A 64,922-nucleotide genomic window follows, 5' to 3' on the forward strand; every position below is an offset into this window, starting at 1 on the left:
AATCCATTATTATTATTATTATTATTACTTTTGCCTTTGTTTGTTTTATATGACCCCCCCTTGTTTTCAGTGTTTATTTTATCTTTAACATTCCACAAATGTCCATTTTTAATGATGTGTTTATTTTACCTAAAAACTTTTTTTTTTTTATTCCCACTTATCATTTCAGGTTTTAATCCTTATAATATTCCAGAGACTAACAATTTTTAATGTTTAAAACATCCCCAAAATTCATATATTTGATATTTTGTTTATTTTAGCTGAAAACATTTTAAAATTACTTTTTAATGCTGTGTTTTAACTCAAAAACATAATATATCTTGTTTTATCTGAAACCATTCTGACAATTCTCATTTTACAATTGTGTTTTTTTGTTTGTTTGTTTGTTTGTTTTTGTTTTTTTTTTTACCTGAAAACGCTTTTAAAAATTCCCATTTCTAATCTAGTTTGTTTTACCTTATAGTTTTTTTTTAATCTTCCATTGCAATGTTATGTTTAACCTGAAAACATCCCCAAATGTCCTATTTAAAGTTTTGTTTTACCTAAAAACAACAAAAAAAAAAAAAAACCACGCCCCGTTTTCCAGGCCCCGCCCCCATTATAATAATTTCCGGTTCCGGGATCTTTTTGTTCCACCGAACTCACGGAGCAGAGGGAGGAAAGATGGCGGCGGCCCAGACCGATAGAGATCCACCGTCCGCTCTATGTTCTGAATTCCTGAATTTCTCCGCCAAAGACACCGCGTCGGTAAGCGGCTCTTCGACTCCTGACTTCCTCTGCATCTGGTGTATGGATCCCTGCCTCTGCTGAGTGCAGTTTTCTGGGGCTAATGCTCTGCTTGACTTGTTTTTTTCTTTTTAAGCTAATAGTAAAGCCCAGCTAGCTGCTGCTGTTGGGCAGGTCTGAAACATCTGGACGTTAGAAACCACTGCTGTCAGTTTGTCAGCGGCAGGCTTTCACAAACGCATGATCTGCAGCTTTAATTGAACACCTTCTGCCGTTTGAAACGGGTCCCGGATGGTTATTTATCGGTTTCTGGGTCAGGAACGTCTTAGTGGGATGGCAGGGAATTCTGTGTAAGGAGGTTCTCCCACTGATGCCAGGTTAGGTGTCACACGTAAAGTATGACTAACGATGTAATATATATTCATATATGAAACCTAACCCAGGTGAGCTGATACCTGACCTTAACAGGCGATCGTTACCATGACAACATGGAGTTAAACAGGTCAGGATGTGTTAGAACAACCGTAAGGTTCATTCAGATGACAGCGGGTGAGAACATGGTGAGGAGTTTGTTGTTTCTCAGGTAAACTGATATGTGTTTTGTTTTTCAAATTAAGTAAAAACTGGATCATTTTGAGTTGGTGATTGATGTTAATGTGTTGACCAGAGGTTCGGGGCAGTACTTACAATCGTACAATAAAATCACAATTCATACTGCAGAAACGAGACATAAGAATAATTCATAATTATAAATTAAAGAGATAACTCAAAATTACTATTCTTAAAATCAAATACATTAAAATTCGCTGACCTGGTTCGTTTTCAAACAGCACAAATCATGTACAAAGCAACACACAAGCTACTTCCTGGAAATATTCAAATATATATACATATATATATATATATATATATATATATATATATATTTTACAGAGAGGGAGATTATAATCTGAGGAGAAGTTCAAGTTAAAACGTCAGCGGGCACGTACAACATTAAAAAGATTTAGTGTTTCTGTTTGTGGAGTGAGGTTGTGGAACAGTTTGGCTGTGGAGCTCAAGCAATGTCCAAGCATGACCCAGTTTAAAGAGCAGTACAAACACATGGTTTTCAGCAGGTACAGGGAGGAAGAAGGGCTTTAATAATCTGGTGTACTGATGTATGTATTTGTCATGACAGCTGCAGGATGTGGAGGTTTCAGATATTAGGTGTCAGGGCTGAACTTGCCTCTCACCTGTGATGGTCAGCAAGGAGCTGGTAACTGGAAATAATCTCTGTGACTGGACCATTGCTGGTGACAGGAAGCTGTGATGTAATAAGTCAGCCAGAGACCAGGTCAAAGACCAGAACTGTCCCTGATTATGTGGACCTGGATGATGTAACGTGTGCTGCTAGTAACCTGGGGTGTACTATGTTGGGGCAAAGTCAGTCAGCGGTATCCAGGTCAGTGTGTCACTGTGTGAGCAGGTTATGGTGACGGTCTGAGCTGATTGTTGACGACCTGCTGCACTCTCACACACACTGCTCCCCTCTCAGGTCTCCACACTAACTTTCTGCCTTGGTTCACATAAATACCTAATTTGGGTACACTAGCAAAAACTGAGTTGCACCCACATTTTCTCAGCACCAGATTTTAATACATTTTAAGGATTTTCTTTTGAGCATTACCCATATACATTAATGGTATTTAAATTATTATTTAAACCCAGAAACACATCTAGCTAGCTTTGACTTCCAGCTGCCGTTTTGCAGAGTAGCTGCTGTTGCTGCAGAAATAATACTGGAACAGTGGAAATAAAGAAACAAGACCTTTTTATATAGGAGCCAGCTGGGTTTCTGTGACCGTTTAGTTCGGTTTGTTTGTATAGGGGGCACTGCATTGTCACCTGGGGTAAAGTATTAAGTGGAAGATGTCAAGGGCAAATTTTTTTTTCCATCGCTCTGGAGCCAGGATGATGTATAGGCTGCAGTTTTGTTTCTTGTGCAACAGTGAACATATATCTGCATGCCAACCTACACTTGGGCCAAACTTTCTAAGTAGCTGAAGTAATAGACTTAAGCTGGACTTATATCCGCGCGGCGGACGGTAGGGTCGGCGCAGCCGAAGGCGGTGAAATGTGCTGTCACACTCAGGTTTATGGTTACTGCGTTGCGTTGCTGTTTCTCTTTCACAGTAACTGCACAAATTCAGCAGGACGCTCCAGAAATCTGGAAGCATGTAATCACAAACCGACCAATCACAAGGGAGTACGTCCATGTAAACGCGCTGCAAGCAGGGGTGCACGTTGGGTCTGGAAGAGGAGCATGTGGGGCATACGGCAGTGATGTGGTAACCGACCATATATGTATAAATCCAGCTTTAGCTCCTTCAGCATCATATCTGAAATTAAATATGGTTTCTTCTAGGGATGCACTCATACCACATTTTGATACAAGGACTTTTTTTTGAGGACTTGCCAGTACAGAGCACTGACATAAGTACTAATAAATCCCAATATTGTTAACTTGTAAGGAGTGTGGGCCAGACCGTCAGATGGGACATCTGAGTGATAAGTGAATTGTGTGATATATAAAATGGGCGGCCATCCTCTATGTAGGCTTGAAAACTGTCAGACTCTTCAAAAACAAGGAGGATAAAGTGGCTTTTGGTGGATTTTGTTCACCACTGTGACAAGACACTTGCATGCCTAAAATCAGCTGCTCTCACCGAGATGGTACCAAATTAAGATTTTTAATGAACGCAGTAATTCCACAGATTAATAATTTGTATTAACGTGTTTATTTGACAGTCCTAGTTTTTTCACATAGTTATCGGGTTCTGAGGTACTGGTACACTTACATAAATACCAAGTACAGACACATACTATCGGGCCGATACCTGTACTGGTATCTGTATTGGTTTTCCTGATGTGGTATTCCTCCTTGACTTTCTAAAGCTTGATGATTATTAATATATATATTTTCTTTTTTTTGTTTTTTAAAACTTTATTTACACATGAGTAATAGCATCATCTGACATTTTAGTTGTCTTTTTATAATATGTATACTGTATATTAGTGCTGGGCAACGATTAAAATCTTTAATCGTATGAAGTGCTGCGACTAATCGCATTGTTAAAGGCAAAGGCAAATTTATTTGTACAGCACATTTCATGTACAAGACAATTCAAAGTGCTTTACATAAATCATTACAGCAGGGGGCAGACAAGTGCATTAAAAAAATAAAAAGAAATAAAGATTAAAAGAAATGCAATTAATGAAATAAAAGCAGAAGGAAGATGCTAAAATAAAATAGATATAATGCAAGAAATAAAGTTAAAAACAATATTAAAACATGATTGCAGCTTAAAAGAACCAGATGTAGATTTTGACTGCAGGTGTCTGACTGATGTTTTAGGTAGAACCTGTAAAAACACTGTTACAATAATCAAGCCGACTAAAGATGGAAGCTGGACTAGTTTTTCCAGGTCCTGCTGAGACATCAGATCTTTTACTCTTGATATGTTCTTAAGGTGATAGTAGGCTGATTTTGTAATTCCCTTAATGTGTTTCTTAAAGTTAAGGTCTGAGTCCATCAGTACACCCAGATTTCTGGCCTGGTTGGTGGTTTTTAGGTGTATAGACTGAAGCTCTGTGGTGACCTTTATTGTTACGCACACAATGTCCTTTTCCTACATATAGCAGAAGGCCTACTGCTATATGAAGAAAATGATGCAATAAATCCTGTTTTACAAACACTATATCAACACTAAAACACACTAAAAGCAACATTTTATACACTGCTAAAACAATAAAGGGAACACTACAATAACACATCCTAGATCTGAATGAATGAAATCTTCTTATTACTTTGTTCTTTACTGAATGTACTGACAACAAAATCACACAAAAATGATCAGTGGAAATCAAATGTATTAACCCATGGAGGTCGGGACTTGGAGTCACACTCCAAATGAAAGTGGAAAAACACACTACAGGCTGATCCAACTTTGATCTAATGTCCTTCAAAATGAGGCTCAGTAGTGTGTGTGGCCTCCACGTGCCTGTAGGACCTCCCTACAATGCCTGGACATGCTCCTGATGAGGTGGCGGGTGGTCTCCTGAGGGATCTCCTCTCAGACCTGGACTAAAGGATCCACCAACTCCTGGTCAGTCTATGGTACAACGTGGCGTTGGTGGAAGGAGACATGATGTCCCAGATGTTCTCAGCTGGATTCAGGTCTGGGGAACGGGCGGCCAGTCCATAGCATCAATGCTTCGTCTGGCAGGAACTGCTGACCCACTCCCGCCACATGAGGTCTAGCATGGTCTTGGATTAGGAGGAACCCAGGACCAACCACACCAGCATGTGGTTCTTCAAGGGGTCTGAGGATCTCATCTCGGTACCTAATGGCAGTCAGGCTACCTCTGGCGAGCACATGGAGGGCTGTGCGGCCCCCCAAAGAAGTGCCCCCCCACACCATTACTGACCCACTGCCAAACCGGTCATGCTGGAGGAGGCTGCAGGCAGCAGAACGTTCTCCGTTTTTTCTTTTTTTATTTAACATGAGTAATCTGGCAGTCGTCCGTGGAGTGAATCCAGCTTCTGCCCACTGATGACATCGTAGTTGGTGAAGAAGAGCCACTACTTCCTGGTGCCTGTTGAGAATCGTCTGCTCTTTTCTTTGGTCTAACGTGCAGACCGGTTAGAACCAGGTTCCGGACTGTGGTGGTTTTGTTTTACAGTTGATCAATCATATGAGGTGGAATGATTTGCATTAATCCACTAAATGTGATCATGTGACCACACAGTTTGATTTGATCTGTCTCTATATCACTTGTCAATCAAAGTAATGTGATCTTCCTCCTCCCTCCTCTTCCTCAGCGGTGGCTGGCGGCAGCCGACCTCCAGCAGGAGGTCTACCATCACCTCTCTGTGTACGTACCCAGAATCTTCTGCCTCGGGCCGCGTATGGGGGGCAGCAGCAGGGAGGAGCAGAGGGAGGAGCTGGCCACTCAGCTGCTCCTCCTCGCCCCTCTGGAGTGGCTCCTGCTGGGGGAGGAGCCAGCAGCCGGCCTGGCCCTCCTGCAGGAGAAAAACCAGCCATCTCCGCTGTGTGGCCACGTGTTCAAGGTGGGAGAGCCCACCTACTCCTGCAGGTAACTTGAGCCACACCTGTACAGGTAACACACACACACACACACCTACTGGGGATGTTACGATCTTAGATTTTTTGTTACGGTTACTGTCAGAGAAATTATCACAGTTAATCTGCATTAATTAATTTCAGAATGTGTAAAATCACCTCATAGGTAAGGCAAGGCAATGATCCTCGGTTTAATTTATTTTTATATTTTAAATTCAAGTAAAAATTTCAGACCTGCTTAGTAAAAATTAAATAAATCCTACATATTAACTTTCTCAGAGAAAACAGATGAAAAGGCTGAAGGACCTCTGTCTGGACTTGGGAGGAAACTACGTCATAAAAATGCTTCTGAAGACTGAGTAGAGAATTTAGAGACTGGAAAAACATCTAGCTAGCTTTGACTTCCTTCAGCAGAGCTGCTGTTTGACACGTAAATATCAGTGAAAATAAACACGTCCAAACATCTGAAAGGAAAACGGTTTCTTCTACAGAACATTGCACACTGATGACAAACATCGACCTCAAGCTGAGAAAATTCTGTAAAAAAAAAAAACTCTCCGTCAAAGTTTGAGTTTTCAGTCTTTCTCATCCAAATAGTGATGTCATAACAACGAGAATGAATAAAAATACATAATATAATAATAATATAAGTAAATTCTGCTTAATTTGTTACGTCAGCAAGAGTCGAAGACATACGTTAATTTATTTGTAAATATGTCACATTAGGTAAATAATAACTCACCTACTGCACATTTACCTTTGTCTTGCTAAGCTGGTGGTGAAACATCTTGGATGTGTTTCTTCTTTTCACTGCTCGGTTTCAGGTCCGGCTTTACCGGCTGGTGGGCCGGCCTCCAAAACGACATCAAAACGTCTTTTTTTCTATAACCAAAAACATCTGACAAGGACGACTTACTCTGTTTGTTTGGAGGGAATGATTCTTCCTCCTCCGTACTTTCCCACCATAAAACGCCTCTTCTGCTACTCGTATGGAAAGAAAATGTTTCACTTTGTTTTCGTTCCGTGCTGATCTGCCCATTAATCCTGCTGTTTAATACTGCAATTAATTGTTAAATTGAGTAACCGTGACAGCCTGAAACACACACCTGTACATGCACCACCTCTACACACACCTGTGCAGGTAGCAGGCTTCTCTGATGGATAATCTGGATCTGTGTGTGTGTTCAGGGAATGTGCAGCTGATGCCACCTGTGTTCTGTGCATGCAGTGTTTCCTGGGAAGTGTTCACAAAGATCATCGATACAGAGTGAGTGCACGCACGCACGCACACACACACACACACACACACACACACACACACACAGTTAAATGACTCTGTACAGAACATTTAATCAACAGCAGAAACTGACAGGAATGGGACCAAAATTCCTGCTGTTCGGTCTGTCGGCTCCGTATTTATATTTCAGGAAATGGAAATAAAACCTACAAAATGCAAGACGTTCATTTTAAGCAGTAATTTGCCTCAAAAATGACGTCAATGACGAGGAGGTTGCTTGTTCAGCTGTATGCGTTTCCCAATCGAAATTAAGTTCTTAGTAAACCAGAGCAGGAAACTCCTCCGGTTGTTCTTATTATTCAATAAATTATTATTATTAAATATTTCTGTCTGTTTTCCGGGTGGTTGATGCGACATGAGACGTGATTTTAACTCGAATGTGATTTCAACCCAAACGTGATTTCTTTTTTTTTTTTTTTTTTTTTTTTTTTTTTTTTTTTTTTTTTAACTTGTCTTGTCCAGCATCGTTGCAAACAGAATGATTGTCTGGCTGCCGTCTGATGCTGGGCAATTTTACTCTATCAAGCAGGGATTTATACTACATGTATAAAGTCCCTCTTGATGACATGAAAAACTTTATTAAATCAGACTCTTAATGCTGGACTCGACCGGAGGGGACAGAGAGAGAGAGAGAGACAAGAAAGTAGAGAGAAGAGGGAGGGGAGAGAGAGGGACAGAAAGGGTGTGGGGAGTGCGTTTTTTCAACCCGAACGTGATTTCAACCCGAACGTGATTTCAACCCGAACGTGATTTCAACCCGAACGTGATTTCAACCCGAACGTGATTTCAACCCGAACGTGATTTTCAACCTGACGTTTTTCTGCCGTTTGCAGAGTCGGTTTGTCTTTGTTATCCTGGCCTTGGTTTGTGTGAGCGTGAACATGTGTGTGCTTGTGTTTAAGCAAGCATTTGTTTTTAACATGTAAAGCACTCTGTGATGCATCCTCCGTTCACTGTGTATGTTTGCCTGCAGATGACCACGTCAGGAGGTGGAGGTTTCTGTGACTGTGGAGATGCTGAAGCCTGGAAGGAAGGTCCGTACTGTGAGAAACACACTCCTGCAGATGGCAGCAGAGACTTAGAAGAGGTGAGAGTACGTCCATCACTGGACGGTTTGTGGGTTCGGAAATGTGGCCTGGATCTGAGGTTTCATCAGATCCGGTCCTGGAGGTGTCGCCGTGTGTCAGGGTGTGTGTTGGGAATGATGGATCAAAGTGAAATGGTCATTTCCAGATGTGTGTGATGTTTGTGGTTGCAGAATAAGACACGAAGCATTCTGTCATAAATACGTCCAGATGCCGCTACAGAGGTTTTGGTGTCGGATTATTTTCTTTTACTAAAGTAGAAACGTGATTTTCTCAGCAGTCAGTCAGGTGTTCGTCAGGTAAACCTGAGGCGCCCTCTGCTGGTTGATGATGAGAAATTCTTCAGACTGCAGATAAAAAACTGTTGACTCGTCAAATTCTGCTGCTGTGGTGTTAAACTCTGGGTTGGTGCTCCAGGTGTCGCCTCACCTGTGTGAAAACTGTTTGTTTTCCAGGATCCTGTAGCTCAGCTGTCATCTGACATGGTTGCCAGGGGTTACAGCATCTTCTCCATCATCCTGAAGTACGCCGTAGACATGCTGACCTGGGAACAGGAAGACCAGCTGCCTGCAGGACTGGAGCCCCAGTATGAACACACACACACACACACACACATAGAGGACAGAAAAAGTTCAACTGAAAATATGAAGTGAATAAAAGTTTTATTTGTACAGACTTAATCGATTCAAGTCAATTCATTGTGATCCAGTTAAAATAAAATAAACAGTCCAGAACCAACAGATTTCTTTTACATCGGATGAAATCTTCTCTTTGATTTCTCCATCCTGGACTTGCACAAAGCTGTGGGCGATAGTTAATTTCTATTTAATTCATTCAATCCACATCAGTCCTAGTCATACACATCAAATATTAATATGTTTTTAACATTTTTAACACTTGTGATTTTTTTCACAATACGACAGCATTTCATGTTATAAAATATACAATAAATGATGCATTTGCCACATAGTTCAAGCAGACTGGATTGTTTTTGCTTTGATTATTGCAGCCTGGTGTTTGTGAGCGATGAGCAACAACGCTGCACCTGCGAGTTGATCTGATTCAGTCCCAAATATTTTCTTTAAAGTTTCTGAAAGAAGCTAAAACTGATGTCTGATCGACTGTGAAATGGTTTGTGTTCACTGACTGAGTCCAGTGATTCCTTTGCTCTGTGTGTTCAGGGGAAAAGGAGACACGTACTACTGCATGCTGTTCAATGATGAAGTCCACACGTATGAGCAGGTGATCTACACGCTGCAGAAAGCTGTGAACTGCAGCCAGAAGGAAGCCGTCAGCTTCGCCACCACAGTCGACAGAGATGTCAGTACCCGATCAGAACCCGATCAGAACTCACTCAGTAGAGCACAGAGTTCATGTTACCAGCTGCTGTGTGTGTGTGTGTGTGTGTGTGTGTGTGTGTGGTCCTGCAGGGCAGGAAATCGGTCCGATACGGAGACTTTCAGTTCTGCGAACAGGCCAAGTCTGTCATCGTGGTGAGTTGGTCCTCCTGATCAGACCGGGTCCTGGATTCATTCATTGATGGGTTCGTATGTATAAGCTCTGATCCCCCCTCGATATGCCCCCCCCCCCCCCCCCCCCCCCCCCCCCCAGCGGAACACCAGCCGCCAGTCAAAGCCTCTCCGGGTCCAGGTGATGCACTCATCAGTTGTGGCTCATCAGTGTTTCGCTCTGAAGGTTCTGAGCTGGTTGGGACAGATCATTCAATACTCTGGTACGTTTGGACTTCATTACCCACAATCCTTTCTGTCTGTGTGTGTATATGTGTGTGTGTTCCTGCTGTAGTGACTGTTTGACTGTTTCAGATGGCCTGAGGAGAATCCTGTGCCAGGTGGGCCTGCAGAAAGATCCAGAAGGAGAGAACTCCTCGTTTGTGGACCGCCTGATGCTCAACGACTCCAAGATGTGGAAAGGTGAGCGCCCAGACCATCTGAGCCGTAGATCTGGACTGTGCTCAGGTACCATCACCTGTCTGTGTCTGCAGGAGCGAGGAACATCTACCACCAGCTGCTCATGAACAGCCTACTCATGGACCTCAAGTACAAGAAGATCTTTGCCATCCAGTTCGCCAAGGTAACTCACCTGTTACATGTCAATCAATGCACCTGATTAGTGATCAAATCAGATCCCTACATATGTCTCTGTCCGGACCCTTTCCATGTGAAAAACAGCAACAGTAAAAAATTAAGAGTCACGTGCTGGGGGGTCTAACCTGGAAGTAAAAAAAAAAAAGTAGTAGTATGCATGACTCCAGTGTAGTCATGTATCCTGTTACCATGGTAACCCATGCAGGTCAGCTGGTCTGCTTGATTTTTTTCAGATTTGTCTGCAGTCTGAGCAAAGCTTCAGGATGTGTTCGTATCAGATTGTTTGAACAGTGCTGTCATCCAGAACCTCAGGTCGGGTTGAGACTCTCTGGCCAGGTCACAGCAAACCCAGACCAAACACCAAAAAACATCTCGACATACACAGATTACTGAGCTACCCATTTAGAATTCGTCCAAATGCACTGGAACCAACAGTCAGCCAACACGTGCGGTTTGTCTGGAAGTCTGTAAGACCAATCCCAAAATCAAAGTAGGAAAACCCGATCAGTGACCCTGCGTAGACAAACTGTAGCTTCTGTCTATGGGGCAGTCGCTCTCCCAGGTGAGCTTAACGCAGCTCTGACACGAGTGTTTAGTCACAGCAGAACCAGCCATTTTTCAGCGTATTTCTGTCTGGTCTTTCACCTCCTGAAGCGCAACATTTTTACAATAGTTCAAGAAGTGAGTCCTCAGCAAACTGGTGGCGGTAAGCTAGCTTCATTCAGCATGATGTGACTTTGTTGTCCAGTTGAGTGAAATATGAAATGCCAACATCTGCTCCAGCCTTTCGGGTGCAGCTCTGTGTTAGTTCAATGCCTCCGCGTAGAGAAGCATAACTCTGCTCCTGCCCCAAACAAAGACCACAGTGTGTACGTTTCAGACTAGTCCATAAGTCATGCACATCACTAGTCTGTGGCTGAACTCCACCAGCTGGTTTGACTCTGAACTGTTACGTTAAATTACACTAAACTTCAGCTTCTTGCTCAAAGGCATCTCAGTACTGAACCAGCAACCTTCCAGGTAATGTCTGACCTCTTATGTTGATGTCGTGTTTGATGACGTTATTGGTCCGTAGGTTTGATTCTGAAGACTCCGTGTTAGTTCATTTAGTTTGTGTCAGGTGATACCTGGTTCTACATCGGCAGAGTTCTGACCCGCAGCCATGACAGCAGCAGGTGAAGTCTTCTTCCTGGTTTTGTTTTCAGGTGTGAGCAGACAAATGCAGTCAACAGGTGTGCACCTGTTGACTGCAGAACATGAGATGGGCTGGGTGGGGGGGTGGGGTTCAGGTTGACTGTCTATATATGGGTGGGTGGCGGGTTTGGGGTCGGGTGTCAGCCGGGCAGCAGTGACCTCTGACCCAGAGGTGAAATGTCATCCCTCCTTTAGAACTACAGACGCCTCCAGACAGATTTTATGGAGGACAACCACGAGCGAGTGGTGTCAGTGACCTCACTGTCTGTCCAGCTCTTCACCGTCCCCACCATGGTGAGTACTCCTCCTCCTCTCTGCACCTCTACACACCTCTGTCTTTCTGTCTCTCCCTGCTGGTAGAACTATGAACGCTTGCAGAGCGACTACGTGAAAGACGACCACGACCGTGAGTTCTCCATCACTGACCTGTCAGTGCAAATGTTCACCGTCCCGTCACTGGTGAGTTCCTGCTGGACGAGATGATGCAGCAGAGACACAAACATGATGACATCATACCTGACATTATACCCGACATCATCAGTACGACATTGTAACTGGGATCATCAGTACAATATCATACTGGTCATGACCACTGGCATCATCTTTATGACATCATGCATTATATCATTATGGCATCTTACCTGCCATCATTATATTATTGGTATGACATCATTATATCTTTCCTGACGTAATAGGTATGACATCAGTATGACATCATACATTACATAAGCGGTATGACAATCAATATGACATCATTATAAAATCATTGGTGTAACATAATACATCAGGAAATATGACATAACAAAATTGCATCCTCATGACATCATAGCTGACATAATATTACATAATTATGAGATTATTTTGACATTATGCATTACATCATCAGCATGACATCATAAGTGACATCTTTAGTAGGACATTTTACATGACATCATTATGACACAGACATTATGATGCTACTGACCATCAGTATTTCACATATGACATAATCAAAAGGCCTCATACGTGACATCAGCCTGACATCACAGCTGACATAATCTCTAATAAAAGCATGACATCATGCATTACATCATCAGTACAACATCTTACTTGACATCATTATTGTGACACCATAGCTGACATTAGTTTGACATCATGCATATATAATCAGCATGACATCATCAGCATGATGTCATGACCGACCAAATGGCCCAGTTCAACTTGTTTTCTCTAAACTGAGATTTAATTATACACTTTTTCAGAATATATATTTTTTTCATCATCTTTGATCCCAGTTCTAATCAGTAAGGCACCAGTAAAGATGACAGTTGGTGTCCAGTTTTTAAAGTAAACAAACACACACAGCTGAGCCCAGCAGATCTGCAGTGTGGAAATGTTCACTGTGAACCAGAACCAGTCCAAACCTCGGTCTAGAGCAGGGGTGCCCAAGTTCGGTCCTCGAGATCTACCATCCTGCAACTTTTAGATGCAACCCTTCTCCAACACACTTCAATCAGATGTCATCTGCATGTCATTCAGCTCTGCAGAATCCTGGTAACGAGCCAGTCATTTGATTCAGGTGTGTTGGAGAAGGGTTGCATCTAAAAGTTGCAGGATGGTAGATCTCGAGGACCGAACTTGGGCACCCCTGGTCTAGAGCATGGCCTCTGTGATGAAGCCAACCGTCTGCTGTTCTAACACTAATCCTCAGCACGCAGCAGAACCTGGTTCTGTTTGAGCTGTGAGCCACACACACATCCTGCTGAAAGCTGGTTTGTTCTGTAACCGATTGGGCCCACGGCGCCGGTTTTTTACTTGTCTGATTTAACTGTATTTATGAGGATGTTTCCGTCTTCCTCTGAGATCATACTGGAAGTGAGTCACAAAAACCCAACTGTGTGTGTGTGTGTGTGTGTGTGTGTGTGTGTGCTGCAGGGCCGGATGCTTATGGTGGAGGAGAATCTGATGACCACCATCGTCAGGACCTTTGTGGATCACCTGCGTCACAGAGACCTTCAGGGACGCTTCCAGTTTGACCGCTACACAGCACAACAGGCCTTCAAGTTCGGACGGGTCCAGAGTCTCATCGGAGACCTCAAGTACGGACTAGATTGACATCTTGTACAGTTCGGACCAGTACACGAGTTCTCCCAGTGTAACCAGTTGTTCTATGTGCAGGTACATCCTCATCAGCCCTCCTTCTGACTGGACCCATCAGCTCAGAACCAAATTTCTGGAAGGTTTTGATGCTTTTTTGGAACTGCTCAAGTGTATGCAGGTAACTTTGAGGCCAACAAGAAGTCCACCTGCTCAGGTGAGCCAGTCTCTGTCTCAACCTACCTGTCTGTCTGTCTCAGGGAATGGACCCCGTGGTGAGACAGGTGGGTCAGCACATTGAGATGGAGCCGGAGTGGGAGGCAGCATTCACCCTGCAGATGAAGCTGACACACATCATCTCCATGATCCAAGAGTGGTGCTCCACCGACGTAAGCCGACACCGTACACCACAAAACTCCCTGTCACTCCCTGTCACTTCCAGAACTCCCTGTCTCGTCCCAGAACTGGTTTCCTGCTGGTCACTGATTCTTCCTCCGTGTGTGTTTTAGGAGCAGGTGCTGATTGAAGCTTATAAAATGTGTCTGAGCGCGCTCAGTCACTGTCACAGTGGTCTCCCTGACGGTGAGCAGCCAATCAGCCTGAGTCTGGCAGGTCACTGTGTGGACACATTTAGGTACCAGGTATCTCAAGACAAAGTGTCCATCCATCTGCCGGTCTGTCGCCTCCTAGCAGGTAAACACACACCTGCTGCATGAGCACCAATGAGTCTGCAGGACTCCTCATCATGCAATCTTTGTTTTCTCCTCTTTCCCAGGCCTCCATGTTCTCCTCAGCAGGACGGAGGTGGCGTCTCATTTCCCTGAGCAGCTTCCACTGGTGAGTAACATGACATACTCCTCAGAATTCAGGTTACTGATCATTGGAGACTTTTCATTGACCTGAAAATATTGATCAGAGAACACACGAGGGTTTCAAACCAGCTCATTAAGTCTTTACTCCTGTGAATATTTAACCTGCGGAGATCGACCACTCTGATTCACTGGTCAGACATCAGGTTCACCTGATTCGGTCAGCCACAGCAATTGATCATTGTGTCCTCGTCTTTGTCCTCGTCATGTGTCCCCATGGTGTGTCCTCATCGTGTGTCCTTATTGTATGTCCTCGTCGTGTGTCCTCATTGTTTGTCCGCAGGGGGAACTCAGTCCCCACCTTTTGATTGAGCTGCCCCTCCGTTGCCTGGTGCTCTGTGCCCAGGTGCATGCTGGGATGTGGAGGAGGAACGGATTCTCTCTGATCAACCAGGTGAGTCTGTACCTGCTGATCAATACTTTGGATTTAGCTGGGAGTAAACACATGTTGTTGTTGTTTACTGTTTGTTTCCTGTTTCAGATCTATTATTACCACAACGTCAAGTGCAGAGTGGAGATGTTCGACAAAGACATCATCATGCTGCAGGTACAGCAGGACTCTACTGATATCTACTGACCTCTACTGGTCTCTACTGGGTTTTACAGATTTACTGATCTTTGGTGACCTCTTCTGGACTCCATTAAATTTTACGGGACACTGCTTGTTTCCACTTTTTCTACTGGACTTTACTGTCTTTACAGACCTGTACAGGTTATATTCATTCTCCTGACCTCTACCAGTTTCTATTGATTCTACTAGACTATATATGTCTCTGCTGGACCTACTTGACTATACACATCTACTGGTTCCACCGGACTCTACGTGTCTCTACTGGTTCCACCGGACTCTGTGTCTCTACTGGTTCCACCGGACTCTATGTTTTTCTACTGGTTCCACCGGACTCTGCGTGTCTCTACTGGTTCCACCGGACTCTACGTTTTTCTACTGGTTCCACCGGACTCTATGTGTCTCTACTGGTTCCACCGGACTCTATGTGTCTCTACTGGTTCCACCGGACTCTATGTTTTTCTACTGGTTCCACCGGACTCTATGTTTTTCTACTGGTTCCACCGGACTCTGCGTGTCTCTACTGGTTCCACCGGACTCTACGTGTCTCTACTGGTTCCACCGGACTCTGCGTGTCTCTACTGGTTCCACCGGACTCTACGTGTCTCTACTGGTTCCACCGGACTCTACGTGTCTACTGGTTCCACCGGACTCTACGTGTCTCTACTGGTTCCACCGGACTCTACGTGTCTCTACTGGTTCCATTGGACTCTACGTGTCTCTACTGGTTCCACTGGACTCTACGCGTCTACTGGTTCCTCTGAACTATATGTGTCTACTGGTTCCACTGGACTCTACGTGTCTACTGGTTCCTCTGAACTATATGTGTCTCTGCTGGTTCTACTGGACTCTACTGATGGTTGTCTGTGTTTACGCTGTGATGCAGGCCGGGGCGTCCATGATGGATCCGAACCACTTCCTGATGATCGTTCTGAGTCGGTTTGAACTGTTTCACGTTTTCAGCTCTTCAGACATCAGGAAGAGATACAGGGAGGCCAACAAGGTCAGTACTGGTTCTGCTGGAACGCTTAACAGTTCTATAAAGGTTCTAATGAATAAATGAATGAACTTTACTGTCATTGCAGCAGGTACAACAAAATTTTTTTCCAGTACAAACCCGTCCAAGAGTAGACAACAACATATAAACATGAACAGGATCAGGCAGACTGAGGCAGCAGCCGCCAAGCAGCGCAATATTTTCACAGATGGAAAAGATAACATGAGGGAGAGTGATGGGTGAGGGGAAAAAAAGAGGCATCGCCCTTCAGGCGCAGGGTAGAGATACAAAAAAAAGAACACCTCGGTATGCAAACGCACACATTCAGACAGGCACAACATAAAAACACGCGGTGGGGGGAGTAGGGACTCCTATCGCTGCCAGGTGTGGAAGCAGCTGCTGGGAGCACATCTAACCCGCCGCCTGGGAGTCGGGGGAGGGGAGGAACGGTCTAACGAAGGCGGTGAATCATGAGGAGGGTGTGTCTGTAATTGTGTGTGTGAATGTATGCGTAAGTAAGTGTAAGTAAGCCTGTGAACTCTCTCCCAGTTCATTACTCCAGTCTCTAGTCTCTACCGCCAGAAGAAATGAGGTGGTCTTGGTAGCTGATCCAGGCAGGGTCCACAGCCTGAGAAGATGGGAGGGGGAGGTGGGGTGGGGGCTCTTGGTGACTCTTTTCATCCTGATGAGTCTTTATTTACCATAATATTGTTTTAGTGAGTGTCTACTGAGTGCTACTGATGGGCACTCTTCCAGCTCTCTGTTGGTTAAACTGATGTCAGGAAGAGATGATGAGGCCATGAAGCTAAACCTCTGATGTTGTGTTTCACAGGACCTGGTTCAGCAGAACACTCTGATTGAGGAGATGCTTCACCTCATCATCATGATCGTCGGTGAGTTCGTCTTTGTTGCTACACCTTTTATTAAAAACAAAAGGTCGGGTGTAGGTTGCGCAGATGAAACGGGTTGAAGAATCTAACAGGTGTGTACGTGCGCGTGTGTTACAGGCGAGCGGTATGTGGCTGGAGTCGGTCAGGTGGAGCCGTTTGATGAGGTCAGAAGAGAAATCATCCATCAGCTGTCAATCAGACCGATGGCTCACAGTGAGCTGGTGAAGGCTCTGCCTGAGAATGTAAGAGGGCTACCTGCCTGTCTACCTGTTTACCTGTCTGTCTACCTGTTTACCTGTCTGTCTGTCTACCTGTTTACCTGTCTGTCTGTCTACCTTTTTACCTGTCTGTCTGTTTACCTGCCTGTCTACCTGTTTACCTGTCTGTCTACCTGTTTACCTGCTTGTCTGTCTACCTGTTTACCTGTATGTCTGTCTGTTTACCTGTCTGTCTGTTTACCTGTCTGTCTGTCTACCTGTTTACCTGTCTGTCTACCTGTTTACCTGTCTGTCTGTCTGTTTACCTGTCTGTCTGTCTACCTGTTTACCTGTCTTTCTATCTGTTTACCTGTCTGTCTACCTGTTTACCTGTCTGTCTGTCTACCTGTTTACCTGTCTTTCTATCTGTTTACCTGTCTGTCTACCTGTTTACCTGTCTGTCTACCTGTTTACTTATCAACTTTTCTCTTTACCTGTCTTCCTGTTTACTTGGTCACTTACTTGTTTACCTGTCTGATAATTTGTCTTCACTTCACTTCACTTGTCTGTGAACCTGTTGACTTGTCTGTGAACCTGTTGACTTGTCTGTGAACCTGTTGACTTGTCTGTGAACCTGTTGACTTGTCTGTGAACCTGTTGACTTGTCTGTGAACCTGTTGACTTGTCTGTGAACCTGTTGACTTGTCTGTGAACCTGTTGACTTGTCTGTGAACCTGTCTCTAGGGTGGGAATCTTGGGGACATGATCAGATTGTGATTCATGTGTCTTAGATGTGGTTATAAAACGATCATTGATTATTTTTCCCTGTGTGACTACCACTAATTTCTGAGTGCAGCGTGGTTTCCCATATTTGTTGTGACCAACAACAAAGAAGAAAAGTGGCTCATCTGTTGGTTAATGCAGGACAGCTTCTGTTTCCATCAGGGTAAAACATGGAGCTGCATCAGATCCGTGGTCTTTAGTTCATCTTATTTCTATTAGAAGTTTTACTGCGAGACATTTCTCTCAGCCAGAGTTGCCTATTTTCCTTCACGTGTCGATTTTTTGGTTATGTTTGCATTGAAGTCCGCTGCCTGTATTTGGTTCAGTCGGAGCGGGCTGAGACCTACGTTTAGAAGCCATGTATAGAACTCAAAGTCCTTCTACTCGCTATTTAATGTATTTAATGCAGAGTGTGCCGGTCGGATTTCACGCTTAGCCATTGTGTCTGTGCACTACACTTTTGTAATTTCCAGTTCTGCCTTTAGCGTTCCTCAACATTGTGTTATTAACAGTTAAAAATAATGCTACACCTGTCTTACATCCTCTTCCTCCACCTGTCTCACTGTACCCCTTTCACGCCTCACTTCCATGGGGGCAGAGCATTAAAACTTAGGATTTTCAAACTCTGCTACTCTCTGATCCTTCCACGTCTCGTGTGTCCTGTTTTTAATTTTAATATTTTCTTTACTTTTAACTTATTGTATTTTACTGTATTTTACTTAGTTTTATTTACATTTTACTGTAAGGTTACCTTGAGTGTCATGAAAGGTGCCCAGAAATAAATTGTATTGCTACTCTCCTCACCCCCCTCCACCCCTACCTGACTGTTTCCTGTGTGTCGCTCCGGTGTAGCCAGATGGGTCAGACTGTGTTTTTGTCTCTGTTCAGGGGAATAAGGAGACGGGTCTGGAGAGAGTCATCGACAGCGTTGCATCATTCAAGTCAGTTTGTTTCCTCAAACTCTTAATCTAAAAATACTTAAATCATCTGTCCTCACCTCTGTGTGTGTTTTCTGATATATAATGACCTCACGATGCAGAGGTTAGACGGTTCTTTAACTGGTTAATCACCTGACTGGAGTTCTGCACGATTCCTGATATTCCAGGTGTACCTGGAAGAAATGATGCTGACTTGAGGTTAAATGGTTGTCACATCAGATGTTGATTTCATCTTATATTTTTCTTCCATTAGCTGTCCTTATGTTTTATGAATTGATTAAAATAAATAGAATTTGATATTTGTGAAAGTGTTATTGCTTGCCAACGTTTTCTGGTACCGGTTCTGTGTTGCCAGGAAACCGGGTGTGACGGGTCGAGGTCTGTACGAGCTGCGTCCCGAGTGGAACAAACACTTCAACCTGTACTTCCATCACTACAGCCGAGCAGATCAGTCCAAGGTGCAGCAACCCGTTAATCAGATGTTGTGTGTTTTCATGGTAACAGTGTTTGTTGTCATGGTAACGGTGTGTGTGTGTGTTCAGGCAGAGGAGGCTCAGAGGAAGTTGAGGAGGCAGAACGGGGAGGACACAGGTAAAGGCACCTGTCTTTATCATGGACAGCGTTGGTGTCTAAACAATGACTTGTAACCATGGTAACCTGGATGTGTTTGTGTTGCAGCCCTGCCTCCCCCCGTGCCCCCCCAGCTCTGTCCCCTGTTCGGCAGCCTGGTGAACCTGCTGCAGTGTGACGTCCTGCTGGCCGTAGAGGGCGCCGTGCTGCAGTGGGCCGTGGAGCCCGGCGGAGGGGGCTGGACCGAGTCCATGCTGCAGAGGGTGAGGCTCCAGAACCACTCTGGTGGACCAGGTTCAGGTCTGATGCTAGAGACTGCTCTGAGAAGTGGTTTGTTTTTTCCACTGAACCTCTACAGAAGATGGTGTCACTACAAACATGGAGGTTTGATCCTGTGTTTTGAAGCTCTGCTGATGTTGTCAGTTCACTTTTTAAACAACAGAGCTCAGAGTCCGACCCGTAAATAAACATCAGAACATCATCAGTCAAGCTTATATGCTCCGTTTTTAAGCCACACTACTGAACTTTTGGCAGATTTTCTCAGTGAGGCGTCCCCTAACGACGACCAAGTCAGCATCCATCTTCATCCTTTCTCTTCTCTGAGACCTCTCCATCCAGTAACAGCCAGCCAGATGGTGACTCTTATCTCTTGCTCTGTTCCTTCTCTCTTTCTTTTCCTCTCTTCCTCTGATAATGTTCTCTTGGTGAGTCAGTCATGGTGCGCATCCAAAACGGACAGTGTGTTGATCTCCAGTTGCTAGCGTGTGATAGCGGTGCTGTAAAGCTAAATTCAGCTGTAACGTGATACTCTGAGCTGGACGAAAAAGTTGCGAAGTGGTTTCTCAGCCTCAGAAGGCTACAGGGCAACAAAGACTCCAGAAATGTACATAATGAATGTTGGTGGGGCATCAAGATGAGTCAGAAACAGATTTAAAGAAAGTTATGTTGTGCTACTTTAAACAACATTTTAATTTAATCACACCAAACCGTCCTGTCCCGGAATCCTGGAAGGAACAACTTGATCAGTGGGAAAATAATCCTGCTGGTTTCCACCAGTCACACCTCAATGAGCCGTCAGTCTCAGGAAGAGCTCTCTGGTTCTGTAGTCGAACAGGAGTCACGTCAGTCTGAACATTTTAACTCAAACCTCCTCTTTGGAGATTTGGAGATGAGGTTTGGTTGACTGTAAGTTAAAGTTAAAAATAATACATTTTATTTGTGATGCACTTTACATTGCATAGCTATCTCCAAGTGCTACACAATAGAAAAAAGAACAATTAAATAGCACTAGAAATGGGATAAATAAGAGCAATATACTTAAAGTATAAGTTTTAAAGCTCTGCAGTCGGTGGAGCCCTCTAGTTGTCAGGAGGGGCATTGGCATGAATGCAGTGAAAGAAGGACAACCTTGTATTCAATGTGAGCTGAAACGACGAAAGAAGAATCAGTGTTATGTGTGCTGTTCGCCTGCAGGTTCTCCACCTGGTGGGCATGGCTCTGCTGGAGGAGCAGCAGCAGCTGGAGAGCAGCAGCAGAGATGATGATATCACCTTCAACTACACCTGCAAGATCACACGTCAGTACACCTGCATGCACATACTGCATGTAGTAAACACACCATCTGTGAAGGAGAAGTTTGTTCTCGTTGACTTTCATCATTACACTGTTTGTTCAGGTCCAGGTGAAGCTCCCAGTACTTCAGGAAGTGTCCTGGCTTTGTTGGAGAGTCTGCAGAACGCTCCTCACCTGGAAGTTCATAAAGATATGATTACATGGATCCTCAAGGTAAATTTAGATGTCACAGTGATGTCACAGTGGCATCAGCGCAGGTGACTGATCAGGTAAGGGCTCATTTTGGGCTCGACACACGGGAGGTGACGACGCTTCTTCTCCATCTTTTTCTATGGAACCTGCGTATTGAGGCCAAGCGACCGACGACATTCATGCATGTGAAATGTTGCGCTCGTTCATGTAGACGTCCACACGGGGCTTCTGACGCGACACAAGAAAATAGAAAAATGTTCAATTTTTGTTGCTGGCGCTACAGCCAACCAGCGAGGGGCTTCATGGACTGACCAATGAGAGCTGGCTAGACGGTGCCGTCGCGTAGCGGCAGAGTGAATTAGTCCAAACGTAGGTTCTGGATTTATCTCGATCATCCTTGAGGTCCATCAAATGATTATATTCACGATGCTGTTTCCTATGTTGTAAACTCTGAGGAACCCAGGGTTGTTTTATACAGCAAACAGCAAGATTTCTGATTTTCTGTGCAAAATCTTCTGACTCTCCATCTGTCATACTTTCTCACTTCAGGGACTAGTTTGAAAATGTCAAAATCCCCACCAATATCATAACCAATCAAATTTCTTGGAGAAAAGCTATCTTAGAGTGTGATGCACGGCACTGCTGCCGTCGCTGCCGTGTGTCGAGCTCATTACACACACCAAAGATCAGAGTCCACAAAGCTTTGTCTAAATTTACATTTTTACTGAATTATTTAAGGAAAAAAAAGGAAAAAAAGATATTTATTGTGATGTTTGGTTTCACGAAACATTTCTGTCACAGTGGAGTCAAACTTCATGCTTTCATGCTGCTGGGTGGAATTTAGGATTTTATCTGTTGGTGTGCAGATGGTGGGAAACATCAAAACCATAAGAGAACGAACGTCTTTGACCTCCACCGTCACCATCAACCAGGGACAAGGACCAGAGGAGGTGAGACGTGGTTCTGGTTCCTGCAGCTGAAAAACACTGAGTGGAGGTTTGATTGACGGTCGGGTGGTGTTGTCTTCTGCAGACGGTGAGAGACAAAGACAAGGCGGAGAGGAAGAGGAAGGCGGAGATGGCTCGGCTCCGCAGGGAGAAGATCATGGCTCAGATGTCCGAGATGCAGAAACATTTCATCAACGAGAACAAAGAGCTGTTCCAGCAAAGTATGGAGGAGCTGGAGGCCTCGACGTCTGCTGCCGAGCACAGGTACACCTCTACACACCTCTACACACCTGTATACACCTCTACACACCTGTATACACCTCTACACACCTGTATACAACTCTACACACCTGTATACAACTCTACACACCTGTATACACCTCTACACACCTGTATACAACTCTACACACCTGTATACACCTCTACACACCTCTACACACCTGTATACACCTCTACACACCTGTATACACCTCTACACACCTGTATACACCTCTACACACCTCTACACACCTGTATACACCTCTACACACCTGTATACACCTCTACACACCTGTATACACCTCTACACACCTCTACACACCTCTACACACCTGTATACACCTCTACACACCTGTATACACCTCTACACACCTCTACACACCTGTATACACCTCTACACACCTGTATACACCTCTACACACCTCTACACACCTGTATACACCTCTACACACCTGTATACACCTCTACACACCTCTACACACCTCTACACACCTGTATACACCTCTACACACCTGTATACACCTCTACACACCTCTACACACCTGTATACACCTCTACACACCTGTATACAACTCTACACACCTGTATACACCGCTACACACCTCTACACACCTGTATACACCTCTACACACCTGTATACACCTCTACACACCTGTATACAACTCTACACACCTGTATATACCTCTACATGTATACACCTCTACACACCTGTATACACCGCTACACACCTGTATACAACTCTAAACACCTGTATACACCACTACACACCTGTATACAACTCTACACACCTGTATACACCGCTACACACCTGTATACACCTCTACACACCTCTACAGACCTGTACACCTCTACACGCCTCTACAGACCTGTATACACCTCTACACACCTGTATTCACCTCTACACACCTCTACAGACCTGTATACACCTCTACACACCTGTATACACCTCTACACACCTGTATACAATTCTACACACCTGTATACACCGCTACACACCTGTATACAACTCTACACACCTGTATACACTGCTACACACCTCTACACACGTACACACCTGTATACACCGCTACACGCCTGTATACAACTCTACACACCTGTATACAACTCTACACACCTGTATACAACTCTACACACCTGTATACAACTCTACACACCTGTATACACCTCTACACACCTGTATACAACTCTACACACCTGTATACACTGCTACACATCTCTACACACGTACACACCTGTATACACCGCTACACACCTGTATACAACTCTACACACCTGTATACACTGCTACACACCTCTACACACGTACACACCTGTATACAACTCTACACACCTGTATACACCGCTACACACCTGTATACAACTCTACACACCTGTATACACTGCTACACACCTCTACACACCTGTATACACCTCTACACACCTGTATACACCGCTACACACCTGTATACACCTCTACACACCTGTATACACCGCTACACACCTGTACACACCTGTATACACCTCTACACACCTGTATACACCGCTACACACCTGTACACACCTCTACACACCTGTATACACCTCTACACACCTGTATACACCGTTACACACCTGTATACAACTCTACACACCTGTATACACCGCTACACACCTGTATACAACTCTACACACCTGTATACACCTCTACACACCTGTATACAACTCTACACACATGTACACATCTCTACACACCTGTACGTGATGTTTGTCCACCAATAAGACATTCCCAAAAATTACCAACAAGTTTCTCCTCTTCCTTCCTAGTCCTTCTAGTTCTGAGCTCACCTGTACCTCTCAGGTGTGTGTTGGTCCCAGGAGGGTGGGTGGAGCTGAGCGCCGTCAGCTGGTGACCTGCATCCTGTGTCAGGAGGAACAGGAGGTCAGATGTCAAGGCAGAGCCATGGTGTTGGCTGCGTTTGTCCAGAGGTCCACTGTTTTGTCCAAAAATCGCCACCGCAGCCTACCTGCCCCAGGTGGGTGGAGCCACTCTCCTAACTGATCAGGACAACCACCCGAGTTATTAGAAAAAAACTTTATTAAGTTGTAATAATTAAGGGGAGATGCAGATGACAAAAACCTGTTTTTTCATCATCATTTTATTTTTTTCTTTTCTTCAACGTGTTTTCTTTGAGTCTGGTGGAAGAAGTTAGGTGTTTATTTCACGAAACTGTTACACAAATCTCTTAAAAATTCACCTAAAGTTTGTCTTTTTACACAAAGCGGCACCCCGTCACGTTTGGCGTCATTTCAAAGCTTCGTCCGAACTTGACTTAACGTGACAGTAAAAGGGAGGGTTTTCTATTAAGCACACACTCTCATTGGTTGCTCTCAATTTCAGACAATGTCATTGGTTCATACTGGCCACGTGACACGCTCCGTCAAATTTCTGTTTGACTTTTCATGGGACTTACGAAGTCAAAGTGCTGAAAGACGGGTGTCTAAAATGTTCTCAGAAGACGACAGGACCCCACAAACACTGAGATCAGCTGAGGAAATACCCACGAGGGCATCGACACTCAAGCTGTCAATCAAAATGAGAGTGGTGACAGCCAATCAGTGAGAGCTGAGCAGGGGTGGGAGATCAGTGTAACTACACGTCTGTCATCACTGTGTTTGGGTTCTCTTGATCCATGAATTAGATCGGGGAACGCAGCCCATAAAAAAGTTTAGGGAATCCCTGAATTTCACCTACAACCCGCCAGAAACACAACAGGACCGTATGAGGACATAAATCCCTCCATTTTGGTAGCTTTGACATGTTCTAGATGTTCTGCATCGTTTCTATGAATCTGATTGGATCTGATATCTGTAGACAATGTTTTATAGGAAATATGTGTTGAAATTTACAGTAAAATGTGGTTTTCCTCATTCTCTGGGCCTAAAATCTCCACTTCAGCAGCTCTTCCAGACACCAAACTTCCCAGTTGCACTTCTGACTGTTTTTAAGTTTTTACAGAAGGATTTTTTTTTCGTTTGTTTCTCATTCAAAACCTGATTTTAATACTCTGAACAGTATTTATCTGAACACCTTTTTTATGAGTGTCTTAAAATCCTCGGGTCTTTAGGTCAGAGTTTGTTTTTTCTTCTTTCTTTTCCTAAAAAGTTAGAAGTAAAATCCATGAGAAAACTTACTCTTCCTGTGGTCCACGTTTGAGGGACAACCTTCATGAAGACCTGAGGACACCAGTTTCCCTGCTCACCTGTTGAGTCACTATAAACTTGTTAATGTGTGTTTCAGAACGTCATGACCCTCTGTTCATGCACCCTGACCTCTCCCTGGGGATCCACACAGCCAGCTGTGGACACATCATGCACGCCACCTGCTGGCAGAGGTGAGTCGCTGCTGCTGCGCTGGCCAATCAGCAGCCAGAACAGGTCACACCTGACCACCCGGCGTCTGTGTGTCCAGGTACTTTGAAGCCGTCCAGCTGAAAGAGCAGAGACGTCAGCAGCGCCTGAGAGGACACACCAGCTATGACGTAGAGAACGGGGAGTTCCTCTGTCCTCTGTGCGAGTGTCTGAGCAACACCGTGATTCCTCTGCTGCCACACACACACACCCCTGACCACAGGTACTCACACACCTGACTTCAGGTGTGCTCCCAGCTGGTCGGGTGATGTTTTACCTCACAGGTTCTCTGTTTTCTCAGTGCTGACCATCCCAGTCTGGAAGCATGGCTAAAGACGACCAGACAGCAGATAGAAGCAGTGAACTCCGCCCACAGGAAGCCGTCTGAGGGTCAGTTACCTGTCAGAAGGCAGAGTTACACCTGTATGTGTGTGTGGTCATGTAGTAAAGTCTGCTTTTTGTATATCAAAGGTGCATCAGAGGGGGCGGAGCCTGAAGGGTTCAGAGCCACTTTATCTCCACAGTGAGTTATTTGTTGGAGTTGATCCTGAACCCAAAACCTGCCTCAAATATTAGTGCAGGTGTTGGATGATGTGTCGATGATGTCAGCTGTGATGTCACTGTGTCCACAGGATGCTGTTCTCAAGCAGTGTCAGTGAGATGGTCACCACCTTCAGCATGTCCGCCTACAAGGTGGGGCTGAAAGTGAACCCCAACGAGCAGGACCAGAGGGTCCCGGTGCTGAGCTGGTCCACCTGCGCCTACACCATCCAGAGTATAGGTACACACACCTGACAGGTGGACACACCTTTCAGGACCGGTACACACTGACAGATCTGCTACTCTTACTGTCTTTTTGATCTTGCAGAGCGCCTCCTGATGGACGAGGGGAAGCCGTTGTTTGGAAGTTTACCTTGCAGACAGGTACGTTTTATTTACAAATACAAGCAATTTGATCAGAAAAGACTGAAGCTTCTAAGATGTCCCATCAATCACATGTATCACGCCCACATGGTGCAGGTATTGATCTGCTGACATCTTAATGAATCATTTACTGCCTCTAGTGGTCATCGGTGGTATCACACATGTTTTCAGGTTCATTTTCTGATTCATGAAGGATTTTTCTGTTACAGGATGACTGTCTGAGCTCTCTGACCAGGTTCAGTTCGGCTTGTTGGACTTCAGCTCCACTGAAAACTGTTCACACTCACTTCATCAGACTGTTCTCAGGTAGAGCTAACCTCGCACACAGCCAGGGAAGTCATGACTACACATTTTCTTGTCAGAAACAATGATTATACGATAATGAAGATTATCAGGAGTGGTGTGGCATTAATTTCACACCGCTATAAATGTGTAAAACCACATGAACACACTTTAGAGATCTTTAAGTTTTATTTCAATCTTTTGATGCAAACGTAACAAAATAATGTAGAAACAAAGTACGAAAAAAGTTCCCTCAGAAGTCTGTGAACAATAAATAAATCCTACGTGTCTCTTAAGAGAGAAGAGATGGAACAGACTACAGGACCTCTGCCTGGACTTGGCAGGTTTCTTTCTGGAAACTACATTTTAACAATCATTTTCATCATAAGTGGAGAAAAAATGTTGCTAGCTTTTAACTTCCAGCTGGTTTTTATCAGATTAACATCTGTTTGAGACAAATAAAACTGGAACAGTGGAAATAAAGAAATTAAAAACATTAACAACAAAACATCAACGCCACATCCAGTTGGTCATATTCAAATAATCCTAAAAGTTTCCTTGAATAAAACCTTTTTCTTATCTGTATATCGTAAGTTAAGTGAATGACGTTTAACTCGTCACTGCAAGTCCAGCCCGAGTCGTACACAATTACAAAAACACAAACGACACAATAACCTTTCAGTTAGATTAATTACGCATCAAAATCATTTAACCTTTAAGTTAGCGGACAAAGCTATAGGGGGTGAAGCCTATCCCAGCAGCTGCCAGGTGAGAAGGGAACACCTGGACGGGTCGCCAGGCCATCGTAGAGCTTTCTCCTTTCACTGCAGCTTTGTCATGTTTCACAGGCTAGCGAGTCGTCCTCCATGTGCTGCAATTTTTTTTATTACCATAAAAATGGAGTTAATCTGTTTGGAGGGAATGACTCTTTCCACTCTAACACGGGAAACGAAGCGACACCAGCGGGGACGCGTGGATGTAACTTCCATACGCTGACCTGTCGATGTGGTTCGGACACAATCCTTCATGGAAAGATATTAAGGAATCTTTAAGATTAATTAATCATTAGGTTTAATACAGTGATTAATTGTAAAATCAAGTAATCGTGACATCCCCACACACCTCACACTCATGAGTGTCAGTTGATCTTAGTGGTGTATGATTTCATGACCTGGTGTGTTGTGTGCTGCAGCTTTGCTTCCAGACTCTCAGGTAGAAGACACTCCGTGCATCCTTGACATCGACATGTTTCACCTGCTGGTGAGTTTCAGCACTTCGTATCCAGTTTAGATCCAGTTAAACCAGTTTAGGTCTGGTAACTTACCTGGCGTGTCTGCAGGTGTACAGCGTGTTGTCCTACAGTGCACTTCACAGTCCGGACCAATCAGGACACAGCTTTGTGGATTCAGGCCATCTCCACCTTCTTCACCTGATCACTGTGGCTCACCTGGTTCAGATCCTGCTCACCTCCATTACAGAGGAAGTATGTATGGATCAGGACAGTGGTGGGTCAGAGGAGGAGGAGCTTACCTGTCAGCTTTACAGTACTCTGAGGAAACACCTGGGCAGGTGAGTTTACCTGTTAGACAGGTGTTGGTGTGAGATGTGGTGGGAATGAGATGATCAGCCTCCTGACACCAACAGGAAATGCTGATTAGAGAATAAACAACGAAGTATTCAATTCATGTTGGTTGATCAGAACAAAATCAGGATGAACTGACTGATTACTCATTCTTCACTGATCAGTAATCGTTTCCGCTACTTGATTTTTCTTCTTTGTGTGTGATCAGTGTGCTACCTGAGGTGTCCTCTGGGTGGCAGCTCTGGAGCTGCGTTAAACTTGGTATCCTGCCGTTTCTTCGGGCTGCTGCTCTCTTCTTCCACTACCTGAACTCTTCAGTGCCCCCTGCTGACCTGATGGGTAACAACACACCAACAACAAACTCATAAACACCTCCACACCTGAACATTTCAACACCCAAACACGAAAATGTCTGAAGACCCAAACATTTCAACCTTCAAACGTCTTAACCTTTGAACGCCAAAACGTTCAAACACCCGAACGTCTGAACATTGAACGTTGGAGACGTGTGAACGTTGGAGACGTGTGAACGTTTGAAAGTTGGAGACGTTTGAACGTTGGAGAGGTGTGAATGTTCGAGACGTGTGAACGTTTGAACGTTGGAGACGTGTGAACGTTGGAGACGTGTGAACGTTATGACGTTGAAGACGTTTGAATGTTGGAGACGTGTGAACGTGTGAACGTTTGAACGTTAGACGTGTGAACGTTAGAGACGTGTGAACGTTGGAGACGTGTGAACGTTAGGACATTGAAGACGTTTGAATGTTGGAGACGTGTGAACGTGTGAACGTGTGAACGTTTGAACGTTAGACGTGTGAACGTTAGAGACGTGTGAACGTTAGAGACGTGTGAACGTTAGAGACGTGTGAACGTTGGAGACGTGTGAACGTTAGGACGTTGAAGACGTTTGAATGTTGGAGATGTGTGAACGTTTGAAAGTTGGAGACGTTTGAACGATGGAGACTTGTCAACAATGGAGACGTGTGAACGTTTGAACGTTGGAGAGGTGTGAACGTTGGAGACGTGTGAACGCTTGAAAGTTGGAGACGTTTGAACGTTGGAGACGTGTGAACGTTGAAGACGTGTGAACGTTATGACGTTGAAGACGTTTGAATGTTGGAGACGTGTGAACGTTTGAACGTTAGAGACGTGTGAACGTTAGAGACGTGTGAACGTTGGAGACGTGTGAACGTTAGGACGTTGAAGACGTTTGAATGTTGGAGACGTGTGAACGTGTGAACGTTTGAACGTTAGACGTGTGAACGTTAGAGACGTGTGAACGTTGGAGACGTGTGAACGTTAGGACGTTGAAGACGTTTGAATGTTGGAGATGTGTGAACGTGTGAACGTTGGAGACGTGTGAACGTTTGAAATTTGGAGACGTGTGAACGTTTGAAAGTTGGAGACGTGTGAACGTGTGAACGTTGGAGACGTGTGAACGTTGAAGACGTGTGAACGTTTGAAAGTTGGAGACGTGTGAACGTTAGAGACGTGTGAACGTTGGAGACGTGTGAACATTTGAAAGCTGGAGACGTGTGAACTATAGAACGTTGGAGACGTGTGAACGTTTGAATGTTGGAGACGTGTGAACGTTAGAGACGTGTGAACGTTGAAGACGTGTGAACGTTTGAAAGTTGGAGACGTGTGAACGTTGGAGACGTGTGAACGTTAGAGACGTGTGAACGTTGAAGACGTGTGAACGTTTGAAAGTTGGAGACGTGTGAACGTTAGAGACGTGTGAACGTTGGAGACGTGTGAACATTTGAAAGCTGGAGACGTGTGAACTATAGAACGTTGGAGACGTGTGAACGTTTGAATGTTGGAGACGTGTGAACGTTAGAGACGTGTGAACGTTGAAGACGTGTGAACGTTTGAAAGTTGGAGACGTGTGAACGTGTGAACGTTGGAGACATGTGAACGTTGAAGACGTGTGAACGTTTGAAAGTTGGAGACGTGTGAACGTTAGAGACGTGTGAACGTTGGAGACGTGTGAACATTTGAAAGCTGGAGACGTGTGAACTATAGAACGTTGGAGACGTGTGAACGTTTGAATGTTGGAGACGTGTGAACGTTAGAGACGTGTGAACGTTGAAGACGTGTGAACGTTTGAAAGTTGGAGACGTGTGAACGTTGGAGACGTGTGAATGTTGGAGACGTGTGAACGTTAGAGACGTGTGAACGTTGAAGACGTGTGAACGTTTGAAAGTTGGAGACGTGTGAACGTTAGAGACGTGTGAACGTTGGAGACGTGTGAACGTTTGAAAGTTGGAGACGTGTGAACTATAGAACGTTGGAGACGTGTGAACATTTGAATGTTGGAGACGTGTGAACGTTGGAGACGTGTGAACGTTGGAGACGTGTGAACGTTTGAATGTTGGAGGCGTGTGAACGTTAGAGACGTGTGAACGTTTGAATGTTGGAGACGTGTGAACGTGTGAACGTTGAAGACGTGTGAACGTTTGAAAGTTGGAGACGTGTGAACGTTAGAGACGTGTGAACGTTGGAGACGTGTGAACGTTTGAAAGTTGGAGACGTGTGAACTATAGAACGTTGGAGACGTGTGAACGTTTGAATGTTGGAGACGTGTGAACGTTGGAGACGTGTGAACGTTTGAATGTTGGAGGCGTGTGAACGTTGAAGACGTGTGAACGTTTGAATGTTGGAGACGTGTGAACGTTTGAACGTTGGAGACGGGTGAACGTTTGAATGTTGGAGACGTGTGAACGTGTGAACGTTGAAGACGTGTGAACGTTTGAAAGTTGGAGACGTGTGAACGTTGAAGACGTTTGAATGTTGGAGATGTGTGAACGTTTGAAAGTTGGAGACGTTTGAACGATGGAGACTTGTCAACAATGGAGACGTGTGAACGTTTGAACGTTGGAGAGGTGTGAACGTTGGAGACGTGTGAACGCTTGAAAGTTGGAGACGTTTGAACGTTGGAGACGTGTGAACGTTGAAGACGTGTGAACGTTATGACGTTGAAGACGTTTGAATGTTGGAGACGTGTGAACGTTTGAACGTTAGAGACGTGTGAACGTTAGAGACGTGTGAACGTTGGAGACGTGTGAACGTTTGAATGTTGGAGACGTGTGAACGTTGAAGACGTGTGAACGGTTGAATGTTGGAGACGTGTGAACGTTTGAACGTTGGAGACGTGTGAACGTTGAAGACGTGTGAACGTTTGAAAGTTGGAGACGTGTGAACGTTAGAGACGTGTGAACGTTGGAGACGTGTGAACGTTTGAAAGTTGGAGACGTGTGAACTATAGAACGTTGGAGACGTGTGAACGTTTGAATGTTGGAGACGTGTGAACGTTGGAGACGTGTGAACGTTTGAATGTTGGAGGCGTGTGAACGTGTGAACGTTAGAGACGTGTGAACGTTTGAATGTTGGAGACGTGTGAACGTTGAAGACGTGTGAACGGTTGAATGTTGGAGACGTGTGAACGTTTGAACGTTGGAGACGTGTGAACGTTTGAATGTTGGAGACGTGTGAACGTTAGAGGCGTGTGAACGTTGGAGACGTGTGAACGTTGGAGAAGTGTGAACGTTTGAAAGTTGGAGACGTGTGAACGTTAGAGACGTGTGAACGTTGAAGACGTGTGAACGTGTGAACGTTAGAGACGTGTGAACGTTGAAGACGTGTGAACGTTTGAACGTTAGAGACGTGTGAACGTTTGAATGTTGGAGACGTGTGAACGTTGGAGACGTGTGAACGTTTGAATGTTGGAGACGTGTGAACGTTGGAGACATGTGAACGTTTGAAAGTTGGAGACGTGTGAACTATGAAACGTTGGAGACGTGTGAACGTTAGAGACGTGTGAACGTTTGAATGTTGGAGACGTGTGAACGTTAGAGACGTGTGAACGTTGAAGACGTGTGAACGTTTGAAAGTTGGAGACGTGTGAACGTTAGAGACGTGTGAACGTTGGAGACGTGTGAACGTTTGAAAGTTGGAGACGTGTGAACTATAGAACGTTGGAGACGTGTGAACATTTGAATGTTGGAGACGTGTGAACGTTGGAGACGTGTGAACGTTTGAATGTTGGAGGCGTGTGAACGTTGGAGACGTGTGAACGTTTGAATGTTGGAGGCGTGTGAACGTTAGAGACGTGTGAACGTTTGAATGTTGGAGACGTGTGAACGTGTGAACGTTGAAGACGTGTGAACGTTGAAGACGTGTGAACGTTTGAATGTTGGAGACGTGTGAACGTTGGAGACGTGTGAACGTTTGAAAGTTGGAGACGTGTGAACTATAGAACGTTGGAGACGTGTGAACGTTGGAGACGTGTGAACGTTTGAATGTTGGAGACGTGTGAACGTGTGAACGTTAGAGACGTGTGAACGTTGAAGACGTGTGAACGTTTGAAAGTTGGAGACGTGTGAACATTAGAGACATGTGAACGTTGGAGACGTGTGAACATTAGAACGTTGGAGACGTGTGAACGTATGAACGTTGGAGACGTGTGAACGTTTGAAAGTTGGAGACGTGTGAACGTTAGAGACATGTGAACGTTGGAGACGTGTGAACATTAGAACGTTGGAGACGTGTGAACGTTTGAACATTGGAGACGTGTGAACATTAGAACGTTGGAGACGTGTGAACGTTTGAACGTTGGAGACGTGTGAACATTAGAACGTTGGAGACGTGTGAACATTAACGTTGGAGACGTGTGAACGTTTGAACGTTGGAGACGTGTGAACATTAGAACGTTGGAGACGTGTAAACGTGTGAACTTTTGAACGTTGGAGACGTGTGAACGTGTGAACGTTGGAGACGTGTAAACGTTTGAACTAAAAAGATCTAAAAATTTGATCTTTTAAATCTTTGATGTTGTATTAGACATTCAAACGACCAAACAAATGAACGTTCGAACACTAAACTTCTTAACCTTCGGACCCTCAAACGCTTGAACCTCGAAAACTTGTTTTTGAAACCAAAAATTTTAATCTCCTAATAGCTGAACATTCAAATGGCCAATGATATATAAACGTTCGAACCCCAAACATCTGAAGAGCTGTTTTCACTGTGGTTGTAGTTGCAGGTCCTGGTCAGTGGGAGGCGCTGTGCAGCTACCTCAGTCTGCCCTCCAACCTACTGCTGCTTCACCAGAGCCAACACACACTGCTGGAGCCACTCATACACAGGTGACACACACACACACACCTGCACAGGTGATAGAATGACTCAGATTTACCTGCTTTAGTGAACATGTTTTACCTGAGGTGTAAAGGTGGTAGAACTTTGTAGTTGACACCACTCTGTGTGTGTGTGTGTGTGGTTGGGGGGGGGGGGGTGTTCAGGTGGTGCTGTCATCCAGGTGTGAGACGGACTTTGCAGGGGGGCGGAGTCTTGGTCAGATTCCCCAGAGAGTCCAACAGACTGATTGATCTGCCAGAAGATTACAGCATCCTGATCAATCAGGCATCCAGCTTTACGTCAGTACACACACACACATTGTGTACATTCTGTTGTTTACCTGCTGTAAGCAGGTCAGTAACACTTTAATCACGTTCAACATGTGCTGAAGCCAAAACACCGGAGCGTGTTGGTTAACGTGAGCAGCAGGATGGTCACATGACCCGACTGTGTTACCTGTGCAGGTGTCCGCGTTCAGGCGGGGATAAGTCTCGCGCTCCAACGCTCTGCCTGGTCTGCGGCTCCATGCTGTGCTCTCAGAGCTACTGCTGTCAGACGGACGTGGACGGAGAGGACGTCGGGGCCTGCACCGCCCACACCTTCACCTGCGGAGCAGGTGTCGGCCTCTTCCTCAGGTAACTCAGCACCTCTTCATCACAGAGCCCCCTCCACAGGCGGCAGCATGAGCTACGTGGAGAACAGAAGATGAAGAACTCATGTCTTACTGTTGCTGTTTGTGGTGGAAAGTTTGATTCCAGCTGTAAAAACTCTGCTATGTGTCTCCTCTGACTGCCTTCGTTTGAAATGAACATGAAGGTCCTGCTGGTTTCCATGGAGATGGAGGTTTTATAGTGAAGCGTTCACTCTTCCTATCATAGATTATCTTGGGTTTCACGTCTTTCTGGATCCTTATGGTGTTTCTAAGGTGAATGTGGGGGCTATCCCTGGATCCTCCTCAAATTTTATCTATATCTTTTCATTCATAAAGTGCTTTACATAATAAAAACCAAAAACAGTGTTTGCAAGTAGAAATAAAATAAAACGGCAATTAAAAAGCCACACTTATATTTTTCACAAGCACACGCACTCATACCCAAAGCAACCCCCCACCGTCCCATGGAGGGTCTCCATGAGGAATACACGAGTTAAACGTAGTAAATTAAATCAATCTAAAAACGATAAAAACAAAAAATGACAAGTATGAAAATTTAAGAGTTCATGGAAACAATGAAAAACACAAAGTCATAAAACCAGAACTGAGAAAATTACAGAAACCTCCATCCATCATCTGTACCACTTCGTCCGTTCAGGGTGGCGGGGAAGCTGGAGTCATTTAGCAGGTGAGAGGCGGGTACACCTGGACAGGTAGCCAGTCCATCACAGGGCCACACCGAGAGACAAACAACCACTCACACTCACTCCTAGGGAGAATTTAGAGCGACCAGTTAACCCAACATGCACATCTTTGGACGGTGGGAGGAAGCCTGAGAACCCACGCGTGCATGGGGAGAACATGCAAGCTCCGTTCCATCCTCCCCCAGTTCAAACCTCCCCCCACCAAGGCTCGAACCTTCTTCCTTTGAGGCCACGGAGCTAACCACCACACCACCGTGCAGCCCTACAAAAACAGGCATGAATAAGTCATCTAAAATAAAAACAATAAAAGGACGTAGCCTAAAGACGGTAAAATAATTCAGTTAAAAGTCTTGAGACTTTTTTTTTTAAAAATGCATCAACGGTGCAGCCTGAGGTTCCCTGCAGGCCATAGACGAGGCCCGTAGTGGTGGAACGAGGCCTCGCTGTAGGTTTTAGTCCTGACTTTAGGAACAACCAAAAGGCCGGTACCAGAGGACCTTAGGGTCCCCCGAGGGCTCATAATTTAAAAGTAGGTCAGATAAATAAGGGCCCCAAGCCCTCTACGACCGTTATAAACAACTAAAAGCACCTTAAAAGATTCTCAGGATTCTCCTGGCTCTGACCATTGATAGAGGTGTCCATCATCAACATCGGTTGATGCCTTCCTGAGATATTTACCCCAGTAACACCTGTATGAAAACAGCTGGAAACCTGCTCAGGTTCACCTTCTACTGTAGCGCGGTTCCTCATCAGACTTTACTCGTTCCTGGGCTGCTGCTTTTTAAAATGATGTTGATGGCTGATTAAGTTGTTCATGTCTCTAAACTGGAGCAGTGGTGCAGAGCTAGCCTGCTAATTAATGCTGGTAAAAGCAAAGAGCCCCTCCCATCACTGACGCTGTGTGACCAGACTCCAGTGGTTTACATATCTGGGTAGCTGATGAGCTGAGCTTCACTAACGACACAGATGAAATATGTAAGAAAGCCAGAGACTGTTCCTACTGAGGCTAAAAGAATTTGAGGTCACTACTGATGTTTTACAAAAGGAGTATGTGAGTCTTATTCAGAGCATCCTCGTTTTAACATCTCTGTGTGTTTTGGACGTCTGACTCTAATAAACAGGAGCGAACTGAACAGGGTGGTGAAAACAGCGTAAACATCGCTGTCAACAAAAGACCTTAGATGAACTTTGCAGCTCTGCCATCCAAAGGAGAGTTACTGCCCTCAGGCTGTAGAAAAGAAAAAGGTTTTTATTCCAGTGTGCTACGGTAGTTAATACATTAGAGTGCAGGCTGCATGTAGAGGCCTGATTGTGTTTCTGTGTCTGTGTTTGCACCATGATTCACCTTTCTATGGTCGTGTGTGTGTGTGTGTGTGTGTGTGTGTGTGTGAGACCACAGACAACGTTCCTGCCTTGGTGGGACAATAAAGTACTTACATTTTATTGACCATGATCAAATCAAATCTAACTTTATTTGTTTATTACATTTATTTATTACATCATCACACCCACACTGCACACACCTGTCTGCAGGTAACTCCCACCGTTTCAGACTGCTGGATGAGTCTTTTCAGGTACTGCAGATGTTTGGATCCACCAAACTTCACGTTTTCATCCAGATGAAGACAGGCTTGTCTGTTTTGACCAACTGACATCATCATAGCTGGCTCTTAACTGTGTTACTGACGGGGTGTGTGTGTGTGTGTGTGTGTGTGTGCGCGCGCGCAGGGTCAGAGAGAGTCAGGTGTTGTTTGTTGCAGGTAAAACAAAGGGCTGCTTCTATCCTCCACCCTACCTGGATGACTATGGAGAGACCGACCAAGGCCTCAAGTAAGTATGTTTGTTGTTCAGGCATTGCTGTCGTCATGGTTACACAGTCAGTGACTGATAACTGTAAACACCTAAATTTAATATGGCTTGACATGAACCAGTTTGGACTGTGACGCTACCTTTTACTTGTTCAGACCCCCACCCCCCGGCTTTGCCTCCATGTTTGATAACCTGTTGTTTGTCTGTAGGCGGGGCAATCCCCTCCACCTGTGCACGGAGCGTTATGAGAAGATCGAGCGTCTGTGGCGACAGCACGGCATCGCCGAGGTCATTGGTCACGCTCAGGAGGCCAATCAGACGCTGGTCGCCATAGACTGGCAGCACCTCTGATGGACCCGTCGTAGATGCCCAAAGAGGTTGCTGCTGATTGGCTCTCTGATCACACTTCATTCATCCCGCCCCCGTTTTCTTTTGTTTTTTTTTAACCCTTCACTGAACCGATCAGCTTTCAGGGATTATTATTTTCTAACCGTATTTGGATTCTGACCTTTGACCCCTGACCCTCAGCATGTCTTAGTCCACCAATCAGAGGCAACATCAATGACGTCATCAGTTTACGAACAGGAAGCTGAAGCTTTTGAACTGAACGGCTCTGAGTGATGCCCCGCCCACCCAGCGGAATCCTCCTTTCTGATTGGCTGAGAGATGCAGATATATCAGTTACTGCAGTTGTTCTCAGGTGAATCCTTCACCAAAAAACAGCCAATGACAGGGCTTCGTTTTGCAGCTAGGTAACAGTCCAACAGGCTGGGTTCCCATGGCAACAGATGTGTTTGATGATGCGATTACTTTGCAGGATTACCAGTTCCAACATGATGCCACTTCATTTGGAAAATAATTGGAAATATGTCTCATTTAAGCTGAAACAGCTCTTAGATCAATACATTTTTACAGTCAGCTGATTAATCAATTTGATTGATGGGGCAAATGTTTACTAATTCCTGTGTCTCCATGGCAACAGTGAAATGCAAAGGACTGGATTAGATCTTACTGATCAGTAAAAGAACTGACTGATTTAAGAGGTGGAGCTTTAGCAGAGTACTGGTCATTACAACATATCTGAGCTGCTTATCGATTAGAAACAGCTGATGAGTTTTACTTTAGTTTTTTAGTGTTTCATTTAAAGAGGTCATTGGTGGCGTGCTGTGTGATGTCACATCCTGTTTGAGTGTTTTGAGTTTGAAACAAACGACAGATCTTTGAACGAGTGACAATGTGATCCATGGTTTTCAGTCCACTTTCATTTGTATTAACGAGGGTCAGCGGATCGTCCGGACAGCGACGCCTCATCATCACGTCGTTCATCACATGACTGTTAATATGTGAATTCTTGTAAAAATGGCTAAATGTACAATATTGTATAAGAACAACCAATAAAAATGGACTTTAAAGACTTTTGTTTGCCTGTCAATTTGTCTTCTTGAGATCATTTTAAATTTAATCTTAGTAGATTTTAAAGAAACTTCACACTTCAATAGTTTTTTTTAAATAATCATTTATGCCACATAAAAATAAATCTGGAAAAGAATAAGAAATGAGAAAACAAAAAAACTACTGTAAATTAATACTTAAATGAGGAATATTTATATGTGTGTGTGTGTGTGTGTGTGTAGCTCGGTCGGCTGCAGACAGAAAGACGTGTCAACCTGGCATGTCCATGGTGGCGTTTGGAGACGGTGTGGACCGCTGCTGGTTGGGACGTTACGGGACAAAAAATATGTTGCTCCATTCTCGTCTTTCCTGGGCGGAATACAAAAATGAGTATAAGGACATCTTGAAACAAAATTTTTATTTATATTTCTCTATTCTTACTTCACCTTCTCTGAGGGCCAAGCTGTCAATCATCTTCGTGGGGTTTCTTGTCGTTGCTCATGCGCCATTTAAACTACATCAATCTTCATTTCAACTGTAGACCAATGGTCTAAATGTAAATGTGACTGTGTCCCAGTTCAGTGTCTGAAGCCGCTTTTTGTTTATGTAATGAAACAGCCTACCTAGCCGACGAGAATTTCCCATAATGCTCCAGTCCCCTGTTGCTTGGCAACTGCAGATGTCTAATTATACCATATTATTATTAATGTTATATTAATTTACTTTTAAATTAATCTTGTTAGATACATTAACACGATTAATTATTGCTAAATAATCTTTTTGCATATCATGGGAAGCTACTGAACGTTAACACAGACTGAGCTGTAGCTCATTCGCTGCCATCTTTGTGCAAAATAAAGAAAATGGGCCACGAAGGATCCACCAGCAGCAGCCTTCGTTACAGGCCAAACAAAGAGCGGGTCTGTGGATGGGTTCAGATGTGCCTTCCAAACAGGACAGTGCTTGCCGCGCCACAAACCTGCACTTCAAAGTGCGTAGACCCTGATTTGGGACACAGCTTATGTCTACGTGAGAATTTTTTTTTTTTTTTTTTTTAATTTTTATTGAAGTATTGAAGCATATAAATGTGTACAAGGAACACTGTAGTAACGACAGCCGCCAGGGGGTTACATACATTCAGAGGCTGTAATTTAGAGTCACACAGTTACAGAAATACATTAAACAGAGCACATATGTTAAGGGTCTTAATGGCTTTCATATTTGTTGAATTTTTAATAGTTATAATATATTGCTTGGCTTCATTATTAAACACGGGAAATAATGGTTTCTGATTAGTGTAACGACATTTATGGATATGCCATTTGGCTAAATAGATAATAAGATTAATGATATAGAAGTGTTGACTTTTTTCGGCTGGAAAGTCAGTGAAGCCAAACAATATATGCTCAAAACGTGAAAAGAGAGGCTCGATATGAGTAGATATAAAGGTACAGACATCTTCCCAGAATTTAGTAGATAAGGGGCATGACCAAAACAAATGAAATACATCCTCAGGGTAAATTTCACAGAGTGAACACATAACATCAATGTCTTTTTTGAATCGTTGTAAATAAACTTTTGAGGGGTAAAACCTGTGAATTATTTTGTAAGATACTTCCTTAGTTTTATTGTTGATTAAGTATTTGGCAGGTAGGTTCCAGATTTTTTCCCAATCAAGGTTGTCAACAAAGGAGTTCCAATAAGCTACCACATATGGAACTGATACAACATCTCTCTGAAACAATGAGCGTATACGGCGATTGCTGTCACGAGTAGAAGAAAAACATATTGGTCCAATTTCAAGTCTGTTCAGATCAATCGGTAACAAGGTTTGACTTTGACCCGCTATAGAATTAAATAGCATGATTACTCCATTGGGGATTGCATTTCTGATAATATTAAACTCTTTAATAGGAAGTAAGATGCTATATTTTTGGGTGAATTCTTCATAAGTCATTAAAGATCCATCAGAGTTAAACAATTGATGGACTAAGAGAATGTTGTGGGAAAACCAGGAAGGATAGAATAAACATTTGTTTCTGAATAAGATGTCTTTGTTGTTCCATATGTAGTATCTATGTGGGGAAAAATTATGTTTGTAAATCATTGACCATGAAAGAAGCATCTGTTTGTGAAAGTAGGAAAGTTTCGCAGGTAATTTTTCAGCTTTGTAATTACAGAAAAGAAGAAAATCTAAACCACCTAATTTAGAGAAAATAAAATTTGGTATAAAGTTCCAAATTGAGGATGGTCTCTTAAAGAATTGTCTGAGCCAGTTTATTTTAAATGTATAGTTTAAAGTGTAAAAGTCTAAGAAGTTAAGGCCACCTTTATCATATGGATTCATTATCACTGATTTTTTTATGTAATGGTTTTATTCCTCCATACAAAGTTAAACAGCATCTTATCAATCTTTTTTAAGACCTTTTGATTCACATGAAGAGATAGAGCAGCGTATGTAAGACGAGAAATGCCCTCAGCTTTGGTTAGTAAAGTTCTTCCTCTCAACGACAAATCTCTCTGCAGCCACTGATTAAGCTTCTTTCGGGTTTTGTCAATAATAGGATCAAAATTTAGATTGCATCTGGCTTCTCTATCTTTAGTTATGACAATTCCTAAATAGGTAATGGTTTCTTTCACTGGTATATTACAGATAGACGGTGAGACACAAAGTTTTAGAGCAAGCAGTTCACATTTCTTAATGTTCAGACAGAGACCAGAAGCAGCAGAGAAAGTTTTTATGAGATCAATAGATAGCGGTATCTGAGAGGAATCTTTTAAAAATAAAGTTGTATCATCAGCCAGCTGGCTGATGATAATTTCCTTGTCTGCAATTGAGATACCCTTTAATGGACTAAGTTTTATAGAATCGGTAAGAAGCTGAGAGCAAAGTAAAAAGAGATAGGGTGAGATGGGGCATCCCTGTCTTATACCACGCTTAAGGGAGAAGCGAGGAGACGTTCCAGCTTGTAGTCTAATTGAACAATTTCCGTCTGTATACATTGTTTTAATAGCCCTTCTGAAGTATGAGCCATAACCAAACTTCTCTAAGGCACTAAAAATGAAGTTATGTTCGAGCGTGTCAAACGCTTTGTAAAAATCTAGGAAAAGGATGAAGCTTTCATCATAGCAGAAATCTGAATAGTCTATTAGGTCTAACACTAGTCTAATGTTGTTGGAGATGTGTCTGTTTCTCATGAAGCCGGATTGAGTCTCATCAATTACATGATCTAGAACAGATTTTATTCTTTTCGCAAATATCGTTGCAAATATCTTGTAGTCATTATTTAGCAAACAAATAGGGAGCCAATTATCAATAAGTAATAAGTTCTTATTTGGTTTTGGTATTAAAGTTATGAGGCCTTGAGTTAAGGTAGGAGGAAGAGATTCATTACCAATACATTCTATGAAAAGATGGAGGAGAAAGGGTGCTAGCTGTTTAGAAGATGCTTTGTAGAATTCTGAGGTTATACCATCCGTGCCTGGAGACTTGTTGGGTTTGAGCTGATCAATAGCAGATATAATTTCCTGTAGCATCAAAGGTTTGTCACAAGATTCTTTCAAATCAATATCAATTGGTTTAGTTTTTGTGAGTGACCTAAGAAACTGATAAGCAGATTTTTCATTATATTTGGATTCATATAATTTTGTGTAAAATTCAGAGCAATATTTAGCAACTTTCTTTGGATCGTCAGTGATACCTCCATCAATGTTTAGTTTTTGTATTGTGTTGTTTTTAGCATGAGATTTTTCAAGACGAAAAAAATAGGCTGTATTCTGTTCTCCTTCCTCCAGCCATCTTCTTCTACTTCTAATAAATGCACCTTTGGCCTTTGACCTATAAATGTCATCTAATTTGTTTTGTAAACTGGTTAAGTGTTGGCGTTCGTTTTCAGTTAAATTTTCAGGTATATTCTGAGTTAACGATGTAATTTCAGAAATTAAAGTTTCTTCTTCAGATTTTTTAGCCTTAGCAATAGAGCTTCCATATGTTCTTAAGAATTTTGATAATTCAAATTTTAAGAGTTCCCAATTATTACAGAATGAGTTTTCTATTAGGGCTTTTTGCCAGAAGCGATTAATTAATGAGAGGACCATTACAGACACAGCTTCATGTTTTAAAATAGAGCTGTTCAATTTCCAATATGAGCTTCGGAGGCGAACATTAGGAATTAGGTAGATTACAATTGAGATTGCTTTGTGATCTGTTAATGGGGTAGCGAGAATATTAACATTTATATTATTACTATCAAGACAACTGGAAATAAGCCAAAAATCTATGCGTGATAATCTAGTCCCTGCTTTATTACTCCAAGTATATGCGTTCAAATGAGGATTTTTTTCTCTCCATATGTCAGTTAAACTGAATCTATGCATAAGTTGAATCAAATTAGTAGACCCAGAAGAGTTGGCATGTGGAGGCCACCGGTCTTTACAACCATCCAGAGCAACATTTAGATCCCCTCCCAACACAATTATGGCGTTTGGATATTTAGATAGCCAAAATAAAAAACGAGATTCCAAAAAATCAAGCAAATCATTATTCTCACATTTAGAGTTGTACCCATACACATTAACAAGCAAAATAAAAGTGTTGTTAATATTGATAACCAAGATAAGAAAATGGCCTTTGGGGTCGCATTCAGAGTGTAGAGCGACTCCATTAAAGGAATTCTTTAATATAGCAGCACCTGCTGCTCTCTCTGAGCCATGCGATAACCAAAAATCATTGCCCCATTGAGCTTTCCATAGCTGTATGTCATTCTTAACAGAGTGTGTTTCCTGGAAAAAGGTAAAGTCTGTTTTTTGTTGCTTTACAAACAAAAATAAGGCTTTTCGTTTAATATTCTGTCTCAACCCCCTGGCGTTAAGATAAAGAACAGAAAGTGACAAAGTAACTAAGAAAACTTAAAGCAAGTGCTGTGAAAAGTAAAGAGCTTTGTTGCTAAATTACAGAGGACAGACTCCATCCCTTATAGTTAAGATCTTCTTTTTTTTTTTTTTTTTTTTTTTTTTTATAATTTCAAACAAATAAACAATCTCCTCCTGAGGTAGGAATTAATAAAGATAACTAGTCGCCCTAAATCGAAGAAGTATGGAGAGGCAAGCATAGATGAGTGCTAAAGTAAACATTTCTCATTATTTGTAGAATTCAACTCCCATAACAGTATTGATAAGGCATAGTGGGATCACCTGGAACTTAGGGATGGGTCTTCAGGAGATGAGCATAAGGAATAAAGTCAGCATTTACCATTATTTATACATTTTAACTCCTAACACTGTATTGGTAAGGCACAGTGGTATCACCTGGAACTTAGGAATTGTTCATCAAAAAATAAGTATAAAGAATAAGGTTAACATTTACCGTTATTTATACATTTTGACTCCTAACACAGTATTGGTAAGGCACAGTGGTATCACATCACCTGGAACTTAAGGAAGGGTCTTTAAGAGCCATCAGATGACCTTCAGCAAAGTAGTTGCTTCTTTTAAGGAGTACAGCAAGGTGTGAGGAGTTCGCACGTAGAGAACTGAGGACTTGAGGGCAAAAAGAAGAAGATGCCGTCCAGACAGAGGTCGCAGGAAGATCAAGTGTGGGAAGCTGCATCAGGTGATGTGTCCATTTGGAATCGGTCAAGCTGTTCTGGACGTACCTCTCTTCCATCAATGATGACGCGGGTGCCGGCAAAGTGAGCCTTTTTTCCCTCTTTTCTCGCAGCTTCAATCAAAGGCCACAGTTTGTTACGTATTGCTTTGTCGTCAGTAGTTAAATCTTCAGAGAACCTCAGCTTGTTGTTCTTGAGGTATTCACTTTTCTTTGCTGTTCTCCATAGTAGATCTCTTGTAGATCTATTTGCAAAGCGGATAATGGTTGTCCTGGGCCGGTTTGTTGCCCCTTGGCTTCTTCCAAGGCGATGGACAACGTCAATACCATCCATAATTTTCTGCTGAGAGTCAGGTATCATGGTACAGCAGATGTTGGGAACTTTGGTCTTGATATCTTCTGGGTTCCCTTCAGGTACACCATGGAGTCTGAGGTTCCACCTCCGTCCGTATCTTTCAGCTTCATTAAGTTTAAGTTGCAAATCGGATATTTGCTGGTCAAATCTTTTACCGGCACTTTGGACCTCCTTCATGTCAGTCTTCAGTGAATCTACTTCAGCAAAGACAAAGTCAAAGGATTTCTTCAGGGCTTCGATGCTTACGGTGTTTCTGGCTATCAGGCTCTCCAGGTTATCCGCCCGCACATTAATCGCCGCCACAATGTTGCTCTGTAAATCTGTTAAAGAGATATCAGCTTTTTGTTTTTTTTCCCTTGGCTTGAGCGGAGTGTCAGGAGCGGACTCTGGCAGAGGAATCAGGTCGGCATCTTGACCAAGAGCATAGGTTTCATAGGCTGCATAATCGTGCTCGGTACCAGCTACGACAGCAGCGGCAGAGGCACCAGCAGCCGACGAGCCCGTCGGCATCTTGTTGGTATTTAAAGGTATTCCAAATATCATACCTTCTTTATGGACAGGCTGTGTTTTCTCTTTACGTTTGGTACCTTGTTCGTTTTGCTTCATGATGACGAAGATTGATGTTTTATATGCTGTCGCACGCTGGTGTAGCTAACAATAGCCTAGCTCGATCTGTGCGTCCTGGGCAGAGGGCGGTTAATTACGTATAAGAATAAAAGTCCGTGTTTAAAAGGCTCGGAGACTGTTCATGGCCTTTTCATAACCACTTGGTGCAATAGAGTAGGTAACATCAATCCGGTTAAGGGATAGAGTACAAAAACCGTGTTCAGCAACAGAAACTCACGTCTGACTCGGCCGCCATCTTGCGCCGCCTCCGTCTACGTGAGAAAGCATTTCACAACTTTTACATCCGGGACGCTGCGTGACGTTGCAGCCAAGTTTAGCTTTATGCACCACATCAAATGCTAGCAAGCGGATATAAAAATGCTTGATGCATTGAATGTACACCATGGCTGATTCAGCAAAGAAACACAAGAGGACATTACTGGAGGAAAAGAAAGCAAGAGATAAGATTGTTTTTACTGACTGGAGAGAGCTCAGAGAACAGGTAGGACACAAAATGGATGCCAAGATAGAAAATCTGCAAAAGTTCCATAATGCAACTTTAAACTTTGACATTGATTCACTTTTATTTGGTCCAGAAGGCCTGAATGAAGACACAACCACCGTTAGTACTGCTCTCTGGAATGAGCAAAGACGGCCAATAACAGAGCAAGACCAGAGCCAATCAGGACAGCCTAAATTGTTTACAAGGCGGGACTTAAAGCAGCATGGATCTCTGATGGGCTGGACACACGGAGGCAGCGGTGCTCCTTCGCCATCATTTCCTGTGGAACTTACACGATGAGGCAAAAATCGCTGCCCTCCTCCAGCCAAGCGACAGGCGACATTCGTGCATGTGAAATGTTGCGCTCATTCACGTAGACGTGCACACGGGTGCTAGCGACGTGACACAAGTAAATAGAAAAAGATTTAATTATTGTCGCTGTCACATGGCACAACAACCAACCAGCGAGGGGCTTCATTGACTGACCAATGAGCTGAGAGCAGGCTGGACAGCCGTCTGCAAACACTTCCAACATGGAGGAACAGAGTCGGACTTTCCCAGACTTTACCATACTTCACACAAAGATTTTAGAGATGTAAATAAAAGGCAGCCGTGTGGTGCCAGGGTGAATTTAAACGTAGGCCCTATCAGATCAAAATCTTCTGACTCTTCATCCTTCATGTCTTGTCTGTCACGGACTGCTTTTAAAACATCAAAATTTCCTTCAGTATCACAACCAATCAAATTTCTTGTTGAAAAGCGAGCGTGAAAATGCCGCCATCGCTGCAGTTTCTCGCATCCCGTGTGTTCGGTTTCACCTGAGTAGCGATGAGTTTCGCTTGTCGCTGTCGTTGGTCGCCTCCCGCCTGTCGAGCCCATTGGCCGTTCTGTACGATAGAAAAAGGCATTACCATGAGATAACCAGGGTTATTCATCTGAAATAACAGTGACAGTGAGAAAGTTTAAAGTGAAAATTAAATTTGGTTGACATAGCGGGAACAATGATACTTCTGGACATCTTAAAACATCTGAGAAAATCATTTCAGAATAATCTGAAATCATTATTTGATTAAAATAAATGTACAATATTTGATGAAACAAAAAAACTGAGGAAAATCTGAAGAATCGTTGAGCATCTGAGACAAAAACATCATGTAGGCTCAAGCTGAGTGATTGGGGGGTCTGTTGGTGGGGGACACCTGTGTGACAGAAGTTTACCTTGACTTTTGTCTGCTGATTGGACAGTTGAGAGCATCACCTGTGCACAGGTGACCATACAATGAACTGTGTGACAGAGAAGAGATAGAAGCTGCTGATTAACCTCAAACCAATTATCAGTAAGCAGGGGGATTAGAGGCAGCAGATCATCTGCTGTTAATGGGATCAGAGGCGCTGCAGGGTTTAGGTTGGCGTGTCACAGCTCGCTCACATTCACACCTTAATGCTTCCAGCAGGAAGGTCTTGTAGCGGCTGATAGGTACCGGTCCACCGGGTCTATGGACCACCCTGGCCTCCAGCTCCACATCATGGCTCTGACCCCTGGAGTTTTGTCTGAGTTGCGTTTAGCTGCACCTTTCTGGATCGGGTCAGAACTCTGAACCTCTTGGGTTCTCAAGCTGTTCACACAGAAAGGACCTTCTTATCAATACGTAACGTTTAATGACTGTTGGTTTCTGTGAAAGTTTTCTAAGACGTCAAAATGCCGTTCATGCTGGTGAAATTCAACCTGCAGAAGCGGGTGAAGCTGGCTCAGGGTCTGTGGATGCTTTACTGGGTCTCGGTCATCGCGGGCATCATCATCTTCAGCCTCGGCATCTTCTTCAAGATTGAGCTGCGTAAGCGGAGTGAGATCATGGACAACAGCGAGAGCCATTTAGTGCCCAACCTGCTGATCCTGGTGGGCATGGTGGCCTGTGGGGCCAACGCTTTCGGAGGAAAGATGTGTCACGACTCTCTGGACCCAATCAAGTTCTCCAAGTTGAAGCCGATGCTAAAGCCGTACATGCTTTTCTGCTGCGGCTTCAACGTGGTGCTGGTGGTGGTTGTGCTCCTATGCTTCCTCATGCAGTTCTCCGTGTACCTGACGCTGGCTGAGGGCCTGAAGAACGCCATCAGGTTCTACAAGGACACGGACACGCCGGGACGCTGCTTCATGAAGAGGACACTGGACATGACCCAGATCGAGTTCCGCTGCTGCGGCAACAACAACTTCAGGGACTGGTTCGAGGTCCAGTGGATCAGCAACCGCTACCTGGACATGAGCAATGACATGGTCAAAGAGTGAGTACCTGAACGCTGCTGTTAGAGAGCTATGATCAATCATTAATCAGTTATTATTGATTGATAAACCCAACATCTCATCAGAAATTAAGAAACTTCAGTTCTGATCATGACTGAGTTTTATAGTTAACTGAAAGTCTTCATTAGACCCAAAAATCTGACTTCCGAGAGTCTCTTCCTTCATTGATTTTAGTTTCTGGTTGTTGATGTGATTTTACTCTGGTTCTGTGGCTTGTTAAAGGTCCAGAGCTCAGAGCGAGTTCTCCCAGAGGCTCAGCACAGGATTAATTAGGAATTAGAGAGGTAAAAGTTGCCGTGCAGGAGCTCCATGTCCCAGATTCTACTCTCTAAGAGGATCTGATGTAATTTCCAGCTTTCCCATCCACCGACACGACGAGATTTAAATCTGAGCAGAACCAGATGAAACCCAGTTCTTCAGGACAGGTGATGTCTAATATGATCAACAGACTGATGGTAGAAATGGACCCAACAGAACTTTTCCAGTTCGGTTTCCAGTTAATCATCTCAGAGCTTATCATCTCATTAACTCATTATCCCCCAAGATCCATGGGCCACACTCGCCCACTGGTTGATCAAAAAGGCCCCACCCCCAATTCATAGGACACTGCTGACGTCACAAAAAAAAAAAACATCAAATTTAATCACTTTTATATCTAACAGTTTATGTCCCAAAACACAGTTGGAGTTGCGATTAAAAAAACCACACTGAACGTTTCATACACATTTACAGATTACAGTGTAAAAGATTTTAAAAAGGCATTATAAATATATTAAACCCCGACCTGAACCTAGTTTCATCCACGAAGAACTAAAGGACCAGGTTCCTCATTTGCATAAAAAAAACAAAAAACAAAAAACAACACAAAAAAAACTGTCACGTTTATGTCTATAAAATCAGATCAATTTGTGATGAGAAAATAAGAAGCAGTAAAAAACAATTAGTTTTCTTACAATTGGAAAAAAATAATAATAACAATAATTAAAAAAAAAAAAAAACACAACTAGCGATACACTCACAGCTTATACATTACGTTCAACAAGGAAAACCCGACAAACTAGACGTAAATACACAGATCATAAACCACTGTTCATGATAAATGATCAACAGTAAGTAGTAGGATGCAGTTTTTTACAGATTCCAGTCCTTCAGAGTAGCAAACTGGGATGAAGAACAACAAAGAAGCTTAACTCTTTTAATTCCAGTGAACATCCATCTGTGATGTTTCCAGGCCTCAGAATCTGATAACGGAGGCTCCATTATCAGATTCTGACTCTAAAATGATGTAAAATAAATGTATCAATAGATATAGCAGCATATAGGCCAACCAAGAGAATATATTTCTAACAGTACTTTGTAGAGATAACACATCTCATCTCCACATCATTCTCTCATATCTTGGCTTACAGGAGAAAAAATATTGGCGTTGAAACAAACACACAACAGTAACCATCCATCCATTCATTTTCTTGGCTCTCATCTGGGGTTGCGATGCGGGGGCAGCTGCTTAGAAGCAAAAGAGCCCAGATTTCCCTGGTTACATTTTCAAGCTCTTCTGGGGGGGATCCAGAGGCGTTCCCAGACCAGTCGAGAGATGTAGTCCCTCCAGCCTATCTTGGGTCTTACCCGGGGTCTCCTACCCAAGGCACGTGCCCAGAACATCTCACCAGTGAGGCGTCCAGGAGGCATCCTAACCAGATGCTCGAGCCACTTTATGTGATTTTTCTTAAGGAGCAGTGGTTCTACTCTGAGCCCCTCTTGGATGGCCAAGCTTCTCACCCTACGTCTAAGGGAGAGCCCGGCCACCCTATGGAGGAAACTAATTTCGGCCCCTTGTTTTTGCAATCTTGTTCTTTCGGACACTACCCACAGTCTGTGACCAAATCGAGAGCTTAGCCTTTTAGCTAAGCTCCTCCACTTGTTTCATCTCACTCAATCACCTGAACAGACTGATGCAGAGTCCGCACCACTGCAGACGCTGCACCGATCAGCCTGTCAATCTTGTGCTCCATCCTTACCAGACTCCTGAACAAAACCCCGGGATACTTGAGCTACTCCACTTGGGGCACAACTTCATTCCCAACCCAGACAGGACACTCCACCTTTTTCTGGCTAAGGACCATGGATTTGGAGGTGCTGATACTCATTCGTACCACTTCATACTCGCTGCAAATTGCTCCACCGAGAGCTGGAGAACCACAGAACCACATAATCTGTAAAAAGCAGAGACTCAATCCTGAGGCCACCAGACCGGATCCCCTCAGCACCTTGACTGCGTCTAGGAAGTCTGTATATAAAAATTATGAACAGAATTGGTGACAAAGGGCAGCCTTGGCTAAGTCCAACCCAAAGTTGAAATGAAATTGATTTACTGCCGGCAATGTGGCCCAAGCTATGGTACTGGTCGTACAGAGACCGGACAGCTTGTGCAACTCGTACAAGGGATCTGGTATGCCATACTCCCAGAGCACCCCCCAACAGGATTCTCTGGGGGACACTGTCGGATGCCTTCTCCAAGTCCATAAATCGCATCTAGATTGGTTAGGGGAACTCCCATGCCCCCTCCAAGACCCTGAAGAGGGTGTAGAGCTGGTCCACTGTTCCACCACCGAGACAAAAACCACACTTCTCGTCCTCAGTCCGAGGTTGATGGACCCTTCTCTCTGGGCGGATCTCTTCTACCCTCAGGGCCCTGCCAAGGAGGAGCTTTTTAATAACCTCAGCTATCTCAGCCCTGGAGATCGGAGAACCCACCCCCAGGTCCCCAGATTCTGTTTCCTCATCTGAAGACATGTTGGTGGAATTGAGGTCTTCAAAATATTCCTTCCATCAACCCACAATGTCTCGAGTTGAGGTCAGCAGCCCCTCATCCCCACTGTACACAATGTTGATGAAGCACTGCTTCATCAACAGAATCTCCTCAAAACCGTCCAGAAGTCTCCATGGCCTCTCCAAACTCCTCCCATGCCTATGTTTTTGCCTTAGCGACTGTCGAAGCCACATTCTGTTTAGTCTGACGATAACACTCAGCTGCTCCCTGAGTCCCACAGGGCAAAAAGGCCCAATGGGACTCCTTCAGTTGATGGCACTCTGCACTGCTGGTGTCCACCTATGAGTCTGGGGATTACTGCTGCAACAGGCATGACAACTTTATGGCCATAGCTCCTGTTGGCTGCCTTGACAATAGAAGCGCATAACATAGTCTGTCTCCTGCCTCACTCGGGACATAGTCAAAGATCTGTTGGAAATGGCAGTTGAAGCTCTTTCTGATGGGGCACTCCGCCAGGTGTTCACAGCAGACTCTCAGAACATGTTTGGGTCTGCCAGGCCTGATCGGCATCCTCCCCCACCATCTGAGCCAACCCACCACCAGGTGGTGATCAGTTGTCAGCTCCGCCACTCTCTTCGCTCGAGTGTCCAAAACATGCGGCTGCAAGTCCAACAATATGACTGCAAAGTCGATCATCAAACTGCATCCTAGAGTGTCCTGGTGCCAAGTGCACTTGTGGACACTCTTGTGCTTTAATATGATGTCCTTTATGAACAATCCATGTCGGAGGGAAATTATGTAGGAGTATGCCCACACCTGTTCGGCACCTCTCACAGGGAGCAACTCCAGAATGGAAGAAGGTCCAGTCTTCTCTGGGACATTATTTTTGTTCTTTTAAGATATAGAACTTTATAATCACTTGTTGATCTTTGGCTGCTCTTGATTGGACATTACAGTCAATTTAAGCTACATGATTGTTGAAAATCTTAGAGGTATGGAAAAGTTGCTGAATTTGTGGAGTATAAACTAAATGATTTACAAGATGAGAATAGAGGAGGTTAGTGTTTGGTTGATTTTGAGGATTACATAGAAAAACCAGTGAAGCTGTTTCAAAGACGGCCCGTAAGGCTCCTGAGCCAAACATGCTATGTCTCGTCTAGACCCTCTGACCTTACATCCGGTCAGTCTGGTCTCTACACTCCCCCTACTGGTTAAAGTGGATTTATACTCGTGCGGCATCTGCATCACTGCCATAGGCGTGGCGTAGCTCGGCGTACCTCTTCCAGACCTGACGTGCACCCCTGCTTCGCAGACGGTTATGCGGAGGTACTCCCTTGTGATTGGTCAGTTTGGGATCACGTGTTGCCGGATATCTTGATATTCTCTGTGAATTTGTGTGGTAACCACCATTTTTAAAAACAATAACCAGTGGATCAAGTTGATGAGAGACTGATCGAATTATTTCTTCATTTTTTTCCACAAGCTAATAAAGACACTGAACCATAGTGGACGTCATTGTTGTTTTAAAACTCAAAATACCTACCGAACTGAAGTGAACCATCAAAAGAACTCCGACCAGGTGAGTTTACTGGCCGATACCACCCCTGCTGCCACCTTCAGATTATGAGGAGAAACTAACACCAAAATGATGCACACCCCCTATGCTCGAGTGCAAGAGCAAACTCACCAGCCTCAGCTACACCGTAACCAACCACTTGCAGATGCCGCGCAAGTATAAATCCACCTTTGCTCACACATTGCAGCTTACAAACTCGTAACATTAATTTTGGAAGACACTCATAAACAGACTCGAGGTAGCCATGATAAACACGTGTACACATTATTAAGGACGATTTTTAAAATTTTTTTACTCATCAATAAAAGTTCTACATCAGATTTCTAAACCCCACGAGCAGTGTCTGCAGAGAAGCTGAAGCTACTCTTTTCTTTTCTACATCTTCGCTGCTGAATGTGATTTCTTTGTAGGAGGGGGAGGGACCTAAAGAATGTGAGAAGTCTAAAGGGCCCGAAGGGTTCTGAGGGACCTAAAAGGCTTGAGGGGATCTAGGGAAAAAAAGAAAAGAAAAGAAAAGAAAAAGAAAAGAAAAAAGAAAACCTTTGTTTTTCACAAGTGACAGAATTTTCTCTTTGACAGGCTTGAGATAAAAAGACATAAAACATCATCCATACAAAACCTCCCCCCCAACCTATTTTAAACTGTTCAGAGTGCTTATGCAGGGGGAATGAAAGATTGATTCCACAGCTAAAGGGTTTGAGGGGGTCTGAGAAACCAGAAAAACCTGAAGGGCCCCACTAAGTAGCAGCAAAGGGTCTTTCAGTGTCTGATGTGTGATGTTTGTCTTGTAGTCGTGTCCTTAGTAACGTGGAGGGGAAGTACCTGATGGACAGCGTCCCGTTCAGCTGCTGTAACCCTGGTTCTCCGCGGCCCTGCATTCAGCACCACCTGACCAATAACTCCGCCCACTACGACTATGACCATCGCACCGAGGAGCTCAACATCTGGAACCAAGGCTGCCGCGAGTCCGTCTTCTCTTACTACAGCAACATTATGACCAGCATTGGAGTGGTCGTCATCATCACCATCATCCTGGAGGTACGAGTCCGCCCACCTCAGCCAATCAGCATGCAGCCTGAGCCACTCAGTCAATTAAAGGAACAGGTCCACATGTAATGTTAAGGTCAATTCCACCTGTGGGTTTATGGTAAATATGAACATAAAGATAGAAATCAGGAAATACAGCTGTTAGTCACACAAATGGTCACCTGATCACTACAGCTGGCTCCTCATTGGTCAGATCATCAGCTTCAATCATTCTGTTCTGGTTTTGTATAACCGACAGCAGAAACCTGCAAACAGCTCCACCATTTCTTTTGATTGTTATTCTCTGGTTTCAGTTTGATGTTTTGTTTTTTTTGGTTTGTTCAGAGCTCAATCTGGGAACTGAAAACAAGCCAATCACAGCGATAAATTCAGTCATGTGACCTGACAGGCAGCAGGATAACGGATAAGATTTAGCTCTGATGTTGCTGCTGTGTCACGATCACCTGAGACTCCAGAGTCCTCATGAAACGATGCTCCTGAGCTTTACGGAAGCTTTCTTGAAGTCTGAAAATCCAAGCTGCTGCTGATTATTGACAGATTATTGATTAGTGCAGCTCTGATTGTTAGTGTGTGCCGTATGATTCCTCTGTAGCGCTTTAATCTGCCGCACAGTGGTCAGGCTCACTGAGGATCAGGAACTATTCTGAGGGGGTTAATCTTTCTGCAGCAGCAGGATGCATTCTGGGAAGGGCAGGATGAGGAACCTTTCTTGGGAGGAAGAACAGATCTGTAATCTGGGTCGAAACAACATGTTTGACCCGAATAGCTTTAAAACCAACATCCTGAACTCAATCACTCTCAGACACCTGAGGAACTCACCTGAGGTGTGATGGTTCTGATTGGCTGCTGGCTGAGTGTGTGATGATGATGATGATGATGTTTATGTCAGAACAAGCTGACTTAACCAGCTGGTTGAGTTAGTTTTACCAAATCTAATATTAACCAAAGAATAGATGATCCAGCGGAGCTTCATGATCATCATCTTCCTCACGTTTATCTCATGAGCTGTTGCATTCATGTGTGTGAGTTCAGGTTAGTGCACGTGGATTGTTGTACACAAGTGTCTGTTGGGAGTGAAAAAATCACTATTATAGTGGAAAACAACAAAATCCTTCCAGAGGCCGTGGAGCCACAACAGAGACACAAGTTTTGTAACTTACAAATAAAATCTACAAGTATGGATAAATTCTGCTGGTCTGAAAGTTTAAGGTTTGCTCAGCTCTCTCTGGGACTGGAGATTTCTGATTGGTCCTTCAGTAGTTCTAAAACGTGGGGCAAATGTTTTATAAAACTGATGTATTTTCAGACATGTTTTTCTCTTACATACAGAATTAATTTATACTTGTCGATTAGATTTTTACCTTTAGTTGTTGGTATAGTTACAAGTATTCTATTCTATTCTATTCTATTCTATTCTATTCTATTCTATTCTATTCTATTCTACAGTCATTTAGCAGACGCTTTTATCCAAAGCGACTTACATTTGAGAGTAAGAACAACACAAGCATGAATTCAAACAAGATGGGACGTCATAATTAAGTGATAGTCAGACCGCTTTGAGTCCAGTTGGACCAGGTGCTGTCATGTAGTGCTAGAGGCAGTGCATATAATTTTTTTTTCTTCTTTTTTTTTTTTTTAGTAGAGGGATACAAGTTCTAGTACATGTGTACAAGTTAAAAAACAGGAAATTAATTCCAGAAGTTATGATCTTAGCTCCATAGAAAGCACAGATGTATCAGTCCAGTCATACAGTTTTATTTTTCAGTTTTGGCTCTTTATTATTATTATTTTTTATTTATTATTTTTTAGATTCTGCTGCACTGAAGTCACACCCTAATGTTTCATGAAGCCTTTAACCCCTTATCGCCCAATTTTACAATTTAGAATAAATAAATACGGGGGAAAAAAAACACAAAAAGAAAGACTGAAACAAAATAAAGTACAATTTGATATCATAAAAATTAATAACAATAAACAGATAAAGATTAATAATAACAGAAATAAATACATAAATAAGGGTGAATGAAATAAAATCATAATCACTAGATATAAAGAAATAAAATAAAATCCTGAAGGTGTTTGACGCAAATTTACTACACTGAGCATGAATGGGTTTACGTTTGTCTTAGAGAAATCAAAGCTTTATTAAAAAAGAAATGACGAGAAGAAGATGAATCCAGTTTTTCTGCTTTCGTGTACTTTCTGGAAAAATTCTGAAAGCATTTCTGATCTGAAACTCTGGCGTCCCGGGCTGACGGTCAGCTTTGATTTTCATTTCAGCAGGAACTGAACTGAAGTTTTACGGGATGAAAATGAATTATTTACGGGATAAATGAAGAAGTTTCAGCTCTAAACTTCTGTTGAAGCCTTCTGGTCTGTCAGGGGAATCCTCTGAATGGACCTCGAACCAGATTTCTGAGAAAAGTCTGAGGCCATGTCCACGCAGAGTCTGTATCTGAATTGTTTAGTCATTTTAATCACATGGAACTAGTGTTTTAGGAGCCTGAAAACCCCCATTTATTGAAACTGGGTCTTAAAGTGAGTAAATCAGAAAATAGCACCATTTCTTTTTTGTCTTTACAACCCATACATCTGTTTCATGAACCAATGACGCTGTAGCCCCACCTTTCCCATAAAATGCATGCACAAACAAATAATTTAAAGAAATATGTGTTTCCAAACTAAACCACTGACAGTGCTGCAGTACATATACCAGGCCTGTAGGTGGCGCTTTAACACTGCCATAGAAATGGCAACAGAGAAGAAGACATGAAGCATGTATGGCAGGGGTGCCCAAGTTCGGTCCTCGAGATCTACCATCCTGCAACTTTTAGATGCAACCCTTCTCCAACACACCTGAATCAAATGACTGGCTCGTTACCAGGCCTCTGCAGAGCTGAATGACATGCAGATGACATCTGATTCAGGTGTGTTGGAGAAGGGTTGCATCTAAAAGTTGCAGGATGGTAGATCTCGAGGACCGAACTTGGGCACCCCTGATGTATGGAAACTTGTGTTGGAGGGATTTGTGCATGCAGGTAGCGATGGAGCAATGGCCTCTTTGGTTCCGGGTTTGGATTGTAAACACGGAAATGAAACAGCGGCTTTTTCAGGTTTTTCATTTTGGGCTCCGAAAACACCGGCTCCATGTCACCAAAACATCCAAAGAGTATAAAACTTCAGTGAAAACCACTTATTTTGTCTTCATGATGACATGGCCTTATTCACTGACTTAGTTTATTTCTATGGCAGTGCCACAGCGCCACCCACAGGCCCAGCATATGAACTACAGTGTTTTCAGTGGATTGTCTTTACAGAAAACGTTTTTTAAAAATAAATCGGTTCCATCTTTGTGTGAATGAAGTCTAAATCTGTTTGTCGTCTGCTCAGCAACATCTAGCAAGCAATTATTTTAAACAAACCACATCTAAAGCTCTGTTTCCACCAGGAGGTCCATCGGGTACAAACACATTATTTTGCATTTCCACAAGCAAAAACTGGGATGGGGGCCAAAATACTGAGTCCCACCTGTTTGGGACCCTTCCGTTGGGGTCCTAAACCTATCAAGCCAACTCAAAAGGGTGGAGCTTGACACACTGCAATCCGCGAACTGATCGAAAGGACCATCACTTCCTGTGCAACTCTGCAATAAGAAGAAAGCTTGAACAGCTCCATATTTAAATAAACTTTTTTTTCTAATTAAAAATCACATGCCGTAAAAAAAAAAACACTTACTGCTGGATGTCCTCCATTCTCCTCCACTGTGACATCAAGCTATTACATATCTGACGCATCATTTACTATCTGGCTTGTAGGCTTGATAAAAACACTTATTGTTTTATTTTATCCACTTTAATCCAAACCTGGAGTGGAATGGAATGGATTGGTTTACAGCAGGGCTATTCAGTTCGGTCCTACGAGGGCCGCAATCCAGCAGGTTTTCCATGTAGCCCTGCTTCAACACACCTGACTCAAATTAAATGGATCTAACAGCCAATCAAGTTCTGAACAATGACTAATTAATTTGAGTCAGGTGTGTTGAAGCAGGGCTACATGGAAAACCTGCTGGATTGCGGCCCTCGTAGGACCGAATTGAATAGACCCTGGTTTACAGCATTAAACCGACCTGTTCCAAGCCGGACCTGCTGGTGGAAACTGAGCTGGGACAACCTCATTGGCTGAATTCAAATGAAAGCTGAGTTAATTTTATCCTTCAAAGATCTTTGCAGGAACAGACCACTCACTGCCACACAAACATAGAACAATAAAACAGGTGAGACATTGAGTGTGAACTCAGACTGTTTCTCGTGTGTGTGTCTCTGTGATAGTCGTTGGACGTGGCTGGTTTGAAGTTCCTGAGCACGACTCTGGAGACGATGGCTGACCCAGAGAACCCGGAGTGTGAGAGTGAAGGCTGGCTGCTGGAGAAGGGTGTGAAGGAGACTTTTGCCGACATGTTAGCTAAGCTCAAGACTCTGGGGAGGGCCAACCAGGTGGAGGAGGCAGGAGATGCAGCTGAAGCCGCCACCTGAAAGCTCCGCCCCCACAGAGGACTGAGACCTCCCCTTCCCCCTTGCCCCCACAGCCGTCAACCACAACCTCACTCCCAAAACCAGGGAAAATGAGAGGAGTGGTCGTCTCCATGTTCTCAACACACACCACCACATAGATGCTACAACACACACAAACCTACACATACTCACATGCACACAATTAATGTCAATATTGTCTCTTTTGTAAATATGTTGAACAGAGTTTATTTTTGAGCAGCAGGAACAGAAATGTTAAATTTCCCTCCAACTTTGTGGTTCCTGTCAGACGGCGCTCCGAGCCCGGCCGAGCCCGTCCGATACGACCTGCCACAGATCAGCTCACATCAACTTGTCTGACCCAGTCGCAGTTCCAGTTTGTCCAGCAGAGGGCGCAGAGTTTTATGCCAAACGTGTTTGTTTACATCCAGATGTTTGTGTGTCGTAGACATCTGGTATCGGTCGGGCTCTGGTCTCCTCCATCAATGTCCGACCTCTGATGTGGTCAGTTGGCATGGAAACAGACGGCCAAACCCAAAAACAAACCAAACATAACCAGCTCCGGTCTGCAAAGATCCTTTGAAACCTGTCAGATGTTCAGTTCATGTTACAGGCAGAGTCTCGCCTGTTGGACAACTTTTACAGCCATCGTCTTTAAATTGATTCCACTTCCCATATTGAGCATCTGAGCCTGGCAGACCGAGCTCAGGGTGAAGCGTCCCTCTGTGGCCGTCTGGTTCCGTGTCAGAGTGGCGCCGGTTCTGACTCAAACAGGAGCAACACACACTGATGGGCAGTGTAACGGTGTGTGTTCTTCAGTAGTTTTCCAGCTCGTGATGTTTGTTTTTCTTATTGTTGTGTTGTTTGTTTGTTTTGGTCAGGTTTTGTGGGTTGGTTGGAGTTTGTAGTCGCTCTGCTGTGTACAGTGTACCACTTATAAAAAGTTGTGACTCCAAGCTGTCTGACTTGTCTTTCATGACCCATCTTTGGCTGTGGGGGAACATTTGAGTAGGTGATCCTGCCCATGAGGTGATTAAGGTACGGGAGGTGTAGGGGCTGCTGCGGTAAAGCCCCGCCTGAAGAAGAATAACGCCGATCCTTCCTCACTGAACAACGATAAGCCAGAATCTAAAGTTAATTTCAGAGAAACCAACTACATGACTTTATAATGTGTCAACATCTAAAGGGGAAATATCAGTCTGGGTCCAAAAGTTATGAAAATAATTCTGGCGTCCCTCAAGGTTAAATTTTAGTCCCTATATTTTTTTTTATATATGTTACCTCTAGGAGGTGTCATGGAGAATCCTTCATCTAAAAGTTCTAAAATGTATGTAATGTAATGTCCATAAAGGTTCAACTTTACTTTTTAATTTTTATACATTACTCCAAGGAACAAAGGAGTATTCATTTAAAAGTTATAAATTCAATTCTGGTGTCGATCAGGTTTATATACAGTATATATATATCTCCTATCCTGTAAAAAGTATCATGGAGGATCATTCATCAAACAATTCTAAAATCAATTCTGGTGTTACTAAAGATTCAACTTTAGGTTCTATACTTTTACATCTTTATATGTTATCCCTAGGAATTGTCAGAGGACTATTAATTTAAAAGTTATAAAATCAATTCTGGTGTCCCTCAGTGTTTGATTTTAGGTTCTATGCTTTTAAAGTGTTATATATTACCCTAGGGTGTGTCATGAAGGATTGTTCCTCTAAAAGTTATAAAACTAATTCTGGTGTCCCTCAAGGCACAGCTTTAGTTCCTAAACTTTTAAATATTTATATGTTACCCTTAGGAACTGTCATAGACGACCAGTTTTTTAAAAGTTATAAATTCAGTTCTAGTGTCCATCAAGGTTCGATTGTAGGTCTTATACTTTCTTATCTTCATGCTACCCCTCAAAAGCATCATGGAAGCCCATTCAGCTGAACGTTATAAAAATTAATTCTGGCATCCCTAAAAGTTTGATTTTAGGTCCTGTACTTTTTTAACTTTATATGCTACTCCTAGAAATGGTCATAGAGGTTCATTCAGGTAAAAGTTATAAGATTTATTCTGGTGTTAGGTCTTTTAAATTTACATGTTACCCCTAGAAAAATGCCATCAGGAGACACCGTTATGCTGATGACATCCTGCTTTACATGGCTGTGTCTGTTGATGACCCCAAGCTTATTGTTCCAACTTTAAATTGTTTATCTGTTATTAAAGCATGGATGGCAGAAACGTTTCTATCAGCTCAACCGGGATATAATTGTGGTTTTCATTATTGGTAATGAAGGTTATTGTTATTGAACACGTTTTGGCTTTGCTTTATGTCAGTTTCAGAATAGATTTTAAGATTCTTTTACTGGTCTTTAAGGCTGTTAATTGTCTTAGTCCTGAGTATTTATCTGAACTACTTATACATTATGAGCCTACTGGAACCCTCAGGTCTGAAGGACAGGGTCTTCAAATAATACCCTAAGGCAGGGGTGCCCAAGTCCGGTCCTCGAGATCTACCATCCTGCAACTTTTAGATGCAACCCTTCTCCAACACACCTGAATCAAATGACTGGCTCGTTACCAGGCCTCTGCAGAGCTGAATGACATGCAGATGACATCTGATTCAGGTGTGTTGGAGAAGGGTTGCATCTAAAAGTTGCAGGATGGTAGATCTCGAGGACCGAACTTGGGCACCCCTGCCCTAAGGTAAAACTTAAATCCATGAGGAAAGAACTTTCTTTTACTCTGGTCAACGTTTGAGAAACAACATTCCTAAAGACCTGAGGACAGCAAGATAAATTTAAAACCAACCTTTTAATCTGGCTTTTATTTTATTGATTTTCATTTAGTAATTAGTCTTTTATGTTATGTTCATTTTTTTATTTCATTTATTAATTTAGAATATTTTAGTCTATTTAACTGTATTTATTTTATTTTTTTACTTCAGAAAACAACTCTGCTTTTCCTTTTTTTTCTGGTTTCTGTTACTTCTGGATCATTTTCCAGGATTTTCAGGTGTTGTTTTACTGAGCGTGGGTCATTACCTCAGATCAACAGTGTTAATCAGATCACAGCACAGATTAACTCTGATGATGTTACTATGACGCAGGAACCAACCGCGGCGCTCCCTGGGGGGTCAGACCTCCCAGACTCGGGTGGATGAATGAAGTGGAGCGAATTCAGGATTTTTACACATTCAGACTGAAAAACTGAATTCACAGATGATCTGAATCTGTTTAACTCAATAAGTGTACGTCACAGCAGCTTCACCTCAACATCTGCTGTCTCCAGGTCAACAAGTACACCTGAGACCGAGGCAGAAGGTGACTCTGGGTGAGGAAGATGAAGAGATTAAAGTGAAGCTGCGGATTTCCTCCCTGATCCTTTTAACACATCACGCAATGCTTTGACTTTCACTGTGGACTCCAAAGACTGGTTCAGATCTGAAGGCAGGTTTTCCTTTAAAGGTCAGAAAAATTAGAACAGAAATCACAGCGAGACCAGGAGGGAACATCTAAAACATGATCTGAGGTTCCATGCAGCCAAGATGAAGGAGTGAAGTTACTGAAATGATTTAGGATCAGATGCTTTGACCAAACCTTTACTTAAAAACAAGCTCTTGTTCCAGGAATGTTAAATCTATATCCATCACCCCCTTTAGTATAAAATCTAAATCTTAAAAAAAGTAGCTCAACTCAACTTGTGCCTTTTTGAGCTGAAATAATCAGTTTGAAGAGTTTCACTCAGGATTTAGAGCTCAGCGTAGCACAGAGACAGAGCTGGTGAAGGTTACCAGTGATCTTCTCATGGCCTCAGATAAAGGACTCCAGTCTCTACTTATCTTATTAGAGCTCAGTGCTGCAGTTGACACCACTGAGCAACCTCAGCCAATAGCAGCATTACTTAAAAGGATGAGTAAGGGTCATAAATCCAGACCTAATTACAAGAATTATTATAAAAGAAAGTTTGAAGTCTGATCTTAAAGGTAGAGAGGGTGTCTGCTTCCTGAAGCCAAACTGGGAGCTGGTTGCACAGGAACGGGTCTGACAAGGTCTGGGAAACTCTGGTCCAGATTCTGATCCAGTGTGATCTGACCTAATATTGTCTCATTTCAGGATGAAACTCAGGGCTCTGAAAAGCTCTGTCAGCATGATTTCAGTCCTTTAATCTAAAACTAAATGTAAAAAATGGAATCAAAACTTTAGCTTGTGACCGTTGATAAAAAAAAAAAAAAAACACCTGCAGTCAGGTTCTGGTTCTGGAACCAGTTGATCCCTTTTGTCTCACAAAAAGTCATAAATGTGTGTAAATTGTAAATAAAATAGAATGCAATGATTTTCAAATCCCATCAAACCGTATTTTATTCCCAGTAGAACATAAACAACATGTAAGATGTATGGATGCAGAGGTCTTCTGTTGATTAATGACTGCTAACTTTTTCTTTTCTGGTCTGTGGCTGACACGCCCTGTATGGGTTTGAATGTTGCTTGTGGGGTTTTTATTGTCTTTATCCTTTAATCTCTTTTATAGAGGGACTGCAAACAAAATCGTCTATCAAGGATAAATAAAGTTGAATTGAATTGAATCTAATTGAAATGAAATGAATTGAAATTAAATTAATTGAACTCAGTGTAGTGATCTAGCATCATCAAATATTAAAACTGTTAAAATAAAACACTGATTGTAATAATAAATATAAAATATTAATTATTAATATTAACATCTGTAAAGTCGGGGCACCACCACGCTTGTTTATAATGATAACATAGGAACCATTAAAGTTTTAGGTTAATTAACTGAATTAATTAATAATTCAAGTTAATCAAATCAAATCACTCTCAAGACGCTAACGACGTAAAGTTCTCATTTAAAGGGACCAAAACATGAATCAGAGACAGAAATCCCCAATAACGACTAGTTAAAATAAATGTGAATATTTATTAAATATGCATAATGTCAAAGGGATATTTACAAAAAGGGTAAATGGAAAAAACATGAATCAAACAACATTGTAAAATGCAAGTGGGAGGTTCAAACCAGAATCTTATTGTAAGGCGTGGAGCAAAATGAAAACAGAAGTTAATTAACCTGTGGTGTTAATTAAACTAATGTTTAAAAATATAGCTGAAAAGGATTTCTGAATCCTATAAAGCTAAAAAGAGTCTCATCTGTTTAAGCCGAAAGCTTAACTGAAAAGCTATATTTCACTATAATCGACTCTTAGACAACCAACCATTTCTTAGCAGGCGAGCAGAGACAGGCTAGTAGGACTCGTCCGGTGTCATTTGGATGGAGTCGACCCACTTATGACCATTTTGGTGACCCTCCAGTGCACAGGAGGAAAGCCTGGATGGGTGGTTTGGATCCTGGCCAAGCGGCAACCTCTGGCGCTGAAAGCCTTGCGGAAGTGAAAAAATTGCAGTTCCCCCCTCGTCCACTAGGGGCTCCAAAACAGAGTCAATCCCCATAGACTCCCATGTTAAAAAGACCAACTTCACAGCACAAATAAACATGTTTATATCCTGGTACAAAATTAATTTTAGGATTAATAGGTCAAGTTTACCTTCATGACAACTGTGAGGGGGGTGAATTTTTTTCTAACTCATCCATTTGGATGTTATTTAATGTTGAAATTCAGCATAATTAGGGACGTGTCCTTTTGAATGACAGGTATCCAATATCCGCGGCAATAAGGGAGCCTGCAGCACAACCGCGGTTTTTAACCGACTAACAGCGTGTCTTAGCTTTAGCCCACCTACCTCTTTTAGCTAGTTAGCTACCGTTAGTTCTGGGTTAGCCCGGTTAGCTCTTAGCTACTAGTGATATGTCGGTCACGAACGATTCTTTCAGTATGAACTAATCCTTTATATGACTCGGGAGTAACGGGTCCTCTCAGTGAGCGATTCGTTCATTTTCATGCAGTACCTCCTCTCGCCACATGGCAGGCAGCTGCATAAACTCAGTCAGTAGGTCAGGACAGGAAACAGAAATGATTCGTTCAGGACTCGCTCAGGTCCGTCCTCAGGTCCTCGTTCTTTTGTCACGTGACAGCCAGGCTGCTCAGGCATTTGTGACAGACAGCTCGGGCTGCACGGTCTCGGTCTCGTTCTCGGTCTCGTTCATCATTCAGGCTGTTTGGCGAGCAGTACGTTCGCTCTCGGATTGGTCTCTCTAATTCTTCTCTCTGTCACGTGACAGGCAACTCGGTCTCTGAACGGGTCTTCCTTCGTTCGTTCACAGCTCAAGCTGTATCAAGCTCAGCAGTACGTTCGCTCTCGGCTCGGTCTCTTGTTCATTTGTCACGTGATAGCTACCAAGTCACTGTTGCGCTGTTAAACAATGGCAGGGAGGATGTAGGACACAAATCACTTTATTGTGGTGTGTATTTGCTTCCCTACGTTTTCACATGGTTTGAATTGCTTGTGGCATTACCAGTAGTTTTGTTGCCTTCAGTATTTACTGCTTGAGAATCGCGGACTTTTTTACAACGCCACCTGCTGTAAAAATGAACGACATGATTTGTTCAAGATTCGTTCACTTTACTGTTCGAGAGTAAAAGACCTGGGTTAGTGAAAAGAGTCGAACTTCGCATCACTATTAGCTACAGGCAGCTTGGAGCTTCATGGTTGTCAATCATCCACCCCCACCTTCACAGTCCCCCTCTAAGCTCCACCTCTTTGCCGATTTTTGGATTTTCCGGGAATCACGACACACGTGGCGCTATCAAGATGAGGATGGTGGGAACTGCCCAATGAGCTGCAATTCAGCTCTTCAGAAACCTACGCGTGACGTCACGGAGGCTCCGCCCATCTTTTATATACAGTCTGATCCTGGCTAAGCTTTCATGAAAGCTGAAGGTCCATCACGTGTGATGGTTTGTGGGTTTGGGTCTGAAGGTTGGGTCTGCTTATTCGGCCTCGTCCCGAGACGCTGCTGGATCGGTGGTGTCAAGAGATGGTGGATAGTGAAAACTGTCTGCTGTGTTCTGGCAAAAAGGTCGAGTCCAACTTTGATGAGCCAAAACCTTAGTAAACGGGTGCAGAAGCCTGATTTAACTGGTTATCATAAATCGGTATAAAAAGGGAGAATATAAACTAAATAGAGTTAAACTAGTTATATAAAGTAAAAGAGGAAAAATGTAGTCTAAGACTATGTGCAGGGGTGGACTTCCTCTCTTCATCCTTCATGGAGAGAAGAAACGCCGTTACTCTTCCCAGAAGACAACCTCACTCTCTCTCCAAAAACGCTACTCTCTTTCTCTCCGTTTCTGAAGAGACTTCTTACCCAAGAGACATCACTCAGCATATTTTTCTTTCTGAAGCCTCTGCAGAACTCCCTAAGTTCTGATTCTAAGTTTGGAAGGCGGTTCACGCCCACGAGGAAGCGTAACTCACCATTTCAACCAATG

General features: G+C 43.4%; 2 protein-coding genes across 5 annotated transcripts; both read left to right on the forward strand.

The window, feature by feature from the left end:
- The first annotated feature begins 642 nt into the window (after nucleotides 1-642).
- ubr2 (ubiquitin protein ligase E3 component n-recognin 2) lies at nucleotides 643-38,259 on the forward strand. Of its 4 annotated transcripts, none has more exons than XM_042010083.1 (46): nucleotides 643-747; nucleotides 5,588-5,862; nucleotides 7,038-7,116; nucleotides 8,120-8,233; nucleotides 8,687-8,817; nucleotides 9,413-9,551; nucleotides 9,662-9,724; nucleotides 9,843-9,963; nucleotides 10,055-10,162; nucleotides 10,234-10,322; nucleotides 11,726-11,824; nucleotides 11,909-11,989; nucleotides 13,445-13,608; nucleotides 13,688-13,787; nucleotides 13,867-13,995; nucleotides 14,116-14,299; nucleotides 14,382-14,443; nucleotides 14,759-14,869; nucleotides 14,957-15,022; nucleotides 15,930-16,046; nucleotides 16,873-16,933; nucleotides 17,048-17,172; nucleotides 18,799-18,851; nucleotides 19,204-19,306; nucleotides 19,391-19,439; nucleotides 19,527-19,681; nucleotides 20,892-20,994; nucleotides 21,094-21,203; nucleotides 22,049-22,132; nucleotides 22,215-22,393; nucleotides 24,170-24,378; nucleotides 25,644-25,737; nucleotides 25,815-25,976; nucleotides 26,055-26,143; nucleotides 26,225-26,276; nucleotides 26,386-26,534; nucleotides 26,622-26,677; nucleotides 26,887-26,983; nucleotides 28,152-28,219; nucleotides 28,299-28,528; nucleotides 28,750-28,880; nucleotides 33,580-33,688; nucleotides 33,845-33,979; nucleotides 34,145-34,315; nucleotides 36,765-36,866; nucleotides 37,055-38,259. In XM_042010083.1, exons 1-46 carry the CDS (start codon nucleotides 664-666, stop codon nucleotides 37,194-37,196), a joined length of 5,334 nt encoding a protein of 1,777 aa, XP_041866017.1. In that variant the 5' UTR covers nucleotides 643-663; the 3' UTR covers nucleotides 37,197-38,259. The 4 variants fall into 4 exon arrangements, with proteins under 4 accessions (XP_041866017.1, XP_041866018.1, XP_041866020.1 ...); XM_042010084.1 differs by having other exon boundaries at nucleotides 33,586-33,688; XM_042010086.1 differs by lacking the exon at nucleotides 11,909-11,989.
- An 8,745-nt stretch (nucleotides 38,260-47,004) lies between these two features.
- On the forward strand, nucleotides 47,005-58,432 carry prph2b (peripherin 2b (retinal degeneration, slow)). Its single transcript, XM_042010508.1, has 3 exons — nucleotides 47,005-47,585; nucleotides 52,742-52,988; nucleotides 57,326-58,432. The coding sequence occupies exons 1-3, from the start codon at nucleotides 47,005-47,007 to the stop codon at nucleotides 57,527-57,529; spliced, it is 1,032 nt and encodes a 343-aa protein (XP_041866442.1). The 3' UTR covers nucleotides 57,530-58,432.
- The last annotated feature ends 6,490 nt before the right edge of the window (nucleotides 58,433-64,922 follow it).

The sequence above is a fragment of the Melanotaenia boesemani genome, chromosome 16, assembly GCF_017639745.1.
Source record: "Melanotaenia boesemani isolate fMelBoe1 chromosome 16, fMelBoe1.pri, whole genome shotgun sequence".
NCBI lineage: Eukaryota > Metazoa > Chordata > Actinopteri > Atheriniformes > Melanotaeniidae > Melanotaenia > Melanotaenia boesemani.

Coding starts and splice junctions, on each gene's coding strand:
- ubr2 (XM_042010083.1), top strand. CDS start 664: ATGGCGGCGGCCCAGACCGATAGAGATCCACCGTCCGCTCTATGTTCT. Junction 11,825..11,908: donor TCTTCACCGTCCCCACCATG/GTGAGTACTCCT, acceptor GAACGCTTGCAG/AGCGACTACGTGAAAGACGA. Junction 13,996..14,115: donor AAGAGTGGTGCTCCACCGAC/GTAAGCCGACAC, acceptor TGTGTGTTTTAG/GAGCAGGTGCTGATTGAAGC.
- prph2b (XM_042010508.1), top strand. CDS start 47,005: ATGCCGTTCATGCTGGTGAAATTCAACCTGCAGAAGCGGGTGAAGCTG. Junction 47,586..52,741: donor AGCAATGACATGGTCAAAGA/GTGAGTACCTGA, acceptor TTTGTCTTGTAG/TCGTGTCCTTAGTAACGTGG. Junction 52,989..57,325: donor TCATCACCATCATCCTGGAG/GTACGAGTCCGC, acceptor TCTCTGTGATAG/TCGTTGGACGTGGCTGGTTT.